Genomic DNA, 72,089 nt, shown 5'->3' on the forward strand with positions numbered 1-72,089 from the left:
GTCTCCCAAAAAAATGCAATAACCTGTGACAGAACGTCTAGTATCGGGACAAGCACCCCAGTCAGCATCAGAAAAAACTTTAAGTTGTACCTCATTAACAGACAAGTTACTCTCGGTATAAGCCTTGAGTTGTGTAGAAGGAGTAGAGTGGAAAAACAATCCTTGGCCTGGAGAACCCTTCAAATATTGGAGGATGCGTTGAGCGGCATGGAGATGAGGTTGCCGTGGAGCAGAAAGAAATTGACTTAACCTGTTAACAGCAAAAGAAATATCAGGTCTAGTTATTGTTAAGTAAATGAGTTTTCCAATCAAACTTCTATAGGTGGTAGGTTCAGAAAGTAACTCCCCTTGCTGAGCTGTGTGTTTGGTTCCATCGGGGTGGAGACGGGTTTGGCACCAATGTAACCTGTATCATTTAAAAGTTGTAAAATGAATGGTCTTTGAGAGACCGAAATACCATTGGTGGATCGCCCAACCTCCAATCCAAGAAAGAACCGCAAAGGACCAAGATCTTTGAGTTTAAATTTGGAGTCAAGCTGTCTTTTAAATAATTCAGCATCACTAGAATTATTGCTAGCAATTAAAATGTCATCAACATAAACTAAGACAGCAAGAAAAATGTTGTTAGAAGATCTAATAAAAAGGGAGTGATCAGAAGAAGATTGTTTGAATCCTTCACTTACCAAAGTAGAACTAAGTTTGGCATACCATTGTCGAGAGGCTTGTTTGAGGCCATAGATGCTTTTATGTAATTTGCATACGGCATTGGGAGGAAGGTCTCCTTGGTGTTTGTAACCGGCAGGAAGTGCCATATAAACTTCCTCATTGAGATCACCATGGAGGAAAGCATTGTTAATGTCCATTTGATATAGTTGCCAATTATTAATGGCAGCAAGAGCAAGGAGGACTTTGAGGGTATTAAACTTTGCTACGGGAGCAAAAGTTTCAAGGTAATCTATCCCAAATTGTTGGGAGTACCCTTTAGGTACTAAGCGAGCTTTAAATCTTTCAATTTCACCTTGGGCATTATATTTTATTTTATATACCCATTTGCAGCCAATGAAATGATGGCCAGCAGGAAGAGAGACAACAGTCCAAGTTTTGTTTGCTATAAGTGCAACAGTTTCTGTATCCATAGCTTTTACCCATACGGGAATTTTAGAAGCTTGAGATTAAGAAGTGGGTTCAGAAAACAAATAAGCAGTTAAAATGGCAGCACGAAACTTAGGAGAAAATTTGTCATAAGAGATAAAATTTGAAATGGGATGTGAGGTAGAATACTCACAAATGTAGTCTTGAAGATGGGGTGGACGAATGACCGTTCGACCAGATGTTGTGGTGATGTTGGAGTCACTTGTAGGGGTTGGAATAGCCGCTGGTGGTTGCGGTAATTCAACAGGAATAGTGGCAGGAGTGGCCACATGTTCGGGCAGTGGTGGAGGGTTTATAGGCCCAGGTACCACAGCCTTTAAAGGAACCTGTGAAAGACCACTAGGTGAACCATTAGTGTTAGAAAAAAACTCATCAATATTATCATTAGAACATGTATTTTTAAGAGGAAAAATATGTTCATAAAAAATGACATCTCTAGAGTGAAATATTTGATGTGTTTCAAGATCAAGTAGAGTATAAGCTTTCATACCAACCGGGTATCCAATGAATGCACAATCCCGAGATCTTGGGAAAAATTTATGCATTGAGCTGTGCAAAGTGGAAGCATATGCAAGGCAACCAAAAGTGCGGAGATGATCATAAGAGGGCAACCTGTTATACAACAACTCAAAAGAAGACTTAAGGTTAAGTAAAACAGAGGGTGTGCGATTTAGTAAGTAAACAGCGGTATTAATAAAGTAACTCCAATACCCAAGGGATAAACGAGATTGAAAAGCAAGAGAGCGAGCAACATTCAGTATATGTTGATGCTTGCGTTCAACAACAGAATTTTTTTGAGGTCTTTCTACACAAGAATGATAAGGAACAATGCCTTTAGTTGTAAAAAAAGATGACAAGTTTAGTTCTTTTGCATTATCACATCGTATGCCTTTAATAGAAATAGAAAATTGATTGAGTATATGAGCATAAAATTGAGGTATAATAATGTTGACATCAGATTTATTTTTAAGCATATAAACCCAAGTAAATCTAGTGTGATCATCAACAATAGTAAGAAAATATCGATAACCTTCTATGCTGGTTTTGTGAAAAGGACCCCAAATATCCAAATGAATTAGGTCAAAAGCAATAGGAGCCATGTTATTAGCTGAATTAAAAGGTAGTCTTTTTTGCTTAGCTAAATGACATACATGACAAGGAGATAAAGATGAGTCAGAATCATCAAAATGAAGAATTTTATTCAAGGATTTAGTAATCCGTAAAGAGGGATGTCCTAGGCGTAAATGCCATTTGTGTACATCATTACAAGAAACAGAATTACAAATAGCGTTATTTTCTTGTTGAAGAAAGAAAAGTTGTCCAACGCGATTAGCAATCCCAATCTGTAGATTCCGACTCGTGTCCTGAATAGAACAACTAGAATGCGTGAATAAAACAGAATATTTTGGATCTTGAACAATAGAGGTGACCGATAAAAGATTAAACTGAAAATCAGGTACAAAAAGCACATTATTTAAACAAAAATTAGCATTAATGTGAACAATACCAGATTTAGTAACAGGGATTTTTATGCCATTAGGTGAAGTAATATGCGAGGCACTAGGAATAGTATCAAAAGAACTAAAACAAGATTTATCAAAGCAAACATGGTGGGTAGCCCCACAATCAACAATCCAAATATTATTTGAGAAAGATACAGATTTACCAGTTAGGTTAGATGCCAATGGAGTGTTGACATCCACGGTGGATTGAGACTGTTGAGCATGGTTAATTTGTTGAGTGAGTTGTGAAATCATTTCTTGCAGCGAGGCAAGCTTGTCCGAAACGGAGTGAGAAGCGGAAGCTTGGTTGGCAGCCGACCCTTTGACTTGGGAACCCCGATCTGAAGAGGAGTGCTGTGAAGATTCAAACTTGCGCTTGTCAAAATAACCAGGAGGAAAACCATGGATAACATAGCATTTCTCCTTTAAGTGGCCCGGTTTTTGGCAGTGAGTACAAAAAGGTCGCATTTTCTTATTGCGAGGTGGATTTGATGAATGAGATGAAGTGGCAGCAACAAGGTTCGGAAGGAGACGAAGTTTCCTTTGTCGCTCATGCTGAATGATGGTGGAGAACACCTTTGAAAGAGAAGGGAAGGGCTTGGTGATGAGTATTTGGTCACGAACCGCCTGGTATGACTCATTTAGACCAGTAAGAAACCGAAGGACCTTCTCTTAATTCTGAAATTTTGTGTTATCGGCAGACGCTTGACAAGTGCATGGAAGACAAGGTCGGAGCTCATTTATCTCATCCCATATAGCCCAAAGCTTGGTGAAATATGCAGTGACGGATTCATCACCTTAGCGTAAACCTGTAAGAGATTCTTGAAGCTCAAAAAGACCAGGTCCATTTCCTTGACTAAAACGGTTAGTAAGCTCATTCCACATCTCATGAGCAGTATCAAGAAACATTATACTGCTCTTAATATCCAAAGAAACACAATGAATAATCCAAGACATTACCATTTGGTTACAGCGAGTCCAAGAATGAAATAGATGACTAGTAGGATCGGGTTGAGAGAGTGTAACATCAATGAAACCGGTTTTGCTAAGTGAAAGTCCCGATGCCATTGCTGAAAGTTATGGTCGGACAGAGGAGGTGTCACAAGAATCAACCCGGGATGGTCACCGGAGCCAACGAAGTACGGATTGTCTTCGTTGGCTGGACGATCGTGAGGAGGCTGCAAAGAACCAGAGTTAGTGTTTTGAATGACAGAGTGAGTGGAAGGAGCGTTACCATTAGTCATCGGAGAAACGAATCTTGAAGATATGACCGGAGGTGGAATGACAGAGGCGGCTCGGACATGCTGAGATGGAGACGAAATCGGAGCAGTGGGTGCACGTACCATTGGAGCATCGTGAGGAGAAGAAGCCAGTTCTTGAACGTGGGAAGACACCACGGGAACGGTGGTGGAATCGTCGACGATGGAACTGCGAGTTCAAGAACCGGTTCTTGCGTGCTCCATCGGAGCTGCGTGAGAAGGCACCACGGGAATAGTGGTGGAGTCGACGACGACATGGTCGACGACGGAGACGGGAGCTGCGGGAAGGTTTGACGGAGGAGGCACCACGGGAACAGTGGTGGAGTCGTCGTCGACATGCTCAGAGGATGCAGCCAAGGTAAGTCGTCGTGTTCGGGCCATTTGAATATGGTTGATGAACGAGAGAGAGAGGTTGCAGATGCTGGAAACGTGGAAGGGGACACAGATCCGTGAAAAGTGGATCTTGATCCGAAAAAAGTGGATCTGGTCAAAGTAGAGAGAGAGAGAGAGAGAGAGAGAGAGAGAGAGAGAGAGAGAGAGAGAGAGAGAGAGAGAGAGAGAGAGAGAGAGAGAGAGAGAGAGAGAATATCTGATACCATATTAGTAAAAGTGATTTTATTGTATTAAAATGAAATAATGTGTACAGAATGAGTTTATATAGGGGGAGGATATCCAACCCTAGAATACACCAAACCTAATTAGGAATACCCTTATCACTATACCCAAACACCAAAAGTAAATATACAATATTTAATATTTAATATTATCTGAGAAAAATACAAGTAAAAGACCTATAAAATTAAAAGAAATCCATAAAAATGTAAAAGAAAAGAGAGAATATTTCACAAATACATCAAATAACAAAAAATTTACAAAAATATAGTTGTACCGAATTTTAAATATTTAAAATATTTTTACAATTTTTATGATTTTATTTACAGAAAATATAATCTTTTTATATTGTTCTCTTGTTAGTTTGTTGTTGATTTTTTGTTATCTGTATGTTATTTAATGTTATTTTTCTTTAAATGTAATTTTTTTTTAAAAAAAAAATAATGATTTATGTAATTTTCCAAAAGAAAAAACAAAGGGCTATTTTAAAAAATATGGGAAAAATTATTAAGGTTATGATAAATATGGCATAAAAAGTAAATGTCACTAAATATGGCATTATCTAACCAATCAAACTAAAAATATGGTTTTTTTCCTAAAAAAAACCATATAAAACATTAAAAAAAAATCTGAATTTAAAATTCATAAAAAATAAAAACTTAATTAAATTACCATAAAAAATATTAAAATTCCCTTCATATTTATTTTTTTTAAAAAAATAAAACAAATAAAACTATAGTGATTGTCGAAGTTGTCACTCGTCTTAGGAAAATTCATAGGAGTTCTTGTCAACAAGACTTGGAAAAGTCGTCGGAGTAGCCGCCGGTGTCGGAAAAGTTGCCGGAGTTACTGCCGGCGCTGAAAAAGTCGTCAGAATTAGCATTGTCGCTGGAAAAATCATCAAGAAACTGGTTTCTTGATGAAGAAACCGGTTTTTTTGTGATTTTTCCGGTAATTTTATCGGTAACAATGCCAAGTCCGACGACTATTCTAGAGTTTGATGTCGGTGCCGAAAAAGTTGCCTGAGTAGTTCCTGGTGTTGGAAAAATTGTCGGAGTTATTGCCGGCGTAAAAAAAGTCGTCAGAATTGGCATTGTCACCAGCAAACTCATTAGAAAAATCACCAAGAAAGTGGTTTCTTCATCAATGAACTAATTTTGTTACACAACAATAATAAAGATTATGAAAACAAAACAAAAATGATATACACTGAAAATAATTGAAACCAGTTTCATCAATCAACCAAATAGAGAAAAAAATACAAAAAAAATTACCAAGAAACTGGTTTCTTCATCAAGAAATTGGTTTCTTGATGAAGAAAAAAAACCAGTTTCTTGGTAATTTTGCCGATAATTTTTCCGGCGACAATGCCAATTCTGACGAATTTCCCAGAGTTTACCGTCGGTACCGAAAAAGTCACCGGAGTAGCTGCCGGTGTATTAGTCGTCAGAGTTGCTACCAACGCCAGAAAATTCGTCAGAATTGCCATTGTTGTCAGAAAAATTACCAAAAATTTGGTTTCTTCATCAAGAAACCAGAAACCAGATTCTTAGTATTTTTTCCGGCGACTATGCCAATTCTGATGACTTTTCTGAAGTTTACTGTCGGTGCCAGAAAAGTCGTCGGAGTAGCTGCTAGCATCAGAAAAGTTGTCAGAATTGGCGTTGTCAACGGAAAAATCACCAAGAAACCAGTTTCTTAGACTTCAAGAAACCGGTTTCTTAGTGATTTTTCAGTGATTTTTCCAGCGACAATGCAAATTTCGACGAATTTTCCGACAACTGCAGCAACTCCGACGACTTTTTCAACACCGACCGCTACTCCGGCGACTTTTCCGGCACCGGCAGCAAACTCCGGTGACTTTTCCGGCATCAATGACAAATAAAACTTCCTAAACAAATAAAAACATTAAGTATGGGATTTAGAAACCTAATTACATATATATCGCATATCAAATACCATAAAAAAATCTAAAAACAAAAAAATACCATATAAATTGGTCAAACTTAAATATAATATATTTATCATAAGAACTTTTAAAATTTCATACTAAGTATAATTTTAGGTATTTTTCCGTAAAAATTCATTATTCTGTAATTTGTCAATAATTCTGACCACTTTTCCTTTTTATTGGTACAAATCCTTATCTTTCCTCTTACCATTTATATAAGGAAAATTTCATTAATTGACCTAATAATACAACTTATATCAAAAATTGGACCCTTTTATTTTTTGTACAAATTGATACCACTAATTCAAAAAGATTCCTAAAATACCCCTAAAATAAAATTTCACTCATTCTCTCTGACTTTCCCTCTCTCTCTCACTTTCCCTCTCTCGCTCTCTCTCTCTGACTTTCCCTCTTCACGAACCAGAAACCACCGTCGACCTCGACCCATCTCCACCACGAACCAGGAACCCGTAAACCCCAAACCCCCAAACCAGCAAACCCATCTCCGTCGACCATCTCCACCACGAACCCAACAAACGAGGCGAACCCAACCCACGAACGAGGCGAACCCAAACCCAAACCAAGGTGTGTCTCTCTCAAATTTTACCCAAACCCACGACGAAACGTCGACCCAAACCGAAGGAAGAACCGCCGTCGCCACCACGAGCAGGACCCGTCGCCACCACCACCAAATTCATTAAAAGGTAATGTTTTTTTTTGAGAAAAAAATATAATTTTCATAGATTTGGATGCTAATTATTGCATGTTGTTGAGATTAGTGGATTTTTTGTAGCTTTTGTGATCTTTAGGTTGTAGATGTTAGTGTTTCAATGAAATCTGTGTTGATTACAGGGTTGTCGATGACATATCGATAGGATATCGATAGGATGTCGATAGATTGGGTGTCTGTTTGGATTTTGCTGTAATTTGTATGTCGATAGGATATCGTTTGTATGTCGATAGGATGTCGACAGTATGTCGATGGTTTGTCGATTAAATTAACTTGTTGATTGTTAGGTTGTATTGTCGACTGAATGTCGACAGTATGTCGATATGTTGTCGACATGTTGTGTAATTGTTATCTAATTGAATTTGTCGACAGCATATCGACAGGTTGTCGATATGTTATCGATTATATTAACATGTTGAATTTAGGTTGGTATTGTCGACTGAATATCGGCTGTATGTCGATATTTTGTCGACTAGTTGTGAAATTGTTGTCTGATTGAAATTGTCGACAGCATATTGACATGTTGTCGATATGTTGTCGATTATATTAACATGTTGAATATAAGTTTGTATTGTCGACTGAATGTCGGCAGGATGTCGATATTTTGTCGACATAAGTGAATTGTGTTTGCTTTTGATAATGTCGACATAATGTCGACGGCATGTCGATATAATGTCGACATGTTTTTTAAATTTTTTTGGCAGCTTTATTTATTTGTTTTTTGTTTTTTCAGATGGCTCCCAAACTCATAATTCTAGCACTCGAGCATTTTACTGGCCGCGTGACATATAGAGGCACCGAAATTTTTGCAAAAATCAAAGCTCGGTTTGAGGAGTTCAATCTGAATAACACGGCGAAGGAAAGCCGTTTCGGCAGCTTTTGGAATGTCGTACCCTTGACATTCTCCTCGGTGTTATTTCACCAGCTGATGCTCCACAAAACGAAAGTTGATGCTCAGGAGGAGTTGATGATGCGGTTTTACGTCGGTCGGAAGGATGTCAAATTCGGAGTGCTTGAGTTTGCACTCATTACAGGACTGGACTTCTCCGCGGGGCCAACAGAAGAGGAGAAGGCTGCGCAGGTTGCTCGCTTAGGCTCAGACCGATTGATCAACAAATATTTCAACCGGTCTGGTAGTGTGAAGACAGAAGCACTCCAAGATAGGTTAACAAACTGTCAGAACCCGGAAGACTTGTACAAGCTCGGCTTGTGCTTGTTTATGGAGTCAGTGCTTTTGGGGCGCGAGGCTAACGCGCTGATTACTCCTGACATACTTTGACATTGTTGCCCTCATCTCTAAGAACGTTCTCAGTTGGCGTTCTCTCTTAATAACCTCTGGCGCAACCATTTGTCCCTTCATGTACAAGGAACAAATCTCCAACTTTAAATCATACGCTACATGATCAACTTCCAACTCTTCATATAAAATTTGTCGCAGTTCTTGTAGGGTTGTCTCAGTTGTAACTGTCAACGTCAAGCTGCTATCTGCTTTGTAAATCCAATTATAATTCTCACATAACCAAACACCATCGTACGATACAACAAGGAACACTTTCTCTCCTGCAATTGCAAACCAAACAAACAAGGTGAGTAAAGGAAAAAACACCAAAACAAAAAATGACATCCCATCGATATCAATCGACATAATGTCGATAACAACAACAGCAGAAAATATGACACTAATTGTCGACATTTTGTCGACATAATATCGACATAACGTCGACAACCACACCAAGCATGCTCGTCATCGATATAACATCGACACACCATCGACATTATATCGACATATTCTCCCAAAGGAATTTGCATGACAGACGCGTGTACAATGGTAATAAATCCATTCCTATGTCGACAAACAATCGACATAGTATCGACATTCAATCGACAAACACACAGTGCATGCATTTCATGTTTTACGGTTACACATTTAATGTTAATAAATTTTACCTACGTTCCCAACAACCCTTCCCAACCATGTCAGACACGTGTCCTATCGATATGCTATCGACATGACGTCGACATTGTATCGACAAATAAGTTTGCCATGTCACTAAATTGGCATGTTGTCGACATCATATCGACATAGTATCGATATTTGGTCGACAAATACACCTTTTCATGCGTTTCACCTGTTCAGTTACACATTTAATGGCCATTAAATTTTCCTACATTCCCAACATGTATAATCTATAAAAGCAAATCCCTTTCTTATTCATAAGTGCTCTTGTCTTCTACTTCTCTCTTACTCTTAAAAATTTCTCTTATTCTTAAGTTCTAAATATGGCGCCAAGAAAGAACAAAGGCAAATTCCCCATCTTAACTCCTGAAGAGCTGAAGCAGGAGGATGATGGCATCATTACTCCTGAAATGCAGAAAGTTTTTGACGCCCAAAGAGCTTTCAAAAGAGAACGATGTGGGAACGAGTTCAGGTTCATGAAACTTGAAAGAGAATTTTGCAAAACTGGTGTATGGCCGGCTCCACCACCAGGGTTCCCCGAAGGATGCCGTCGTTGCAAACTAGGCATCTTTAACGGTAAACCGGTGAAGCCTGGAACATTATGCAAGTATTGCAAGGCTCACCCACAAGCCAAAGAATTTAAAAAATAATTTGTTATGTTATGGCTTGTGGTGAGTTTTATTTAATGTTTGTTTTTTTTTTATGAACTTCATTTTCTGTTTTTTTTAATGTTATTTTATGTTATGTTTAATGTTATTTAATGTTAATGTTATTTTATGTTTTATTTATGGCTTGTTTACTTTTTTAATGTGCATCGACATAGTGTCGACAAAATGTCGACATGTTCTAAACACAAGGTTGATTGCTTTTTGTCGACATGCTATCGACAAAATGTCGACAACTTGTGAATAATATAGTGATTGCTTTTTCGTCGACATGCTATCGACAAACTGTCGACAAAAAATCGAAAACTTATAAATAATATGCTGATGGCTTTGGTCGACATGCTATCGACATACTGTCGAGAACACGTCGACAATGGTCATCACTGATCTTCCCTCTTACAATTATCGACAAACCATCGATAAGTTATCGATATATTATCGATAACAATTGGAAAACCCAGATTTCGACTGAAAACCAGATCTGCCAGATCTCAACAATTTCAGACCAAAAAACAGCAGTTCCAACAAATACGACACATATAACAATTTTAAACTACATAAAGTCTAACAAAATGCTTAAAACACAACTTATCCATTGTAATGGTGTTGAGTGATATTGGGTTGTGCTTCGGTTTTCCACCAACACCTACCGAGAAACAACCATTCAAGAGGGAAGAGAGAGAGGGACGAGAGAGTGGGACGGACGAGAAAGAGGGAAATTTTTGAGAAGTTTTTTCAGTTTTTTCTAGAGAGAGAGAGTGCTGCACGAGAGAGAGGGAAGAGAGAGAGAAAGACCAATTTTAGTTTTTACCAATTTTATTTTTTTTTTAAAAAAAGGGTAAAATGGGAAGTTCATGTAATCAATGACTAAATTTGTACAAATTAAAAAAGGATATAAATTTTATATGGCTTGTATTATTAAGGCCAAAAAGTAAAAATATATTTATGAACTATGATACTGACACACAAACTTGACATAAATTATATTATAAGTCCCTTTTAAGATTGATTTTTATTAATAACTGATTAAATTTTTTTGTTACATATAAAATGAAAATCATCTTTAATTGGGTATAATTGTTTTTTTTTTTTTTGTTACTTTGGAAATCGCTAATGTGATATATTAACCACCAAAGTCATTGCAATAAGAAACAACAATTACATTTAATAAGGTTAGAAGAAATATTAAAAGATATTATTAGTACTTAATACTGTTTTCAATATTATATTCTAGTAATTAAATATGAGTTCTATCCTGGTCAATAGCAATGGTACAAGATTAAAGAGAAGAAAATGTAATGAAATTGAATAATGAATAAGCAAGGAGAATCACCTAACCACGTCAGTGCTTCCTGTGAATCACAAATTATAAAAGACAAAATAATTATGGTTTGATTTCAACTCCCATCAAACTCAACAACATCCTTATCATCAATTATAAGCCCTCTCCAACTTGAATACTCCCACTTGCTGGAAAACCCTATCTTCCAAAATGACATAGAAACAAGAAAAAATAAAATAAATCATAAAGAAACTATCTTTCTCCTCTCCCATGGATACTTTGTCGAGCTCAGTTTCCACCATTAAAGTTCCTACCTTTCATTCCAATTCTTCTTCTCGTGAACTCACTCATTTCAAGTCTACTTCTACTCTATACACCCCAAACTCCCTCCTCTTCTCAACCCACAAGCCCATCAACAACACCAACTCAATCTCCACCAAGCCCAACTCTTTCAACAACCCCATTTTCCAATCCTCATCTCGGCCCTCATCCCCATCTTTTGCGGCGATTCACAGGAAAGCCTCCGCCGGTTACGCCGCGGCTCTGCTCGACGTAGCTCAACTCAACAACTCGGTTGACTCGGTTGGGAAAGATGTGGAGAGATTGTCCAAGCTTCTAAAGAACAACCGGGTTCGGGCTGTTTTGTCCGACCCGTTTCTGGAAGAGGAAGAAAAGGGTCGTGTGGTTAAGGGGTTAGTGGAGAAAGGAAGGTTTAATAGGCATTTGGTGCGTTTAGTAAAAATGTTGGTTGGAAAAAACAAGGTGGGTCTTTTAGGTGAAGTTTTGGACGAATTCGAGTGGGTATATGATGAGATTTTGGGGACTCAAATGGTTCTGGTTTCGTCCAAAAATAGAATGGCAGAAGAACATTTAACCGGGATTGCTCGAAGGGTTCAGAAGCTTACTGGAGCTGTTAAGGTTAAGGTGAGGAATTTGGTTGGTGTCATTGATCATCACAGTTCGGTTTCGTTTGCTGTTTAAAGAATCTCTTGTTCTAATGAAACAGAGGTTTTTACTGTAAAACACATGTAAGATTGATATTTGATTAATTAATTAGGTTACTTTTATTTCAAATGGCCCATGTTTGAATTTGTAATTTTGAACCTTTTCTTTTTTCAGAACTGGATGTGTTTGAATATTTGGTTTTTGGAATATCCGTCTTCAACTAAGAGTTTGGGTTTAGTTAGTTGGTTTAGTGAGGGAGAGTTTGATTGGGATTAATGGCAGTTATTAAGGTAGGGTGGTAGTAGTAGAACTATAAACTGAATGATATATGATCTAATACATGGATTTTAATTGAAATTTGTATGATTATTTTTTTAATTTTTTTTTTTTTTAATAATAATGAAAACTTCGTTAACTTAAATCATCCAAAACCAGAGAAGAAATTACAAAAGGTAAAGAAGAAAAATTAAAAGTACGATCAGCCTCATGAAGAGAGGATCGCGCCAAACAATGCGCCACCCTATTAGCAGATCGCTTCACTCAACTCAAAGAGAGATTACTAACTTCGGCACATAAAGCCTTACATTCGAAAATAATATGGCCATAAGGAGAGACCATATTTTTATTACTTTTGATATCAGAAATTACTCTTAAACAATCCGACTCAAGAACCACTCCATCCCATCCATTAGATTTAATCCAACTCAATGCTTCCTTGATTCCAATTGCCTCCACCTCATGTGGCTGTAACATGCCCGATTTGAGTACTGTCCGGGCCTGCAACATCACACCAGCAGCACATCTCGCCACCATTCCCACCCCGTATCGCCCATTTGAGTTGAATAAAGCACCATCCACGTTTACTTTAACACTTGGGAAGGTCGGGGGACACCATTTCTCAGATAAAACCATGTTAGAACCAGGAAGAGTATCATTTTCTAGCTGCTGTGCATTGCACCAGTCCAGAAAATTCACTTGTGCAGTGTGAATTACCTCTTCACTCGAAGGAGAAATAGAGTTCCAAACAACATCATTCCGCATCTTCCACACGGCCCAAAGAGTCATAGCCGCTTCAATGCTTTCAACCTCACTCCACTTAGCCAAACCTTCCTCAAACCAGTGCTGAAAAGTCATTGCACCAGGTGCCACAACCGGCACTTTGTTCTGTCGCCAGCAGGATCGAGCAAAGCTGCATCGAACCAGCAAATGCAGTGCTCTTTCAGGGGCTGCAGCACACAATGGACACCCAGCTTCGACTTGCACATGCTTAGTAGTCAATAAGAACCTTGTAGGAAGACAATTAGCACACACTCTCCAAAGAAAATTGAGTACCTTCGGAGGCACTTTAATAGACCATAACTTGCTCCACACATCAGTAGGGACAGCATGATTGACATTGTTATTAGCCTCATGTTGTAGTCTATAAGCACTCCGCACCGAGAAAATACCTGAGCTATCTTGCAACCAAAACCAGTTATCATTTCTCCTTGCAGACGAGAGAGGAATGCGCCAAACCAATTCTCTATCTCTGTCATTCAGCACATCAGAGATAACCTCATTGTATCACTCAAGTTTGTCAACTTGCATCAAAGCTTGAACCATTTTCCCATGAAGACTTCGACTTGAAGTCTCAATGTATGGATTAACCACATCTAGCAGCCACGGTTCATGCAGAATAGAAATTCTGGAACCATCTCCCACCAGGCGCCTCGCACCAGCCCGAACCAAGTCCTGAGCTTCCAAGATACACCGCCAAACGTAACTCGGATTACTTCCGAGAGTGGCATTGAGAAAATTTCCCGATGCAAAATATCTAGCTTTAAAAACTTTAGTAGCTAGCGTATCCTCACAAGACAACAACCTCCAACCTTGTTTAGCTAGTAAAGAAAGATTGAAATCTCGAAAGTCTCTAAAGCCCATACCTCCGTGCACCTTATGATCTGTGAGCTTCACCCAACTCAACCAATGGATTCCTTTGGAATTGCTTGACTTCCACCAAAATCTACTAACTGCACTTTCTAATTGGCGACAAAAGCCCATAAGAAGAAGGAACAAATTCATAGTATAAGCAGGTAACACCTGAACCACAGCTTTAATTAGAACTTCCTTACCTGCTCGAGAAAGAAATTTGTTATCCCAAGTCTGAATCCTCTTCTGCACCTTGTCTACCACATAGCTAAAAGCCGCCATCTTATTCCTGCCTATGGAACTTGGGAGCCCAAAGTATTTGCTTTTCTCTTCTGCCTCTCGAATGCTCAGTCTATTGCAAATAGTCTGTCTCATTTGGATGGTTGTATTGGTACTGAAAAACACAAAGGACTTTTCAAAGTTTACTCTTTGCCCCGATGCATTAGCAAAGACTTCAAGCATCCTTTGAACATTAGAAACTTCTCTATCTGTAGCCTTGCAATACAAGAAACTATCATCCGCAAAAAGCAAGTGTGATACAATAGGAGCGCCATTAGCCACTCTGCACCCATGTAAAAACTTTCTTTCCTCATAGTGTTGAATTAGAGTCGACAACCCCTCCGCACAAATAAGGAAAAGATATGGTGAAATTGGGTCACCTTGACGAAGTCCTCGACTTGGAAGAATTGGACCCATAGTATAACCACTACTAACGATATGATATTGGACCGAACAAAGGCTTCCATATATTAGCCGAACCCATTTGTCACAAAAACCCAATCTAGATAACATTGCTGTCAAGAAATGTCAATCCACTCTATCATATGCCTTGCTAAGATCCAGCTTTAGCGCCATACAACCTTCTTTCCCAATCTGCTTCCGTTTGAGGTAATGAAGCACCTCAAATGACACCATAATATTATCCGTAATCAACCTTCCAGGAATAAACGCACTCTGATTTAAAGAGATAATACGAGAGAGTAAACCTTTTAGCCTATTAGCCAAAACTTTAGTGATGACTTTTTCAACAACATTGCATAGGGAAATAGGTCTTAACTCACTCATTTGATCTGGTTTTTTATTTTTTGGAATTAGCACAATATTAGTATCATTCAATCCTTCTGGCATCCCCTCATTCGTGAAAAAATCTTTAACACAAGCAATGACATCCGGACCAACGATGTGCCAATATTTTTGAAAAAACTTCGGGTTCATTCCATCTGGTCCCGGTGATTTATCCGGGTGCATCTGAAACAAAGCATCTTTAACCTCTTGGTCTTCAATTGGGCGGATTAAGATTGCATTTTCATCATTAGTAACTCTGGGGCTGACACAACTTAGAACTTCACTACAATTTCCAGGTTCAGCAGTAAAGATTTTTGAAAAATAGTCAAGCATAAGCTCCCCCAAATCGGTGTCCCAGTACTTAGGAGTCCCCATTTCATCTTTAAGACAAACAATATTATTATTACGTCTAAGAGATGAAGCCTTTGAATGAAAGAACTTACTATTTTGATCGCCATTTTTTAGCCACAACTGCTTCGAACGTTGTCGCCAAAATATTTCCCGCTGGTTTAGAGTTTCAAACAGCATCTGTTTAGAATCCGAATATAGCTTTTTCCCTTCACTGTCACGCCTTCCTTTAAACACTTTCAGTTCTTTGTTGCAATGTTTGATTCTTGCAGAGAAATTATCAACAATACTAGTTCCCCACGTCTGCAAATTCTGGCCACAGAACTGAATTTTGTGCTGCAAAAAAGTCATGCCCGAGTTGCACCAGCTCTGCCGAATAACTTCCTCACACTCTTGGAATCGAGTCCAGTGATTTTCAAAACGAAATTGCTTCTTCCCAGCAACTTGAATATGAGGCATTATATCCAAAAATAAAGGAGTATGGTCTGAAGGAGACACTTCCAAATTAAATAACTTCGCATCAGAAAAAATGGTAAGCCATGTGAAATTGACCATAGCCCGATCAAGTCTTGCTTCCATCCAAGCCGAGGTATCTCTCCCCTTCTCCCAAGTGAAACTATGACCATGCATGTCTAAATCACACAAACCACAATGTCGAACAACCTCTTGAAACCCGTCCAAAAGCTAACTTGGATAAGGCTTACCCCTTCTTTTTTCCTTATTATGCAAGATATTGTTAAAATCACCCATAATGCACCAAGCTTCTTGATACCTTGCATGAAGAGTACGTAACAATTCCCATGTGTTTTCCCTTAGCCTTCGGTTGGGCTCACCATAGAAGCCTGTAAACTGAAACTTCCTATACCCCTCAAAATGGACAAAACAGTCAATATGATTCATGGAGAAAGAGTCAATAACCACTTCTTCCTCACTTTTCCACATTAAAGCCAAACCTCCACTTCTGCCTTGAGCCTCCACAACAAAACACCCTTCAAAGCCCATCTTCAAACTTAGAGCACCCACTTTTTCCTTGTTACTCAAAGTTTCACATAAAAATAACACTCTAGGCCTTTTTTGATCAACCAATTGTTTTAGGAACTGAATGCTACGTGGTGGCCCAATTCCACGAAAGTTCCAACTTAAAAGTTTCATAATGTCTGGCGAGCCCCAACACCAAGGCCCGCCAATGAAGAGTTTTTTGAAAGCCCACTTGTCTGTTGGGCCTGCCCCACGTGTCCCATAATCCCATCCTCCCCAACCTTCCTCTTTTTATTGTCAAAAATAACCACACCAGAATTTCCTTCAATAAGTTTCCCCTTTGCTTTATTCTTGCCATAAATATCTCCACTAACCTCTCCCTCCATTATACCAGTGTCTTCCTCACATTGATCCCCTTCCATCATCAAATTATCCATGCCATTATTTCCTTCTTTATTAGTCATATTTTGATTAGCATGATTATCGGCTAAGTCAACCGAAGGATTTCTTTCCATATTTGGTTGATGTGTAGAACTCTGTCCAGGTACATTGTCCCCAGAAACTCCTTCCGGCTGCCACCCTCTATTGCGCAGCCACCTTGCTCCGATGTTCTTGTAAGATTTTTGCGGCACCGCCCTCATAAACTCTCCATATGGTTTCACTATCTGCTCTATAGGCTGCTGGAACAAACGCCTACAGAACCTCTCGGAATGGCCAATCAATCCACAGATGAAGCAAAAAGTTGGCACCCTTTCATATTTGAAATGTGCCCAAAACCAGCTTCCATTATCACGGGTTAGTTTCATACGCCTCCTCAACGGTTTTCTAATATCAAGAGTAACTCGCACCCTAAGATACTCTCGCCAAACACCAATGAAGTTGTTTGGATCTGACTCAATGAATTTCCCTAGAGTATTACCTACCCCACGAACCGTACTCGTCGTCATACATCCTAGTTTAACATCGTGGATCTGAACCCACATGTCAAGATCATTTAACTGCAACAGATTAGGATCCCCTCCCACTGGTAGGCTTTGAATAATCAGCTGCATTCGATCATAAGTCCACGGGCTGCCATTTATAATCAGCTGAAATAAGAACCGGTTATCTTCTAGTTTTTTGACAAACATTTCCATTCCCGGTTGCCATAATGAAGCTAAAATATTCTGTATTTTATCAAAGTCTATCAACCGATTAGTCAAAAACCTTCCGACAAGACACCATCTATCATCAATCCCCTTTTCCTCTCCTTCATTCCCCACTGTTAATTCTTCCAAGTCCTCTTCTTCAATCTGAAAGCTGTAGACATCCTCACTGCCTCTATTCTTAACACCACTTGAGCTAGCCATCCTTGAGAAGCCAACCGTAACCAAACAAACAAAACAGCAAAAGACAAACAAAGTGACAAACTGAAACTAGAAACAACCCAATTTTGGGGACAAGTCTTAAAGACAATTTTAGGGAGTTTTCCAGTGAAGCTGGTACTTGGTTTTAGAGTGTTATTATAAACTTATGTAACACTTTTTAATGTTAGTTGTTACTAACTAAATTTAACTTTAATTTTTAAAAAATTTAATTAAAAATTTTAAATTTTTATATTTAATTTAGTTATTTAATTAAAAAAATATTTTTTTTACATTATATTAAAATATTTAAATTAAATTTAACTTTTATTTTATTGTTAATTTTTTTTAAGTCGATGGAACAACCCAATTTAAAGAATTTTAGATAGAAAAATTAAAAACACAAAATTTTCTAATATTGCTAATTCATAAGTAACTCTCATTAAAAGTAAACACATACAAACTTGACACACATTTATGTGGTAAGTAATTTTAACTAATTATTTTTTTTTAAAGATAGTTTCATTTATCAAAAATAACTTGTCGATATGTGTTATGTATGTAGATTATGTGTGTACATAGTATTAATATAAAACTATAAATGTAATTAGTTTGATTAACATGCTTTTCAGTTTACAATAAATTTAAGTGTAATTGCTATCTTTCTTGGTGAAATATATGATAGTACGTGTAAATAGACAGTTGAGTCCATATCAAATTTAAAAACTTGTGTTCCTTTTTTTCTTGTGTGCTTTAGTTTTAACTTGTAATTTAGACATATATATGTTATTGGAATTGGAACTTTCTATAATGGTAACTACATACGATTAAAAATAGTTTGGGAATGGTTGCAACTCATAATGAAGTTCATTTTGGTATAAACTATAAAGTCGAATAAAGCAATATTAGATGATTTACAATGTTCTTTTCTTTAATTAAAGTAGAGAACATAAAAGTAAAAAATGATCAAAAGTTAATTTCATTAGTGATTTTAGTTTAAATTTTAAAAAATGTCATTAATTAAGAATGTAAAATTTTAGTAATATATTTTGGAAAATAAAATAAAGAAGTTGATGAAATGCTCTTAATAACTATACTATCAGAAAAGTTTAAAGATTTATGTTTTTATGGCAATCTTGTCACAACAATCGGCGAGTGCATCAACCTCAACCTCGACGCAATCCAAGGTTTCTTGAGCAGCGACGAAGGCTTGAAGATACTCGTGGTTGATGGAGGGAGAAAGATCGATTGTAGATCTGAATCTGAGGTTGCAGCAAAAATGAAGTGTAATATCAACGTAGAAGGATGAGAGAGTGTTGAGAGAAACCAACAAATCTGGTGACTAGTTCTCGTGGTTTCCAATACTTTCTTGAATAGTTCGTTTGGTACGACGTATTACACCGTATTGTATTGAATCATATTATATTGAATTATATTTTATGCAATATTTTTATGTAAAATTATATGTGATATTAACTTTTATGTACACTTAAATATATAATATTTTAGTATAAATTAAAGTTTAACATAGTATTATATAAAAATATGATATATAATTCAATTCAATATAATACAATACAATACGATCTGATACGATATTCCAAAAAAGCCCCAAAAGAACTGTGAGTGAAAAACCAAGAGTGTTTGTAAATTTTTTTTTCGGGTCCGACGAACTGAAACCCAATGATTCTCCACAATCGCAACTTCATTTTTCTCTATATGTTCTCCAAATCACTGTACTTTTTTTTTATTAAAATAAATAATAATAATAATGATAAGAGTGACATATATATTTAATTTTATTTTGAAAAATTTACATAATTTAATAAATTAAAAAAAATTACAAAAGTATATCAACACAGAAATTTTTTTATTTTTACGCTTTGAATTTTTTTATTTACAAAAATACATATTCAGTAAAAACAATAAATTATTTTTTTAGTTGTTTTATAGTTGTTATGAGATTGGTTTTATGTTTTATAGTTTATATCTTTTGTTAATTATTATAGTTGTGGTGAGTTGATTTCTCCTTGTTTTCTCAATTTTTGCTAAACAAAGTGGATTTTTATAATTTTAAAACTTTGCAATTATATTATTTTTTTGAAAAAAACAAAACTTTAGACCATGATTATAAGGATAGTGTGGACAGTTTTTGAGGATGCAAATGGTGGAAAGGAAAATGTTGGTTCTTGATTTAACGCCCAAATTGTGACTTCCACTAGTGGTGGTTGTAGTATAGATCGGGCGGTCGATTCCACATGGAGGTAATTATAGACAAAAACGTTAGTAGAAAAATAAGAACAAAATGTTAATAAAAGGTGATAATAGGAACAAATGATTTTGTGATTTTTGCTTTGATAATAAATATTAAAAAAAAGTAAATAAAGGTGTAATCAATAGTAAAAGGAAGAAAGACTTCAAGAATCATCCATATGCTTGTTTAGCTATTTTGTACCCTTGATTCACAAAGTTGATTAATGATTTAACATTAAAGTTCATTATATTTTTGAATATACAAGTTCTTGCAAATAAAAGAAATGAGTTAATCTTATGTAGAACCTAGAAATGACATTATACATCAAGCAATAATACAATAAAAGATTAAACATAAAACTAAAACATCAATGTTATTTTTACTAAATAGAAACACATAGAAAGAGCATGACTAATCCTATATATTTTTAGTAAAAATAATGACAAAGAAAATAGAAATAGAGATGGTGGTGATAGTGAAGGAAATGAACATTAATATTACTTTTCTTAATCTTTAAGCACATAGGAAGAGCATGACTAAACCTATATGATTGATAACAAAAGTAAATAAGAATGAACATAAAAGATAGAACAAGATAAATACTATTATTACTAGAATCACTAAATAAAAATATATAGAAAGAGCATGACTAAGTCTATATATATTTAGTAAATAATAGCATATATAATAGTATAGATGGATGAAGAACAAGAAAATAAAAGTGAAATAAGAACTTGCATTGCTCAAATAAATATTACAAGTGAATCAAAGATACAAAATAACCCTACTTTGCATATGAAATCATCCCTAACCTTCCAAGGAAGATTAGGCCATTATGTTAATCATTCTCATAAAGAAATATGAGAAGAAAAGTGAAAAGAAATTTTGCTATAGTTTCTCTACTATAAAAATTACACTAAAGAGAGAATGAAAGGGGCTGCCCCCAAGGGGTGAGAGGTTGTGTCTCAAAAGGTCTCATCTCTTCCCTATTTATAGCTAAAATAGGTGAATTAAAATAATTAATAATTATTTTAATATTTTTTTCTAGAGATTTCTTGGCATAAATGAAGTAGGTGAGGGTAAAATGGTAAAATATACAAGGTGCAATTTATTAGTTGGAAGAAATAGTAAAGAGAGCCAAGAAATATAAAATTATAAATTATTTTGAAATTGCATTTTAAAATAATTTGAAAAATGGGAGATTGAAGGAGGAGACGACACTTGGCGCACATGCATTTGCTGCTGAAATTCGGATTAAAGGAGGAGCGCACAAGTGTTGAGCTTGCATTGGCTGGTCGAGAGAAAGGACTGGCAGGAGGCGGACACATGGCAGCGTGTGAGGAGCTGGCGCTAGGGGACAGGCGGGTCCAGGTGGGACCCGTTCGCTGGTGCTGGCAGGTGGAAGGCATGCGCCTCACGCGCCCTTGTCTGGGGTGGAAAACACGCGCGCACCAGGGCCTTGATCAGCCGCATGGACGGCTGTGATTGGGAGAGGCTGATGACACGCGAGTGGGCTTCCATCAGCTCAAAAAATCTGATTTCTTTTTTAAATATATATATTTTCGTTTCTCCAATTCTTCATTTCTTTTCAAAACACCAACTAATTTTAATTCCTACAAGAAAAATATAATAAATTAAATTTAAATTAAATATTTTCAACATAAAAAATATATCTAATTAATCTCATAAAAATATCAATTTATTTTTAATTTATATTAAACTTTAAGCTCATTAAATATATATTTTTCACTATTAATTAGTGCTACTAGAGGTAAGGTGCACTGGAACCAGCCCAACAGAAAGTTGTCTCAAAATCAATGTAGATGCTGGTTTGAACAGCAAAGAAAGATGTATTGCCACGAGTTATGTGGGAGGAGGGGAGCATGGAGAAATCGTGTTTGCAGCAACCAAAAACAGATGCTGGAAGCTAAATGAATGAGCATTCGAGAAGGACTTCTGGCTGGGATTAACGAGGTGCTGGGAAATTCAGTGTAAAAATTGATAGTTTAAGGGCGCAGTTTAGCTGATTAAAGAAAAAGAAGCTAGTTGTCGGGATATTGACGGATTACTCCATCAAATTCTTTTACTGTTACAATATTCTATTGTGTTAGGTTTGTTTTTTATTTTTAGAGAAGCTTATAATATTGTGGCTTATATTTTAACCAATCAAATTTTGTTAACTAAAGCTAATGCTACGAAATTGGAATTACACTTCATTGTATTTATCAAGCAGCTCTTTGAGTTGATGAATGAATTCCATTTAAAAAAAAAACTATAAAATAAATAAATAAATAAATAAACATTACCACACATTTATTTAATTTTTAAACTGAGTGCACGATGCCTAATTGTGTTGTCTACTAACATACTAATTCATTAAGGACCTTGTGGTCCAAAAGAGACCCAACTTTGTTTTTCTGTGTGAGACTTTATCAAGAAAGGATGTAGTGGAGAAGCTTCGTTTGTCTCTCGGGTTTGATGGGGCGTTTTCTGCTGATGTTCAAGGAAGAAGTGGAGGAGTGGCTATGTTATGGAGATATGATGAAGAATTTCAGTTGCTTGGATATGGTACGAATTACATTGATGTCTCTATTGTTAGTAGAGAGATTGGAAAATGGAGACTAACTGGTTTATATGGGGAGCCAAATAGAGCTTTTCGAAAGAGAACATGGGACTTAATCAGAGGATTAAAACATACGTATGATTTGCGTTGGTGTATAGTTGGTGACCTCAATAATGTTACGTCTCAACAAGATAAGTGTGGTGGTAATCTATATCCAAATTGGCTTATAGATGGGTTTTGTGGGGTGTTGGATGAGTGTGGACTCCATGATTTGGATTTGAGTGGCTACCCGTATACATGGGAACGTGGGCGTAGTACCGATGCTTGGATAGAAGTAAGAATTGACAGAGCTCTTCTTAGTCAAAGATGGTTGGAGATGTTCCCTTCGGTTAAATTGATTAACTTTCTCAATTTCTGATCATTGTCCTTTACATTTGATGCCTGTTAATTTGAGTACAACGGCTGTTACTAGGAAAGTGTTCAGGTTTGAGAATTGTTGGTTGAAAGAGCCTCTTTGTTAGAAGATGGTTGAGGATACTTGGACTCAATCTGTGGGCAGCCCGATTATGGAGAAGATCAAATACTGTGGGGAGGTTTTACTTGAATGGGGCAAAGATTATTCAGGTAAGTTTAAAGAAAAAATTAAGGAGTGCAAAGCTGAAATCCGAAACTGGAAAAAGGGGAGAGATACCGTGGCTGTTAGTAATTACAAAGCAGCCCAGGTAAAGCTCAACAATGTTTTGCTACAGCGTGAAATTTTCTGGAAACAAAGGAGTAAGAAATTGTGGCTTAGGGAGGGTGATCAAAACTCAAAATTTTTCCATGCCAAAGCTACTTCAAGAAGGCGCAACAATGCAATTCAGAAGCTGAAAAATGATGTGGGGAATTGGATTGGTTGGGAGGATGAGCTTCAAAATGTGTTTACTGAATATTTCAATCACCTTTTTACTACTGAAGTCGTGGACCGTAGAGTTGTAATTGATTGTATACAACCAAAAATAACTGAGGAACAAAATGCTCAATGCTTGGTGATGTTACAGCTGAGGAGATAAAGAAAAGCATTATTCCAAATGCATCCTGAAAAATCTCCTAGACCTGATGGAATGACCCCGGGGTTTTATCAAAAATTCTGGCACATTGTTAGTGATGATATTATTACCATGGTACAGACTTTTTTCTCTACTGGATTTTTTCCTAGTGATTTAAATGATAAAAATATTGTTTTAATCCTTAAGAAAAAACTACCCGAACATATGAGTGATCTTAGACCGATTTCATTGTGTGATGTCCTATATAAGATTATCTCTAAAGTTCGTGCCAATAGATTGAAAGAGGCTTTACCAGATGTTATTTCTAATACTCAAAGTGCTTTTTTGCTCGGTCGGTTGATATCGGATAATATTATGGTTTCCTTTGAGATCATGCATTATTTGAAGAGGAAGAGGATGGGAAGAGAAGGTTTTATGGCTCTAAACTCGACATGAGTAAGGCCTATGATCGAGTTGGGTGGGATTTTTTAGAAGCAATGTTGCTCCGTATGGGATTCGGTTACCATTTTGTCTCTCTTATCATGTCTTATGTGACAACAGTGAATTATAATGTTACATATGGGGGGAGGGTTATGGGTCCTATTCATCCAGGCAGAGGTATACGGCAGGGGGATCCACTTTCACCGTATCTATTCTTGGTTTGTGCTGAGGGATTGTCTTCACTTTTGAAACATTATGAGCATAATCGATGGTTGACTGGATGTCAAGTTGCAAGGAGTGCACCTCGTGTTTCTCACATGTTATTTGCTGATGATAGCTATGTGTATTGCAAGGCCAATGATAATGAGGCTGAAAGAGTGTTGCAGCTCCTCCAAGTGTACCAAAGAGCCTCGGGTCAACAAGTTAATCAGGCCAAGTCCTCAATATTTTTCAGTAAAAATACCAATGAGGGAACTCGGGTGAGATTGTGTAATGTTCTGGAAAAAATGAAGCCATGGAAAACAACATGTACCTGGGTTTGCCATGTACTATGGGTAGAAACAAGAATGTAATACTTGGTTTTCTCAAGGAAAAAATGCAAAAGAAAATATTTTCTTGGGATAGTCGATTTTTGTCTAAAGCGGGAAAAGAAGTCTTATTGAAATCAGTTGCCCAGGCTTTGCCATGCTATGCTATGAGCGTCTTCTTACTCACTCAAGAGATTTTCTCTAATCTTGAAGGAATGATGTCTAAATTCTGGTGGAAATCTCAAACCAATTCTACTAGGAAGGGAGTGAGCTGGATGAGTTGGAAGAAGATTTGTCGTCGTAAGAATGAGGGTGGTATTGGCTTTCGAGATCTTCGTAATTATAATCTTTATTTTCTTGGTAAACAAGGATGGAGATTATTGGTTAGTATGATTTATAAAGCAAGATATTACCCTACTGGTAGCTACCTCACGGCTGAAATTGGTCAGAATCCCAGCTTCATATGGAGAAGCATTTTTGAAGCCAAGGGTTTGGTGTGTGCTGGTGCAAGAAGATCAATTGGGGGTGGGAACTCTGTTAGCATTTTGAGAGATCCGTGGCTTCCTCATCACCAAAATCCTTACATTATTTCCAATCATCCTGCATTGGAAGGGAAGAGGGTATCTAATCTACTCTCGGTTGAGCAGAAGAGTTGGGATATGGAGGTGTTGAATGACATATTTGAGGAGAGGGATAAAGAGCTAATTCTGTCAATTCAACTCAGTGATTCGGTGGAAGATGATCTTTGTTTTGGAACAAGACTTCTTCGAGCTTCTACACAATTAAGAGTGCATACTCTTACCTACATCAGAATACTGCAACCGTGCATAATGTTCAGAACAAAGATGGGTATAAAAAGCTATGACAGCTTGATATTCCTCAAAAGGTTCAACATTTTTTATGGCGTGCAATATCCGGGATGCCTACTAACTAATGTACAACTGAATACTAAGCATGTGAATATTGAAATGATGTGTCCTTTCTACAATTTTCTGCTGAAACAATATTCCACATCCTTCTCGGTTGTAGCTTTAGTAGATCATGCTGGAATTTATCAGTGGTGAACATTGCTGGTGCGAATTACAGTGATTTCAACACCTAGTTTTTTTTGATTTAACGGCCTCTTAACCTGCTGATGTTGTTCGAGAAGCAGCTATGGTACGCTGGAAAATATGGGCAGTTCGTAATGATCTTGTGTGGAATGACAAAACTTGTTCGGCGTATGATGTGGTGCGGTCGGCTAGAATAGTCCTTGACCAATGGTTAAGTGGTCAATCACAAAAAATGGGGGCATTATTAATAGATGATATTAATAATGTTAATGAGCACTGGAAGAAACCAATGTTGAATACGGTTAAGGTTAATGTTGATGGCGCCATTTTTCAAGCGGAGAATAAGTTTGGGTTTGGCTGTGTGGCAAGGGATCATAATGGACAGCTTATTAAAGCTATTTCTGGGAGCCGTATTGGTTTGGTTCAACCAGAAGTAGCAGAGATAATTGGGGTCAAAGAGGCTTTAAGTTGGATAAAAAGAAAGAAATGGGCAAATGTGGTGATCGAGACCGACGCTTTGATGGTTGTTCAGGCAATCAAAAGTTCGATAAATATGCCATCACAATTTGGTATGATTGCTCGTGACTGTCGAGAACTTCTTTCTATCTTAAATAATATTTCTTTAATGTTTGTAAAACGATATGCAAACAAGGCCGCTCATTGTGTAGCAAGAGGGTCTTGCTTAAAGTCAGATTGTATTTTCAATGAGACTGATGTTCCTTTTGATTTAAGGACTATTGTAGCTACTGAAAATTATTGAATAAACACCATCTTTTATTCAAAAAAAAAAAATTACTAAAGAGCTAGGTCAATATTTTGTTTTTTATTTATTTTTGTTGGGAAGGAGATCAATATTTTGTTAGTATAAACAAATCGATCAGAAGATTTGTTGAGAAAAGTTTTAATGAACGAAATATTTATGAAACACGATCTAATAATAATAATAATAGCTCGAGACCAAAATCTTAAATAACCTTTAATTATAAATAATTAAATTAAATATATAGGGGGCAATAAATTAGTCCCAATTTGAGACAAGAGGCTTCCCTTTATTATATTGTGGTCTTCTTTTTGCCTAACCTTTTATCAATATCCTGAGCTGGCACACACCACAGCTGGAACAACATGGAAAAATCAAAGTCGTTGATTTCTTTGCACCTAAAAACAAGTCAAATTTCTCTCTGCATTTATCTTTCTTTCTTTTTCTTTTTGTATAAAAATCATTTACTTTTGGAATTTTATGAAAGAACATATATTTTGCTGAATAGTTAAGTATTTGATTAGAGTCTCTTAAATAGGTTCTGATAATGTTTTGATTTTGGCTGACTGTCAAATGTTGACTAACTGTTACTTAATTAATCCTTTAGGAAAATTTGATTTTTTATGCTTATATTTGGTTAAAAAAAATTTTCTAAACAAATAATAACTAATATTTGTAAGATATGATAACTTTTATGGTATCCCTAAAATACTCCCATTTACATCACCCTATTTACACCATCGAACCACCCATCGGACCACCCATCGGACTACCATCGGACCAAATCTGCTACCAATTTTTTTTTATGTTTTTGTACATACAAAAGTAGCATCAGGTGACCATCGGACCACCATCGGACCCCATCGGACTACCAATTTTTTTTTTTTTTTATGTTTTTGCACTAAAAAAAAGTATAGAAAATTTGAGAGGGGTATTTTTGGGTTTTAGATAAAGTGGTCATATATTTTCAAGGGGAATTTTATTTACACCCCAAAATTTTCTAAAGACACCCCATTTTAATAATTTTAATTTAATATAAAATTTATATCTTTAGTTATACTAAATTTTTTTTCTTCCAATTCATAAACTTAAAAAATATACCTATCAAATAAAATTAAATTATATTTTAAATATTATGACAAAAAAATTTAAATAAAAATTTTTATGAAATTTTCTTAGTAAAAAATAAAAAAAAATATATACATGAGTTAGAAAAAATTATGAAAATAAAATCAAAATAAGTATTAAAATTAACATAAAATAATGTGAGAAAAAAATAAAAAAAAATATTGAGAGTAATTTTTATAAATTATTTAAGTTTATATTTTTTTAATAATGGAGTGTATTTATAATTTGGTGGGGTGCAAATAAAAGTCCACTATTTTTAATGATGATATGTATTAGTTTATATATAAAATATTAGGTATATGTAAGTATAGAAAATCAAATTTCCCATCCTTTGAATGGTGCATTATTTTATTAAATTATATATCCTTTTACTAGTAGTCGTGATATGATTATATCATAAATTAATTATTTTAAATTATTAATAAAAATAATACTAAATATTTTAAATAGAATATACTTATTTAATTTGATATATACTTATAAATTTTTGTGTAAAATATATTTATTTAGTTGGATATATATACTTACAAATTCTTGTGTAAAATATATTTAAGTAAAATTCTGTTAAAAAGAAAAAAAAAATCCTAGCCTACATTTTATCAAAAAAAAAAGGTTATGTAAATATATATACCTAAAAATTTGTGCTTAAAATAACGAATCTCTAGTAATTTAATTGCAATTCTTCCTATATGTTAAAAGAAATACAAAAAAAAAAAAAAAAAAAACTTGATTCGTGATATTCTCTTATTCGAGTAGTCAAACATAGTAAATTGACAAAGTCAGATATTTACAAGACTTATAAACCAAAAATGACAATTTATATAATATTAATTAATTGCAGAAATCTACCGTAGAATTCTTCCCAAAAATAAACACGACAGAATAGAACAGTCTACGTAATATAATAATGGAAAATTTACATGGTATACTAATTTTTGTCATTTTTTTACAAAAATACTGCCAGGCGATATTTTTTACTTTTTTACTGTATTTTTTTATAAGTTTCATACTGCAATATACTATGTTAAGTTTCACTGGTGTTCTACTGGTGTTTTACTAGTGTTCTAGTGTTGTTTTGAGTTATATTGCTTTGTGTTTTACTGGTGTTTTATAAAAACACAGTATTTTTGAAAAAATTTCCGTGTGACAGTATTTTTGTAAAAATTAATCCAAATTTCAGTATTTTTGTAAGTTTCCCTATAATAATATTGATGTGGAATGGTCATTATGTGCTCTTTAAGTTTTTCTTTTTGGTTTGCCTATGATTCTTAGTGTTAATGAGGTCAAATTTTTTTTTTTGAATGGAAAATCATCATTTTATTAACCATTGAATTCAGTTACCAAATCAGGTAACAAATCAATTGGGACAGACCCCAAATTGAAGGTGCAATCTGGATAGAATAAAGAAGCTCTAGCAAAGTTATGAGCCACTCTATTAGCTGATCGCCTAATAAAAAAGATAGAAACAGTTTGAAGTTCTTTAAGTAATGCCTTACAATCGTTAACCACTTGACCAAACATGGAAATCATATCAATTGAACTACGCAAGGCTTGAACAAACACTAAGCAGTCGGTTTCAAGGATAACTTGAGTTGGTTGATTACGCTTGATCCAACTTAAGGCTTCCTTGACTCCCAAAGCTTCCACAAATTCAGGTGTAGCCGAACCATTGAAACGTTTGGTAACCCCTTCGATCAATAATCCTTGTGAATTACGAACAACAAAACCAAAACCAAATTGAGTTGTGTTTGCAAATATAGCAGCGTCAACATTAACCTTAAAACTATCTCCATGTGGTGGCTGCCATTGCTCAGCACCGTCACCTGGAATTAGACCAGGATTCGGGTATGTAACATTAGAATTATGAGCAGTTTGCCATTGATTAAGGTATGTTCTTGCTAACAACACTATACTTTCAACACTCACCAATTTGTTATTCCAAACTCTGTCGTTCCTTGCATTCCACAGAGACCAACAAAGAGCAATCATAAGTCTCCTCTGATCTGCATCTAACACCAGAAAAGTCGAGGAGCACCAGTTAAAAAAATTCTCCTGCTGCTGGTTCACCACCGTGCCAATGCCGACTCTATTCCAGCAAAGAGCAGCTGCTGGGCAAGACACCAGGGCATGGAAAGTTGTCTCCTCGTGGTTGTTACAAACTGGGCAGACGAGAGACACGGCCACATGTCTTGTTCGCAACTGTGTCATGGTTGGAAGACATCCTTGACAGGCCCTCCACACCATATTTTTCATCTTCGGAGGTGATTTCACTGCCCAGAATTTTTTCCAAAAGGTTGCAGCGACATCGCCATCTTGACCATCTTCCCCATTAATCTCTTGGGCTAAACGATATGCACTTTTAACAGTAAACCACCCAGAGATCTCCCCCTTCCATGTGAGATGATCTCGGTCCTGACTAAATTGGAGAGGAATGGACAAAATCAGATTTTGGTCTCGCTCAAGGAACAAATCTGCTATTAAATCTTCGTCCCAACCCGAGCCATCCATTGCCATTAAATTACAAACTTTGGCATTTTGAAGAGCAGGATGTGAAGTTGACACAAATGAATTCTGAGGATCTGGAAGCCACGGTTCACCAAGAACTGAAATAGAAGAGCCATTACCAATTGACCAACAAACACCATGAGTCAAGATTTGACGAGCTTCAAGAACACTACGCCAAACATAACTTGGGTTATTTCCAATTTCAGCAGTGAAAAAAGTACCTCGAGGGTAGTATCTTGCTTTGAAAATCCTAGCCACAAGAGTTTCTGGATTAGTAAGCAAACGCCACCCTTGCTTTCCCAAAAGAGCCAAGTTAAAACTTCTCAAATTTCGAAACCCCATGCCTCCTTTAGTTTTGTGTTTGCAAAGCTTTTTCCATGACATCCAATGAATACCTGATGAAGAATTATTTGATGATTGCCACCAGAATTTGGACATCAAGCTTTCCATATCTCGCGTGACCTCTTGCGGGATCAAAAACACACTCATAGCATAGCTTGGAAGAGCTTGTGCGACTGTTTTAATCAAAATTTCTTTCCCTGCCCTTGAGAGAAACTTCGTACCATAACTTAGAAGTCTACTCTTCACTTTGTTTTTCAAAAATCCCAAGGCTGCTGATTTGTTTCTTCCCATAGAGCTAGGAAGACCCAAGTACAAACTTCCTTCAGTAGCCGTGACCATGCCCAAAATGGAGTTGATTCGATCTTTTATAGAGTTCAAAGTATTAGTGCTATAAAAGATTGAAGACTTAGCTAGATTCACCTTCTGACCAGAAGCCAATTCAAACTTGGATAGTACTTCAATAATCCGCCGAGCCTCAGATTCAGTAGCCTTGCAGTATAGGTAGCTATCGTCTGCAAAAAGCATATGGGATACTCTAGGAGCACCATTTGCCACTTTACACCCATGAAGCCAACCATTTTGTTCATATTTCTTCAGTAAAGCTGTGAAACCTTCAGCGCAAAGAATAAAAAGATATGGGGATAAGGGGTCACCCTGCCTTATACCTCTTGTAGGAATGATTGGGCCAACTTCGTTATTACCATGAGTCACACAATAGTTAGCCGATTTCACACACTTCATGATAAGCCGAACCCAATTCTCAATAAAACCAAGCTTTCGAAGCATTGCTTCAAGAAAATTCCATTCGATTCGATCATACGCCTTACTCATGTCAAGTTTTAGAGCCATGAAACCTTCCTTACCTTTTCGTTTCTTCTTTAGGTAGTGTAAAATCTCAAAAGAAACAATAATGTTATCTGAGATTAGTCTACCTGGGATGAAGGCACTTTGATTTTCAGAAATGATGGAGTCCATGAATGGTTTCATTCTGTTAACCATGACTTTTGTGATGATTTTGAACAAGACATTACATAAAGCAATAGGCCGAAGATCAGACATACGTTCTGGGTTTCTCGTCTTTGGAATGAGAACAACGTTAGCATCTCCACAATGATCAGCAAGAGTTCCATGTTCAAAGAAACAACGCACATTTTCCACAACTTTACTTCCCACAATCGGCCAGCATTTTTGAAAGAAAGCAGGTGTCATCCCGTCAGGTCCCGGGCTCTTGTCAGGGTGCATTTGGAAAACTGCTTTTCGAACCTCCTCTTCAGAAACTGCTTGACAAAGTTCCAAGTTAACCCCATCCGACACTGTAGTTGATACACAATCGACCACTTCAGTACAAACACTACCCGAAGATGTGAATAAATTGTTGAAATAATCGGCTACAACAGAAGGCAAACCCGAGTCCCATGAAACCCAATTGCCATTAGCATCACGAAGCTCATTCAGCTGATTATTCTTCTTTCTATTACTAGCAGCCTTATGAAAATAACTGCTATTTTGATCCCCTTCCCGTAACCAAAACTGTTTCGCCCTTTGCTTCCAATAGCTTTCTCTTTGGTCAAGAGCTTCATAAAGCTTCTTCTTTATCTCGGCATACCTCTGAACTGAAATGGAGTCTCGCAAACCTTGGAGTTTTTTCAAATCAGCCTTATGACGCCTAATTCGTTGATTAATAGAACCCGTCAATTCCTTACCCCAGATAGAAAGTCTCTCGGCACAAAGCTTGAGTTTATGGGAGATACTTTCATTTTGTTCTTGGGACCAGACATCACGCACGATTTCCAAGCACAAAGGCTCCTTTAACCATGAATTTTCAAACCGAAAACGATGGTTAGGAGTAAAATTATTAACCGCAATGGGTTCAAGAAACAAAGGAGAATGATCCGAAGTAGCAAATCCCAAATTAGAGAGCACAGCCGAATGAAAAATCTGATTCCAAGAATTAGAAATTAGTGCTCTATCAAGACGTACCTCAATCCATGCACTTGTGGCTCTACCTTTTTCCCAAGTGAACTGATGACCTTGTAGATCAAGATCTTCCAATCCACAATTCAACAGAGTTTGTTGGAACCCCGTTAACAGCCATTGGGGATAAGGACGTCCACCTCTCTTGTCTTCTTGACGAACAATATTATTGATATCTCCAATAACACACCAAGGGAGCGAAGACCGGTCTTTGAGGCTTTCAAGCAAAGCCCAAGATTCACTTCTTCTATTACGATTTGGTTCTCCATAAAAACCAGTAAGACGCCAATCCGGGGTTGTAGAAGATATTGATATTTGAATATCAATGTGATTATTAGAGTAACCCAACAAAGTGCCATCCTCCTTATTTTTCCAAAGTAGAGCCATCCCACCCGAAGCCCCAATAGCTTCAACCACAAAGACTCCTTCAAAATGTAAAGATTGGGCCAAGCCCACCACTTTTGACTTATGACACTTAGTTTCACACAAAAAGATAAAATCGGGTCTCTTTTGAAACACAAGTTCCTTAAGGAATTGAATAGTCCGTTGGTTCCCAAGCCCCCGGCAATTCCAGCTCAACACATTCATAATTCTTGGCGGGCCTGGATACCAGCACCCGCCTCGAGCATGTTTTTTGAAATCATATCATGAGTTGTAGTATCATTGTCAACCAAATTAGAAATATCCATATTTTTTACTCCTTGACTATGACTAAAACCCACACGGCCCAATTCATTTTCATTAGTCTCATCAAGCCCAATCTCCTTTTCCAAGCCCATTCTCCTTCTTTTATTATCAATAAAAGTCAATCCTGGATTCAAATCTATCCCAGTTGGCGCCACACCCTCATTCTCATCATTCTTCCTTAAATCATGGGATTTTTCCAAAACAACATTAACATTGACAGAACGTGAATCATGGGACATTAATGGGGATACCTGATTCATGGCTCTCCCTTGATTCTCTCGGCGTGATGGGATTTGATTGCTCCGGTCACCACCTCGCGAACTGCTTGCTCCGGGGGAGTTCTTGACTGCCAGACCCGACTTCAACCACCGTGAACCATCAGCATAGTTTCTTCTTCTCGGTGCCGCTTTTAACTCAAGGCTATATTCTTGAACAAGTTGATCTTTCGGAGTGTCGAATAGCTTTTCGCAGAACTTCTCGGAGTGTCCAAGAACACCACAAAGAAAATAAAAGGTTGGCAAGTCTTCATATTTGAACAAAACTTCACATTTCGGGCCTCCCACTATTTCAAGTTTCTTCTTTTTTTTCAGTGGTTTGTCCACTCTAATCTTCACTCGTATACGCAAATAATCCCGCCAAACACCAGAAAAATTATTTGGGTCAGATTTGATAAAGGTGCCAATGTAATTACCCACTCCCTGTAGAATTCTGTCAGACATAAAGCCAACAGTCATATTATGCAATTGAACCCATAGATCCAGCTTCACCAATGGTATGTTCCTAGGATTCTCTCCCTGCTTCACTCTTTCGAAGATAAGAGGTGCACGATCGAACGTCCACGGACTCCCCTCAATTACTCGTTCTATATCAACTTCATGATAAAATTGAAAAAGAAAAAGGTTTGGGTCTAGTTCCTTCACATACAAACCTCTACCCGGCTGCCAAAGAGTGGCAATTTTGTTTTGCATCGCCTGAAAGTCGATAGCCCGATTAGTGAGAAATCGACCTACTAAGAGCCACCGATCATCAATCTCAGCTAAGCCATCCGCCCCTGCTTCGAAGATAAGCCCCTCCTCATCATCATCATGTATTGTAAATGCCTCATATTGCTCTTCCATGCTGATCAAATAATGCCAAAATCACCAGACTGTGAAGACAATGAACCACCAAACACCAAACTTAAAAAATATAATCTCAGACAAAACAAACCAGCACGAACGGATCAATCAAAACAGGCCAACCATGTCATTTGACTAGACTCTATAGGATACTAAAATTCTATGTGAATAAAATTTAAAAAAAACCGTAACATTAATGAGGTCAAATTTAGTTAGGGAAATTTTTTAGAAAAAAAGTTTAAAATATATATATAAAAATAGCATAAAGTACTTGATTATTCTTTATGGTAAGTAGTAGGGATGCACATTTTCCTTATGGGGATGGCCCTCGGGGATCCGTCCCTAATGGGCGGGGATTCCCCGTCTAAATGGGGAACAGGACAGGGACAAGATTACTTTTTGTCCTTAAATATAAAATGGGGCGGGGATGGGGATCACACTCCCCACTCCGACGGGGACCCATTTAGTATTTTATCTTATATTTTTAGTAATATTTTATATTTTATAATTTATGTTTGTATTTTTTTAGTATATTAGTATCTTTTTTATGAATTTTAAATTGTGTTTTAGATAATAATTAGTTTATTGAATAATAATTAATGTATAATATCTTAATTTTTATGTATTTTAATATTTTTGTATATTAAAAATTTTATTATAAACTTTATTTTTCTATTAGGGGATTCCCCTCCATGTCCCTACCCCTATTAGGGGATTTTCAGCCCCATCCCTAATGGAGAATAAGCGGGGATGGGGATTAAAATTCTTAACGGGGATGAGAATTGGGGAGCACTCCCTGCCAATTCCCCGCCCCGTGTGCATCCCTAGTAAGTAGCTACCATTTGAAGGTATATGGTTACTCTTACTTAATTTTTCGTATTTTTAAACTTCTTATTTCATTTTCCCATAAATAATATTTTTTTGAAAAAAATTATATTTTTGCACCAAAATATGAAAACCCATAAAATTTATAATTTACTCATTTAATTAAGGGTAAATAGTGGCATAAGTACCCAAAATTTTAAGTTGGTAAGTGGCATAAATTCAATGTTTATTTTTAGCGGCATAAGTACCAAATATTTGTAAAACTATAAATTTTCTCTAATTTCATCAATACAGACTCTGTTATTATCTTAAAGATTGCACGTATTAGACTCAGTTTTTATATCATTAGGTATAGACAGAAATATATATAGTACTAATTACTTCTAAATATTCTTTCAATAAATTCAAACGGAGTCTGTACTAATGAAATTTGAAAAAAATTCTAATTTTACAAACATTAAGTACTTATGCCGCTAAAAATAAATATTATATTTATGCCTCTTACAAATTTAAAATTTTAGGTGCTTTACACATATTTCTTTCTAATTGTACTAAAACAAATACAATAAGACTTTTTTTTGTTTTTTTTTGAAATCACAATAAGACTTTCTAATTACATACAACAATTAACTTATTACATCTACAAAATGAATTTACACATATCAAACCAAAAATGACTCCCTTGTTTTTCCTTCTGTGTTTTTTTTTTCTTTTTTGGGTGGGGACATGGTATATCATTCTCTTATAAGCAAGGTTGTGTAGTCAAAGCCAATGAGTTTCACATGTTTGATGTTATTAGTATAGTATTACTTTTTTTTTTCTTTCTCTCGTTATATTAAACATGTTACTTAAATACTTGATAAGGATGGGATAATACCACATTCTTTTATAATTTTTTTTTCTTTTGTAAAAGAAGAAATAACCTTCAAAATCCAAATAGAGGACATAAATGTAAAACACAAAGATGATCTCAGCAATGGCACAACCAAATGGAGAAATTATATCGAAAAAACAAAATTACTCCCCAAAAAAGATAAACTTAAATATAAATGACCAAATAAATTCTCTAACCAATATAGTGTAGGAAAAATCTACAATACTTCAAATTGAATTGTTTAAGCCACAAAAGGTCAGGTAAAAATATCATAGTGATTTTAAGTGTTGTCTTTACTAAAAATTGTGGCAGTTTTACAATATTCACTATTACATAATTTTCATGTTGTATATAGTGGATTGCTTCACTTTTAAACTAGGATTAATTCTAGAGAAATCTTGAACTTAACTATGTAAACATGATTGTGTCATTTTTTATAGTTAAAATTTGAATAGTTAATCTAATCAAGTGGGTAAAGAACCCGAAACCACAAAATTGAACAACAAAACTGTAAAAATTAAATTCTTTTATATCACTTGCTACTTACAACAACCAAATAGAAAAGCAAATACAATAAAAAGGCTCATGATTCTCACTCACCAGAAATAACAAACTCCAACTACTTCCTAACATAATTTTTGTTGTACAAACCAAAATTCCTCTGCTCTAATTACAATTGTAATAACAGCTATAAAAGGAGGAGTCCTCACCAATCGTAAAGCAGAGTAGAAATACCAAAAATGTGAGACCCAGATTTAGAGAGAGGAGCTCATGTGTTGAGCTTGGTGAATTCATGCAAAGAAAAATAAAAGAGAATTAGTGAGAAAGATTATAAAACAAGAAGAAGAAAGAAAATTGAAATACCAGTCAAGTTTGTGGCTTGGATTTCATACCTTATGTAATATTCTTCAAAGTATAGTGTAGATTTGAGATCGTTCTTCAAGGCGAGCTCAAAGAGGAAGTATCCCTGGATTTAGGGCGAACCTCTATAATCGCTGTGTTTGTTTTCTCTATTTTTTTTTTCTTTTGATGCATGTACTTGTGTTTGTATAATTGTGATCTATTTTTTGGGGATAGGTTCTAGTGATATCGGTCTGGTTTGATCGAGTTGGCTATCTGGATTCCTAGGTTTCGTTTGAAGAGGAAGAAAGAGAGAAAGAGATTTGGTTTAAATCTCGAAGGTTATTTGATTGAATCTGAGCTAGGGTTAGCTCATTTAGAATCATTTGTTTGCTCTGGTCAACGACAAATCGTTTTGATTCAAACGATTTATCATAGCGAGTTAAACCACTCACAGTTTGATTATTTTTAATCAAATTTGTTTTAATTATTTTTGGTCAATTTTCACTTTATCCTTTTAAAATATTGAGTTGGTGTAGGGCATTCTTGAAATTAAAGAATTCCTACAAGAACAAACCACCACTATATTGTAGCCACACACATAGAGAACACCACCACTTGTCATTGTCTCAATAAATGGAGAGCCTCACCAAACTCAGCCTCCCCAGCAACAATGGTGTCAACCTTACATTCTTTTATGATTATTATTTTTATAAAGTAAAATGAATTACACTAAAAGTTCACGATGAAGATATTAGTTATCAGTGTATGGACCTCTTCAAACTAAGATAACTAATTGTCTAGTCTAGATACATACTTAGCCAAATCAAGGGTTACTGTACGCAGGGGCAGAGGCTGGATTGGGCCAACCTTTTTAATTTTAAAATAAAATGAGATTATCATTAAAAGCCATCTACCAAAAAAGAGTACCAAAGATTCACACAAATTCTTGTAATCCCAACCACTACACTATAACGATATCGATATAAAGAGATAACTTAAGAGGGGTCAACTATTAAAATTGGTAAATATTAGATAAATATTTTTCAAAAACATTATTACTTTCAAAATTCGTAATAAAATATGAACTATTTCTATACTAAATTATTCATTAGTTTATTTTTCACAATAAACTACCAAAATATTTTTAAGAAAATTATATTCTCTATTATAATTATTACTATAATTCCTTATAAAATAAATTCTATTGATTGTAGTTTTTTTTTTTTTTTGAAATTTTAAATAGTATTCAACACTATCACAAAGCGTTATACCACTTTAGTACAATTAAATAAAGAATCTTATATATATTTTTATTTAATAACTATTATAGAATATCGTAAATTATTCGCAACACACTATGTGTAGTGATGGTGTTGGGCGAAAGCTTGAAGGGAGATCAAGTTGAGTTTCAAGGGGAGCTTGAGCAGAGCTAGAGGGAGTCTAGCAGTTGGAGGGATTCCAGCAAACTAGAACCACTGGGAGGCTAGTAACTTGAAGCCGAAATCTACTATTTTTTGTTCTTGGAAACAAATTAAAAGGGAGTTTTTATTTGGTTTTTTGTATGTATAAGAATAGTTTGTAACAACTTTATTTATATGGTGGATTGCTTAACCTTTATAGTAGGTCCCGTGGATTGATCTAAGAGAAATCTTAGGCCAAACTACTTAAAATGATTGTGTCATTTTTTATGTTATTTTGTTCTTAGGTTTTATTTGATTAATATCTGAATATTGTTAATCTAATTAAGTGGACAAATAGTTTAAGTAGTTAATTAGTCTTTTAAATGGTATCAGAGCTAATATGTTGGTCCTTGCTGCTTTCTTGATTGATTTATTTGATTCTTTACTCGTGTTGTTTGCCCTGTATTGGTTCCATTTTGTATTGTTTAGTTGTTGATTTTTTTTACTCACTACTGTCGTCTAAGTGTTCTATAGATTGTTTCAAAAAAGGTGGGTCTACTTCTAAAATCCCCATGCAATTTTACTTATAAAACCCCATGCTTGATGGAACCAAATATGCTTGTTGGAAAGCTCATATGAGAGCCTTTCTTAAAGCTATATAGTATATAGATGAGTGTGTGTGGAACTCTAATATTATTGGTTGGTCTCCACCCATTGTGCACATTGGTGAGAAGACTAATGTCAAGCTTGTGGTTGAATGGACCAATGAAGAGATTGAAAGTGAAAATTGGAATTCTAAAAGAATTCATGCTATTTTAATGTTGTTTATGTTAGTGTCATAGTTAATTGTAAATTTTTTTTAAATATTATCCGTATTTTTGGATGGGACACGTGTAATTCTAAAAAAAATAGTATAACTAAGTTACTTTAAGTCCAATAGCAGGCCTAACTAAGATAATGGACCAAATTTATTGTGAAGTCATGTCTTTTGGATATTGGACAAATGACTCGTTCATGCAGGATAACCCTCCAGCACAGCGTGTATTTGGAAGACCTCAGTCAGAGCGTCTAGAGAAGTAACTAGTGAGCATCTGGATATCCAGTTCATTATCATACTCATTAATTACCAGATCTTGCGATATCAGGACTTAATTCTAAAGATTTCATTCAAGGATCATATCTTCCCAAAATGAAAAGATAGTAATTAACAATCAAACATTGATGTGTTTTTATTATCAACAAAAATAGGACAGGATTTGACAAATATAAACGATATGTGGTCTCCACATCAACATACAATCAGCGTCTCAGGGTCGGGCTCCACCAAATGGGCTCAAAGTCAATATATTATTTGTATTTACCCCATCAGTGGACAGAGTCAAGAAAACAAGAACCCTAACACTATAAATTAAGAAAACTCATTCTTGCAAAGGGTTAGAATCTCAATCCTTGAGTGCTGAGGCAAATTCTAAAGTTCAGACACTTGTGTAAATCATAAGGTTTTTCGAGTCTTATAACAATAATATTGATTGGTAGACTAAAACTCATCAATGCCTCAACTACATAAAAGCTCTGATTTCATGCTTTATTGATTATTTTTCTTTAGTTTTATTATATTTTATTAGTTTCTAAAAATCTTAGCAAATATATTGGTGTTTTAATTGAGAACTAAAGAAAGCAGTGATATCATAAAATGTTGTATACTGTAACCATAGTACTCACTTGAAACAAAACTGGCAGTCGCAATAGAGACATATCTATGGACGATGTAGATCCTATCGTTCAGGTGAAAACAGCAATCGAAAATTCAAAATAATCGACCAGTCGTCCTATCAAAAAAACTCAGTATAATAGTTGAGTGTTCAAATTACGAAGTGTTTTAAAAATTAATTTTGATGCTGCATTAGTCTTTTTAATGTGATTTTTTTTTTTTTTTGCAAAGTCACTTACCTATATTAATAATAATAACATGATTGGTCGTTGGTCGCTAGCAAGTGAGTTTATACGACTATTCTACAAGGTCAATGAGTAAAGACTCGAATTGAAGTGAGAAAACAAAGCTTCTTTTTTTTTTTTGACATTAAACAATTAAATTAATTGCATACAAAAGAATAATCTTCAAAGAACACAGAACAAGTCAAGGGGGCAGGCTAGGCAATGGCTGTGGGAAGAGACTGGCAGAAAGGTGATTTCCCAATTCAGTGTCTACAACGACAGAGAGATAAATAACGTAATATGATCTACCAACAAAAAATTTTACGAGAAAAAGGAAAATAATAATAATAATAATAATAATCTTTATCTATATTACAAAAAAAATATTTATATATATATTTTTTATGAAAACTAAAGAGAAATACTCTTCCAAAGTTATCTTTTTGTGTTTGTGACATAAGTTATATTGTTTCTCAGTTCAAAGTGCTGGTTTTTATTCCAGATACGAGATCGATATTTGACCAGAAAGCTTTAATGCATTTTCGTGGCGAGCTGAATTTTGATGGGCATTAGCTCTTTTTCAGGTTAGTGTAATTTATTTCTCTTCTGGGATTTCTGAAGACTTTTTTGTTGACTATTTGGTTTTTCATCGCTTCATCTTTCTCCGGTGTTTTTATTGCGTTTAAATGTCGGGTGGGAAACCATTTTTTTCCTTTTTGTTTGTTGCAATTTGAGCTTCAAGTTGAAGTTGAAATTTTGATTTTGTTTATTCATGGGTATATACCTATAAACACCCATGTGAATTTGTTGAATTTGAGTTTGAGGAATGGGCATGTAAAGCTCTCCAATTGCTAAAGGATTATGATTCAAGTGCACACTCCTCAAAACTCAAATGATTTTTCTTTTTTAACAGCAAAGAAACAGTGGAACTGCTAATCTAGGGTTTGCAGCTTAGGAATAAGTAGTGAAACTTGGCAGAAAAATCCTGACTGACAAGCTTAAAGAAGACATTTTTCATTTGAACCTGATATGGATACAAAAACTGTTGTGGGTCAGAAAGTTGAAGCTGTTTTGCTGCTACCAAGTTGTGCAATTGTTGGTCAGTCAAACAGTCTAAGGGGAAAACACCATCTCTTTTCATAGCTTTGTTGGGTTTAAGGAAGATGGCACTGGATGTGGTCTCTAGCGCTTCGGCTATTCCGGCTTCAGAAGTCCTTTCTCAAACAATAGAAATCATTCTTGAGATTTTTGTTACTGCTAATGATGTCCTCGTTAATAAGGAAAGTTTTAAGGAACTGACAGGTTACTTGGAAAGAGTAGTGCCTGTTTTAAAAGAGTTGGGCAAGAAAAATATTGATCATTCTGAGAGCTTGAAGAATGCTGTTGAGATTCTCAACCGAGAAACAAAGGCGGCTAAGCAATTAATGCTGGATTGCACCAATAAAAGCAAAGTGTATCTCTTCATGAATTGCAGAGGGATTACAAAGCGTCTCGAGTCTATGTCGAAAGAGATTAGCCGGGCTTTAAGTCTTCTTCCTTTGACCACACTTGATATTTCATCAGCAATTGTTGCAGATATTGAAAAGCTTAGTGAAAGTATGCTGAAGTCTGAGTTTCGAGTGGCGATTACAGAAGAAGAGATCATGGAGAAAATTGAGTCCGGCATACAGGAAAGGAATGTTGATCGTTTGTATGCAAATAATTTGCTGGCTCTCATTGCAGAGGCTGTTGGAATCTCAACCAGCAGATCAGAGTTAAAGAAGGAGTTTGAAGAATTTAAAAATGAGATAGAGAATGCTCGGTTGAGGAAAGATCAGGCTGAAGCTATACAGATGGACCAGATAATTGCTTTGTTAGAAAGGGCTGATGCAACTTCATCATCAAAGGAGAAAGAAATGAGGTACTTTAGTAAGAGAAAGTCCTTAGGTAACCAACCATTGGAACCACTTCAATCATTTTACTGCCCCATCACAAGGGATGTTATGATGGATCCAGTTGAAACTTCTTCAGGACAAACATTTGAGAGAAGTGCTATAGAAAAATGGTTAGCAGATGGTCATAAATGCTGTCCCCTAACCATGACTTTATTAGACACATCAATATTACGGCCAAATAAAACTCTGAGGCAATCAATCGAAGAATGGAAGGGCAGAAATACCATGATTATGATTGCTTCCATGAAACAAAAACTTGAGTCTGGACAGGAAGAAGAAGAAGAAATTCTTAATATCCTGGGAGAGCTACATGCTCTCTGTGAAGAAACAGACCAGCACCGCGAATGGGTAATCCTAGAGAATTACATTCCAATTCTCATCCAACTTCTTGGTGCGAAAAATCGCGAGATAAGAAAACGAGTTCTTATCATCCTTTGTATTCTGGCAAAGGATAGTGATGATGCTAAGGTACTCTTTCTCTCTCTCTCTCTAGATTAGCAGTATGCCAATTTTGCTATGCTTATATGCCTACTGAAAAACTGTACTTTAATATGTTATAATATACTGTGGCCATAGATGATTGTAATAAGTTTGTGGAGAGCTTTCAATGGATTCATATGCATAAGGAATGTAGATAGTTACATGAAGTGCTAAAACTAATCCTGAACTCTAGGAAAGCAAACTCTGATTATGAATACAAATTACTGAATTTAAGTTTCATAGTTGGATAATAAATTTCTTGGAAAGAGAGTTGTTGGTCTTTAATTTTGTAAAATGCAAATTTTCCATAATTCAGTATTGTTAGACTCTCTGCAATTGAAAAGTAACAGCTTCCATCATCACTTGGTACTCATTCCTATGGTAAAACTCTTGAGGATCTAGTTGATTATTAAGCTTAAGAACTGAGATACTTCTGTATAATTTGTTATTAAGATTGCATTCTTGTGATCTATCACATTGGCAATTCTGGCATAGGCCCTTGTTGTCTTCTTCCGAATTTCGATAGGGCTCGTTTGAAACGTCGTATTAGGTCGTATTGTATTATATTGAATTGGATTATATATCATATTTTTAGGGCTTTTTCATAAATGTACAACAAAAATAAAATAATTACAAAAAATGTGAAAAAAAAATTATTTGAAAAACTTGTACATTTTGAAAATTTATTATATAAAAACCATACATATAAATCATTAATGATTAAATTAATTACCATAAATAGATTAATGTAATTAATGTTTGTAATATTATTTTGTAATATCTTATCCTTATGTTTATTATATTAATGTTTTAAAAATTATTAATAATAAAATATATTTATTAAAATTCAAAATAAATAATTTCTTAAAATTAATTAAATAAATAATAAACAGTTTTATAAAAATAAATAAATTAAATATTTTTTTTATTCAAAAACAAATGTTTATTATATATTTTAGTATGAATTATTATAATTTAATAAGTTTTTTTTCAATAAAATACAATATCAAAATTATAAACATTAATGTATATAAATATAAATCAATGTTTAAAATTACTAAAAATAAACATGACACACAGAATGATATAATAAACATATGTGAATATTATTATTTTATTTATTAAATTAGTATGTTTAATAAATAGAAAACAAAATAAACATATATATATATATACAAAGTATTTTATATTATTAGTATGTTTATTATAATTGTAAATATAAAAATAGACACAGTCAATTTATGCTATACTAAAATAAATATATTTTCTAATGAGTTAGTGAACGAATTTTCTATTGAAATACAATTCTTACATCAAAAAAATAAATAAAGAAACATAACTTTATAAACTATAAATTATTTAATTAGAAAAAATAAACAGGACACAATAAACAAAAAAAAAAGACAAACAATTTTTTTATAAATATTATTTATATATATATTAAAAAATAAACATGACACACATAGAGTGATATAATAAACCTATGTGAATATTATTATTTTGTTTATTAAATTAGTATGTTTAATTAATAGAAAATAAAATAAACACATATATACATATAAAATATTTTATATTATTGGTATGTTTATTATAATTGTAAACATAAAAATAGACATAGCTAATATTTATACTATACTAAAATAAATATATTTTTTTTTTCTATTGTTTCTATATGTTGATTATTTTCTAATGATTTAGTGAACAAATTTATCTATTGAAAAACAATTCTTACATCAAAAAATAAATAAAAAAACATAATTTTATAAACTTCAAACATTATTTAATTAGAAAAAATAAAATATAAATTGTAGATAAGTATGTAGGCATATAATTTACCTAATGATTACAAAATTATTTATAACTTTGTTCAAAAAAATAAAAAATCATATTGAGAATCATATATTTTACAATAAATAAAAGGGCTTTTTTCATAAAGGTACAACAAAAACAATATAATTACAAAAACTGTGCAAAAAAAAATTATTTTAAAAACTTATATATTTTGAAAACTTATTACATCAAACCAGACATTTTAATCATTAAATATTAAACTATGTTTATTAAAACTCAAAATAAACAATTTCGTAAAATTAATTAAACAGTTTTATAAAAATAAATAAGTTAATTTTTTTTATTAAAAGATAAATGTTTATTATCTATTTTAGTATGAATTATTATAATTTAATAAGATTTTTTTTAATAAAAATACAATATCAAAATTATAAACATTAATGTATATAAATATAAATCAATACTTAAAATTACTAAAAATAAACATGACACATAGAGTGATATAATAAACATATCTGAATATTATTATTTTTTTTATTAAAATAGTATGTTTAATAAATAGAAAATAAAATAAACATATATATACAAAGTATTTTATATTATTAGTATGTTTATTATAATTGTAAACATAAAAACAGACATAGACAATTTATACTATACTAAAATAAGTATATTTTTTTTTTCTATTGTTTCTATATATTGATTATTTTCTAATGAATTAGTGAACGAATTTTCTATTGAAGTATAATTCTTACGTCAAAAAATAAATAAACAAACATAATTTTATAAACTCCAAAAATTATTTAATTAGAAAAAATAAACATGACACAATAAACAAAGAAAAAGATAAAGATAAACAATTTTTTTATATATTATTTATTTTCTAAAAAATTATTAAAAAATAAACATAACACACATAAAGTGATATAATAAACTTATGTGAATATTATTATTTTGTTTATTAAATTAGTATGTTTAATTAATAGAAAATAAAATAAACACATATATAAAATGTTTTATATTATTGGTAAGTTTTTTATTATAATTGTAAACATAAAAATAAACATAGTCAATATTACCATATATATAATAATCAATAATTATTACCATATATATATATTATAAAAGAAATTGAAAAAAGTTTTTAATTATATATAAAAATGTATGAGAAAATGATAATAAGTTTTTTTGCACATATTTTGTAATTAATTAAAATAATGTATACAAAATTGTAAAATGCCCTAAATAAAAATGTGATAATATATCAACAAAATATAAACAAAAAAATTTGGATACATTTATAACACAAATAATAATAAAAAATACAAATCAAGAGAAAACACATGTAAATAAATAAAAAAAAATACAAATCTTCTTATTATAATTTTTATAAACATAAATGTGTAAAATTTGAGTATATTGTATTTGGATATAGTATGTATTTGAATAATAGTTTTATAGGGAAAAATTAAATAGTGATTTAATCTAAATACAAACTTTCAATATTTGTAATAATGGTTGATTTTTAAAATTATTTCAAATTATATAAAAATATAAAGTAATTATTAATATAACATCATTAATAACTATAATAATGAGTGAGAATAAATCAAACAATCAAATACTTACCATTTATATATTGTATAATAAATTGAAAATAATTTTTTTCATAACAGATAAAATGTATGATTATATGAAAATAAGTTATTATGCACATATATTGTAATAAAGTTATATAATGTATATATTACTGTAAATTGTCCATATTTTTATATAATACTATGTAAAACTTTAATTCCACATATAGTTTTACATAAAAATATTGCATAAAATACAATTCATTATAATAGAATACAATACGACCTAATATTCCAAACGAGCCCATAGTGTTTATCATTATACACTTGATAGAAGGTTAAATTTTTTAATTATCAATCAACTAGAATGGTTAATATTCACAGAATTTCCCATTGAAAAATGGAAATGTTGCAGGAAAGAACCATAATAGTTGAGAGTGCCATTGAAAATATTGTTCGATCACTTGGACGTCGTCCTGAGGAACGGAAATTAGCAGTAGCATTGCTATTGGAATTATCTAAATGCAATTCAGCAAGAGAATGCATTGGAAAGGTTCAAGGTTGCATACTCCTACTAGTGACCATGTCAAATGGCGATGATAATCAATCTGCTAGAGACGCAGAGGAGCTACTGGCAATTCTATCATTCTGTGATCAGAATGTCATTCAAATGGCAAAGGCTAATTATTTCAAACACTTTCTTGATCGTCTTTCTACAGGTTCATATATGTTTTCATGTTATCTTGGCAGGCTACCCAGTGCTTATTGATGAAGCAATTTTTTTTTTTAAAATGACCTATAAATATTTGTATCGCAGGACCTGAAGATGTGAAAAAGAAAATGGCAATGAATTTGGCAGAGATGGAATTGACTGAGCACAATAAAGAGTCTCTGTTTGAAGGAGGAGTGCTACATCCTCTTCTTGGCTTGGTCTTGCATGATGACATTGATATGAAAAGGGTGGCTATTAGGGCTCTTCGAAACCTCTCAAGCTTACCAAAAAATGGTTTACAGATGATCAGAGAACATGCAGAGCGACCTTTACTTGGCCTTCTTTTTAGTCGCAACATGTCACACTCAAGTTTACAAGAACTTATAGCAGCCACCATTATGAATCTAGCTACCTCAACTGTCTCTCAAGACTCTAATCAGCCACCTGTTTCATTCTTGGAATCTGATGAAGATATTTCCACACTCTTCTCTTTAGTTAGCTTCACAGGACCTAATGTCCAGATAGACATTATCAGGACCTTCCACATTCTGTGTCAATCCCGCTCATCCACAAATATTAAAGCCAAATTAATAGAGGTATCTATTCTCTAGAAACTATGATCCGATTGCTGTGTTTTTAGAAATTCCACCATACTTTGAGTGCTTATAAGATGGTTTGGATTGATTTTATTTAAGTTTAATTTTTCTGTGCATCACTGAATTATTTTCATAATTAAAAGGTGCATAAAAGGCATGAGTCATTATTAGTTTGTATTATTATTGATCAATTTTTCCGAAGAGTTAGTTCCTGAAAATCTTGAACTACATGATTCTTAATGCGTTCTAACTTTTTTCTAAAAAAAAAAAAAAACCTTTAATATATAAATGATACAAAGAGAGAAGAGAGAAGATTTGTGTGACTACTTTTTCTGTTGTTAACTATTTGTGTCAACTTCCTGTATAGCTTGTTTTCAAATATTAACTGGTTTATCAACATTTGCAGTTCTCAGCTTTGCCAGTGTTGGTCCAACTGTGTGAGAATAATAACCTAAAGTTACGAGCAAACTCCATCAACCTGTTCTGTTGCTTGGCAGACGGCGTAGATGAAGCTATTATCTTGGAGCATGTAAATCAGAAATTCATAGAGACTGTAATACAGATCATCAAATCTTCGGATGACAATGATGAGATTGCATCAGCAATAGGCATTATCTCTACCCTTCCGGAAATCCCTGGGATCAATCAATGGATTTTTGATGCAGGAGCACTTCCACTCATCATCCGCAAACTCAAAAATGGCCAGCAGAATGGTCCATTCAAGAACCAGTTGATAGAGAATGCTGTTGGAGCCATTTGCCGTTTCACTGTTTCAACAAGGTTGGAATGGCAACAGCGAACAGCTGAAGCTGGCATTATTACTGAATTGGTGCACTTGCTTGAGTCTGGAACTGGATTGACCAAACAGCGTGCAGCTATAGCTCTTTCTCGTTTTTCAGAGAGTTCGTCAAGGCTAAGCAGGCCATTACCAAAGAGTAAAGGGATCTGGTGCTTTGCACCTCCTCCTGAAACTGGATGTCCCGTTCATAGAGGGATCTGTGGTGTTGTGTCAACATTCTGCCTTGTGGAGGCTGATGCAGTTATTCCACTTGTGAGGATACTTTCGGAACCTGATCCTGGAGCTTGTGAGGCTTCTTTAGATGCACTTTTAACTTTAATTGAAGGTGAAAAACTCCAAAATGGTAGTAAGGTGCTTGACAATTTAAATGCCATACAACCCATTATAAAACTTCTTAGCTCCCCTTCTCCTAGATTGCAGGAGAAGACTCTAAGCGCTCTGGAAAGGATATTCCGGCAAATAGAGTTCAAACAAAAGTATGGTGGCTTTGCTCAGATGCCTTTAGTTGACTTAACTCAGCGCGGAAATGGTAGTGTCAAATCACTAGCAGCAAGAATACTTGCTCATCTGAATGTGCTTCATGATCAATCTTCATATTTCTGAAGGAAACTTGTTGCTTCTGGTCAATTACAAAGCTCATTTTGATGCTTTGGCTCCATAAGATTCTTCGGGAAAAAGACCAAAAAAAAAAAGAAACAGATGCTGAAGGAAGCACATTTCAAGGGGGAAGAAGCCCTTGCATTTCCCAAAGAAGGCAGATCATATCTCTCTTATTCATTTGTAAAAAAGAAAGAAAATCTAGATTACTTTCCTTCTTCCTGAGTTTACCAACCTGTCTGATTTGAGAGCATGTAGTTTGGTTACTCTCCTAGGAATCAAAAGTGATCTAATTCAATTTGTTAAAGCTGGCTGTATAGATAATTATGATGAGACCGTTATTGGACAGGAAGGAAACATATAATGTAGCTCATATTAAATGCTACAGATGTGTTCTAAAGCTTCATTGATTTGATGATGTTAATGCTAAAGAAAGTAGAAGCAACACTGGTGGACTGGTTGCCAAGCTTAGCTTCTTCACTTTCTTTGACAGAATACAATTCTTTGACAAGGTAGATCCTGTTCTTCTGGATTTGAGAAGAGGGAGTTCAAGCTTTGACTACAGGGTCTTTTGTGTTGAATTTATTAAGCATTTTATTCCAAGTTTATGTTGTTTTTCTGTAGTTAATTAGTTAGTTATTGTTTTTTTTTTGTGTAGTAATGTGAATGTATATTTGATTATAATAATTTCTCTTGTAAAATTTCTATCTTCTTCCACTAAGCTTGTAATGCCCTTCTTTCAATAACAAAAATACTTTTGCATCTCTGTGGAAATTTTTTAAAACTCTTATGCAGGCAGATGTCATGTTTCATGGAAGTTCGTATTTGTCTGGTGTTTACTAAGTAATTTCCATTTACTTATTTACACAGTAATACATTTGTGATAACGGAGTCACGGACCTTGTTCTTTTTCAAAAATCGAAAAAAAAAAAAATGGTGTAATAACATTAAGGGAAAAAAACAAAAAAATACAAAAAAGGAAAAAAAATTACAAAAATACTTTGGTACAAATTCATTAAACATTTATACAGTCCACATACAAATATTTACAAAAATACCACATGCACTAAGCCTTCAGCTGTACAGAGCGAACCATGAAGATAAAAAAACGCGCTCGTTTCAAAACCGCAAAACAACCAAAATGAAACCAAAACGAGAAAAATACAACTATTAATTCTGGCAAAATCAACTGGAAAAGAATACCTGCAATGTTCTAAACTGAAAATGACGAAAAAAAAATCAGAAAAACTGTGAAGAAACTGAAATTACACATTTGTTTTCTATTTTATTCGATCAAAATAACTCCCCCTAATATCGAAATCTATATTCATGAAATGTAGATACGTAATGAAATGCAGATCTGGAGCTCCCACTAAATCCAAAACAATGTATGATGTGAAAAATTTAAAAAAAAAAACCTCATGAATAATACATCTACGTTATATACAGTTGCATTTTGATTTATTTTTTGTTTTGGTTGCCTTATAGTTGCATTATCGTTTTATGATAGTTTATATATTATGCAAGAATTTAATTTGATGGGGACTAAGAAATAGTAGTTATACATAGTAAGTTTTGTGCAAATAGTTGCATATTAATTTTATAGTGAAATAACATATGCAAGAAGTAAAACTATAACAAAACTACAAAACAATTTGTATGCAAGTGCAAATAGTTGCCTTATAGTTGCATTATCGTTTTATGATAGTTTATATATTATGCAAGAATTTAATTTGATGGGGACTAAGAAATAGTAGTTATACATAATAAGTTTTGTGCAAATAGTTGCATATTAATTTTATAGTGAAATAACATATGCAAGTAGCAAAACTATAATAAAACTACAAAACAAGTTTGTATGCAAGTGCAAATAGTTGCCTTATAGTTGCATTATCGTTTTATGATAGTTTATATATTATGCAAGAATTTAATTTGATGGGGACTAAGAAATAGTAGTTATACATAGTAAGTTTTGTAAAGAATAGTTGCATATTAATTTTATAGTGAAATAACATATGCAAGTAGCAAAACTATAATAAAACTACAAACAACCGTATACAAACTAAAATACGGAAAAACTCTTTGAACATCAACATCCATGATAAATCTCATTGTTACCCATTGATGATATAAAAATGGGATCGACTGAGTTAATCTAATCTATTAGCTTTGCCACCTTTACTCATAAATCTTAATCATGTTTGTCCTAATACTTTTCTAATATTAATTTTATAACTCTACTCACGTCAATACTACTATAAGCATGAATTAGATCGTTTTCTTTTCAAGTATAGAATATCATCGGTAATTGTTTTTTATTATTTTATTTTGTTATCTAATTATTTCGACGTGGCTTTGAGCTAGTCCAGCGAGAATGAAAATGACATTAAAATTGTACGAATTTATTTGTACATGCTTATATCAGTTGAATGGCCTAGTCAAAGTCTTCTCTTTTGTCATGAAAGTATTTCAGAAGTTGTAAAGTTAAACTAATAAGTTAAAAAGATTTAATTAAAAACTGAAATAAAATTAAAAATAAAAAGAAAAGAAGAAAAAGAGAGTGAAATGATGGATTGATTGATAGAAGTCAATCCTGTGACACTCCAAGAACAATATATGTTAAAAACTAGCTTTACAATTAAAAAATTAAAAATAAAAAGAAAAGAAGAATTGTTATGGAAAAAAAATAAAAAATTAAAAACTGAAAATAAAAATAAAAATAAAAATTAAAAATTAAAAACTGAAATAAAATTAAAAATTAAAAATTAAAAACTGAAATAAAATTAAAAAGAAAAAGAAAAGAAGAAAAAAAGAGAGTGAAATGATGGATTGATTGATAGAAAATGAAAAAAGAGAGGGAAGAGAGTAGGATTTGATAGATGATGGATGGAATGATGACTAAGTGGTATTTGTGTAATAAAACCAACTTTGTAAGTAAAAATGTAGACGTGTAGAGGTATTTAGGTAATAAATTGTGCAAAATGGATTTTTCATGTAAAAATTTCTAACATTAAGGTGTGTTCGAAAAAGATATACAACCTTTGTTCAAAAAAAATATATATACAAATTTGATGGGTTTTTATACTTTTTAAGTAAAAATATATATTTATTTTCAAAAAAAAAAAGAAAAAGTAAAAATATATATTTTATAAGAAAATTTGACAAAAAAATTAAAAAAAAAAATATGTAAAAAATCAAGTAAAAGTAACCGAATACTAATCACTAATCAATTACTATAAGGAGATAACAGTGCCTTGTGTTATTCTTTTTTAATATTTTTTACTTTTCTTTAATAAAATTCAATAAAATATTTTTTTTGAAAGAAATATATATTTTTACAAATTTATTCTTTAAAAATCATAAAAAGGAATTTTTTTTTTTTTTTAAAAAAAAAGCTAATATTTGCAGAAATAATAGTAGTGTCTAAAAAAGGAAAAGAACCCGTTTTATCTTTATCAGCTACACTATTTACAAGTAAAGCTGGTTAAGAAAAAAAAAATCCATAAAGTTGTTCACTATTTCACCTATTATGTAAAGAAAAATGAGGTGAGAAAGGTTGGCACGTAATTATATGATATTTTGACTTTGACTATTAAAGTAAAGGTTGTGTTGTGTGGGATTTGCATGTAAATAGTATAGTAGTACTAGATTACGACTCACTCACTCACCGCTCACGACCACCAACTGACCAAGAGACAAGAGTAGTCCGCAACTCCCAACAGCGACTGCACAGTAATGGTTCATCAATGGAACGAGTTCTTGAAACGATGGTTCATGTCGTTTTCGTATTCGAGAAATTTTGGACTCTCTCTTCTTTTCTAAACTTATGATTACAATATACGACTTGTGTTGTTGTTGTTGTTGTTGTTGTTATGAACCACCTTAAGCAGATTCATGCTTACACCCTTAGAAATGGCATAGACTACACCAACAATCTCATACTGAAGCTGCTTGAAATCCCAGATATTCCATATGCCCATAAACTGTTCGACCTTATTCCTAAGCCAACAGTCTTTCTCTACAACAAGCTCATGAAGGCCTACTCTTCTCATGGTCAACACAGCCAGTGCTTGTCTCTCTACAGCCGCATGTGCTTCCTTCCAAATGAACATTCTTTCACCTTGTTGTTCTCGGCCTGCGCTTCCCTTTCGTCCCATCACTTAGGGGAGATGATTCATTCCCGTTTCGTCAAATCGGTGTTTTCCTTAGACGTGTTTGCTGAAACGGCTTTGCTTGACATGTATGCCAAAATGGGAATGATGGCTTCTGCTCGCCAACAATTTGATGAAATGAGAGTTAGAGAAATAGTTACATGGAATGTTATGATAGCAGGCTATGCTAGGTCCGGAGACATGGAAAGAGCAGTGGACTTGTTTGGCTTGATGCCTGAAAGGAATGTGGTTTCTTGGACGACGATGATATCTGGGTACTCGCAAAATGGTCAGTATGCCAAGGCCTTGGAGATGTTTATGCATATGGAAAAAGAGAGGGATGCAAAGCCGAATGAAGTCACTATAGCTAGTGTTCTTCCAGCTTGTGCTAATCTTGGTGCACTTAATATTGGAGAGAAGATTGAAGAGTATGCAAGAAGAAGAGGCTTCTTCAAGGATTTGCATGTAACTAATGGTATACTGGAAATGTATGCAAGGTGTGGTAAAATTGATATAGCTAAGCAAGTGTTCGATGAGATTGGGAGCAGGAGAAACTTGTGCTCTTGGAACTCAATGATCATGGCTTTGGCAGTCCATGGAAAATGCAAAGAAGCTTTGGTTCTTTTCGAAAAAATGCTGGTAAGAAGTCAAGTATTTTCCTTCATGAATTTTAACTCATTGCAATTGATTTCTAATTGGTTAGTATCTTGTTTATCTGGCTGGAAACAGGCTGTAGAAATTAGACCTGATGATGTTACATTTGTGGGACTTTTATTGTCATGTACTCATGGCGGAATGGTTACCAAAGGCCGCCATATCTTCCAATCAATGGAGCCAAACTTTGGTATTGCTCCTAAATTGGAACACTATGGATGCATGGTTGATCTTCTAGGCAGAGCTGGTGAATTGGAAGAAGCTTATGAACTGATACAAGAAATGCCAATGAAACCTGACAATGTCATATGGGGTGCTCTTTTGGGAGCTTGCAGTTTTCATGGTAATGTCAAATTTGCCGAAAAAGCAGCAGAGTCCCTCTTCCGGCTTGAGCCATGGAATCCAGCAAACTATGTCATTCTTTCCAACATATATGCATCTGCAGGCGAATGGGGCGGTGTTGCTAGGCTGAGGAAGGTGATGAAGGGAGGCAAAATTAGCAAGGCAGCAGGGTATAGTTTCATTGAAGAGAGAGGTCAACTTCAAAAATTCATTGTGGCCGATAAGTCACATCCTAGAAATGATGAAATATATGCTTTGTTGGATGATTTCTATGATGAAGTGAAGCTTTATAGAGACGTAAATTATTTCTTAACTAAACTTGAAGAAATACAATTTTGAATAAACCAAAATGTGTCTTTCTTTCCCCCTTTTTTTCAAAAAGAAAAAAAAACAACAATTATAATAATATAGCAAGAATCCCATTACACAATTAATTGGTCCCCTGTTTCATGGACCAATTTTTAAACTAAAGTGAAAAAGTTCTCAGCTGTAATATCAAATATGGACATACAAGACTTTTTGAAAAGAAAATGTAAAGGGAGACATACAACGGTAAAGTGAATATTCAAACTTTGAAAATAAATCATAATTGTTGATATACAATATGGCAATATGCAAGCCATTGAGGGATGTATATTCTACCATCATTGAAAATAGTGAAAAAACAAATTTACGAGCTTGAAAAGCTCAATGTTATCAATCTTCAATTCTTCACCATCAAAATCAAATACAGTGAAAAAGAAAAATGAACGTTGGAAGTGAAACGACAACAATAGGACAAAAAGAGTATGACAAAATCATAATATACAGAAATAATTCTCTCGTAATTATAGCTTCATTAGGAGTAGCCTCTTTCTTACAAAAAAAAAAATGAAACTTATAGTTAGGAAAAGATCAGTAAACAGGTGATTCCTAATATTTCATTTGTATTTCTTAAAGGAACATATAGATCTTGTGCATTTCCTTTCAATATAGGACAAATGTAGTTCGTGAAGAACAATAAAACTATCAAAGAATATTAAGTAGGAACTAACAACCTGATTTTTAATAATGCATCACCAAAAATTGTTTTTATAAAAGTCCATTTTATGTCAAAGGCCTGATTTTTTTCTTTCCTCATGCTATCTTCTCCTTCTTTTGCTTCCTTCGACTCCTTCCAACAAATTTGAGTACTTCATCGATTAGTATCACCGGTGCAGACATCAAAATGACCAGAAGCCACTCATTTGAGTTGAGTGGAACAATTCCAAAGACATTTGCTAGAAAAGGAACATAGAGTATGAGGCAATGGAGTCCAAATGACACTGTCATGGCCACCAAAAGCCAAGGGTTCCTCCAAGGAGGCATTCTGATTAAGCTGATATCTTCCGAAAGGGCGTTCAGAGAGTTGAACATCTCAATTGCCACCAGGACAGACAACGACAATGTCATCGCCTTTACTTTCCCAACAGAAAAATAATCACAAGGATCTGAAAATGTGATCATTTGACCCCCAGCCACACTATATGGAGCAGCTGTGAAGTTTGACCATGAAGCACACTCACCCCAATTGCGAAGCTGAGATAACTCAACCAGTGTATGTCCATCACTAGCAAGATTGATACCCAAAAAGGATGCCTGAGTGTACCACAAGATAAAGACACCAACTGTGGCAATGCCTACATATGAGCCAATAACCTGCCATGGTGGAAGGTAAGAGAGCCATTTAAGAGAATGAAGCATAAAAACATGTCTGCTTAGCATTATTGAATTGAAAAGTTTTAAGTGTTTTTATCCAACTAACCAAGTAACGGAAAAGAACCCAAGTATTTATGAGAGCATCATTGCTTTTCCTGGGTGGTTTTCGCATAATGTCAGCATCAGCAGGGTTAAAGCCCAGAGCTGTTGCAGGGGGACCATCAGTAACCAGATTCACCCAAAGAAGCTGCACTGGTATCATACATTCAGGTATTCCCAATGCTGCAGTCAAGAATATGGATATAACCTCTCCAACATTTGACGATATCATGTACCTGAAAATTGACAATATGAACAGAACTATATAAGTTGCTCACCAATGAGATATTTCATATAAGAAAGGGTATATATGCAGAGCTAAGAGTGTTTTACCTAATAAAAGCTTTCATGTTACTATAAATGGAACGACCCTCAGCAATAGCTGAGACAATGGTACTGAAGTTATCATCTGCTAAAACCATATCTGAAGCTTCTTTTGCAACCTGAGAATATGCAATGTATAAGACATTTTATCAAATAACAGTCTTTATCTTATTATGAAGGAGTGATTGGCTAGATTACCTCAGTTCCAGTAATTCCCATGGCTATTCCAATATCAGCTAGCTTAAGTGCCGGGGCATCATTGACACCATCTCCTGTCATTGCAACAATCTCACCCATCTCCTTCAAAATCCTAACGATTTCTTGCTTATGCCTTGGCTCAGCACGAGAGAAGACTTTTCCTCCTGGTTTCGATAATATCTCAACTTGTTCTGAAGGTGAAAGAGCCATGAACTCTTTACCAACAAAACTTCTCCCCCTTAGATCCTCACCTTTCGAAAACAATGAGATTTCCTTACAAATGGCCTCAGCTGTGGACTTATTATCTCCAGTTATGACCATAACCATAATCCCAGCTTCTTTACAATCCTCAATTGCTTTGTGAACTTCCTCACGAGTAGGGTCCTGTCCAAAGTAGTCGTTAAAAAACATTTTCAAATAGGAGCCTAACTCAAAACACAATAGCATAATAAGATTATGTATACTCACTCTCAGACCAACAATCCCTACAAAAACTAAGTCACTTTCAATGCTGGAATAGTTAGCTGGATCAAGCAACAGTTTGTGAGCAGGATGACTGTCAGAGTAATAATCTGAAAGCTCTCCAAGTCCGTCCTTATACGCCAGGCCCAAGCAACGTAATCCCTTGGAGCTCATCTCTGAAAGTTTCATAAGCAAAGATTGCCTGCATGGCTCATCTATTGGTATAAGGGATCCATCAGCAAGTTGAACATGTGAGGTTCGCTCCAGTAAACTCTCAACAGCACCCTGCAGATAAAAGAACCAAACAGAAAATAAGTAAATAAACTATGCTAATTTGACAAACCAGAAGCCTAATCTAAGTTGAATACATATAGTTGTAAATGATCAATCTGTTTGTTTTTAAGGCGGTTCATTGGTCTTTCAAGTAAAAAATCTTGTTTTTTGAAGTGACTTTGATAGGCTTAAGCTCTCAATTCTTCAAATTGTGTTACCTCTCAGTTGTAAGGCTTTCTTTTGTCCAATTTAACAAACTGTTGCTTTTCTTTTTAAGTACCTAAAACATTAGTTTGTACTTCTCAATCTATAGTGATTAAATTAGCTTTTAACCAAAAAAGAAGAAGAGGCCTAATCCAAGTTAAACAGCACTTGTAACATCAGTCACCTTGACAAGAAGTCGGTTATGTCCAGTAGGCTCCCGGGCAATAACACTCATTGACTTCCTAACACGATCAAACTCCAAAGTAGCAACCTTTTTTGATCTCTTTGTCCACCACTCACAACAACCTGAGCTCAGTATAACAATAATGACCAATGAATTAAAACTCTAGACTACTACAAACACATAATAAATATAGAAACTAAGCTCTATACTCACCCAGTTTGACTGTGCTATTATCAATCAAATAGCTTGCAGCAAGCTGAGTTTCACGAATCTTGTTCCTAGCTTTGCTATCTGGAACTCCCATCTTCTCAACCAAAACCTTAAGAGCTGCTTCAGTGGGCAACCCAGTAGCCCTGTAAAGGTTCCCATCAAAGTAAATCCCAGCATCATTACAAACAGCACATATTTCAGCAATGGATTGCAAATTAGGATCCATATTGTAGCATGTCCAATCAACTATCCCACCATCTTTGGGATCATAAGTAGTCCCTTCAACATGAATTATTCTAGAGGCAGTTGTCTTCCCTCCCAAAGTGAAGAATTCTGTCACAGCCATCTGGTTTGTTGTCAAAGTCCCAGTTTTGTCAGAACAAATCACAGTTGTGCATCCTAGTGTTTCCACACTCGGGAGTTTTCGTACAATGGCATTCTTCTTTGCCATTTTCCTTGTTCCAAGAGCCAAGCATGTTGTAATAACAGCAGGAAGGCCTTCAGGGATTGCAGCCACAGCAAGAGCGACAGCTATCTTGAAATAGTAAGTACATCTCTCGAATGAAAACCGAATATTTGTTGGCTTTCCATCAACAAGATCCCAAGACAGAAAGTTTTTGTAGTTTATAATCCAAACTACAAGACAAACAACCCCAATTGCAGTAGTGAGCCTGCTCCCAAATTCATCAAGCTTTTTCTTCAAAGGGGTGTCACTCTCTTCCAAAGAAGCCTCATGTATTTGCTTCTGTATTTTACCAATCTCGGTGTTCATCCCAGTGCTAACCACAATACACATACAGCTCCCATTGACAACAGTTGTCCCTGCAAAAACCATGTCTTCTTTAGCCTGCAATTCACAATCATCCATGAAAACAGGTTCAGTTCCTTTCAAAACAGGATTGGCTTCTCCAGTCAATGAGCTCTGCTCAACTCTTAAAGTAGAAGTTTTCAAAGCTGCAACTCTCATGTCAGCAGGGACTTTGTCACCAACTCGAAGCTCCACTATATCACCAGGAACAAGCTCCCTAGCAGGCAAATCGGGCACGAAATATCCGTCCCTTAAAACTTTCCCAGATTCACATTGCATCTCTTTAAGAGCTTCAAGTGCTTTTTCAGCATTACTCTCTTGCCAAACTCCAACAATAGCATTGATGACTAAGATCAAGACAATCACAACTGGTTCCACATAGGCCTCAAATCCAGATTCTTTTGATTCAGTTCCATGCATATAAGCCAAAATAAATGATATGAAGGCTGCAACTAAAAGTATCTTGACAAGCATATCATCAAACTGTTCTAAAACCAAACGCCACAACGGCTTTCCTTTCTCTTTAGCAAGTTCATTCCAGCCATACCTATCACGACGCTTCTCAACCTCATAACCACTCAGACCCTTATCAAGTTTCACATTGTATTCTTTTAAACACTGCTCAACAGACCAGGACCAAGCTGGGAATGGCTTTTCCTCCATTGATGATGCTTCTTTCTTCTCTCCTTGAAGTTCAAATTTCACTCCAGAACAAAAAAGACTTAAACTTTAAAATTGTCTCATCGTGACCATATCAAATTCCTACAGAAAAAGCCAAAAACATGTTACGGGAATCAACAGCTCGTAAAACAATCCAAACTCAGTAGAATATGAATTGGTTTAATTAGGAGGGAAGAAAAAATAAAGTAAACAATTTTCAAAAATGCAAATGAATGAAGAACAGTAATTAACTTTTGGCATCGTCATAAATCAAATTCAAAAACGACATAATTGTTTACAGTTTTTCTAGTCTACCTTGATTATATTTAGTTATAGAAAAAAAACTGCTCCCGCTCCATTCCCAAAAGGAACGTTTTTTTTTTTTTTGACAAAACATAATTCTTAGATATATAGTATGTATAATTAAGATAATATATATATAGTATAGGCACAGTTATCAACCACAGCAATATAACTCATGTCAGAACTGAGAAAGACTACATATGAAAAAGAAAGAGTTTTACAAAGGCTAGCAAATGCTAAGAACCTTCCTTCCATATCACCCCCAGACAAAAATTAAATATTGAGATAAAACTTAAAACTAAACTAGAGTCAAAATTATACATTAAAAGAGATGTGAAAGAAAGTACATCTAACCTTTAATTATTTGCAGCAACCATAAATAAAAACTACACAAAATCAAAACAAGCAGAGAAGATGAAGAATGAAGAGAGGTGGTTGTGGTTGGATGGGTGGGTGGTTTGGGTTGTTGGCTTGTGAACAAAGCAAAGTTTTAAAAAAGAACTGGCTTAGTCCTGTGCTGTGCCCAAAGGCCAAACCATATAGTTGTCAAAGAAAGAGAAAGGACTATATATATTTGTTAGAAGGAAGAGTGGACTGTACTCACTGGTCCTATTCTCTTTGCTTTTTTCTTTTCTTTTTTTCTTTCAAAAGAATCTCTTCTCTTGTAGCTTTTCTTTCGCTTTATAATAATAAATATTCAATACAATCCTTCCATCAAAATAAAATGTATTATTAATACAATCCATTCAAACTCCTCATAATTTTTATTTGTTTTTTCAAGAGAGAAAAGAAAAAAAAGAAAAGAAAGAAAGATGGTGTTTAGTGGGGTTAAAGTGATAACTGTGATTTTTACGTGGTTTGACTTGCTGACGCTTTTTATTCGAAAACCGTACGCGTAGGCCGTTATTGAAAATCGAAATATATATATATATATGCATTTTTCTTTTTTCATACAAAATTTAATAAAACAAATATACAACAATTTTTTTTGTTAAGATTTGTGATTTATTGTTAAAATATAACTCATATGGATTGTGTGCTAATTTAAATTTATCACATAATAAAAATTTATCTAAATTTGAATTAGAATGTAGCATTACAATAAATACAAAAATTAATACAAAATTTGTATTATAATAAATGTATGGAAAATTTGATTTTTCATCCATATATTAAGTTAAAATTTTAAATTTAAACCCACTAATTTTTAGTTTTAGTTCAAAAATACTCCGATCTCAAAACTCTATCTCCCTCTTTCCCTCCTTCTCATCTCCGCCCAACTCATGAAAGATGTTAGACACAACTGATATCTTTTATCATGAACATCTCTAAAAGCAGCACTCTTTAAAAGTGTTGAAAATGTCCACATCACAAAAAAAAAATATTTTATTGGTGATGTGGAGATTTTCAACACTTTTAAAGAATGCTGCATTTAGAGATGCTCATGATAAAGGGTATCACTTGTGTCTAGCATCCTTCACGGTGTCATATTATTATTGGTGTAATTAAGAATCGTATTTTAAATATTTTAATGTAATAATTTTTATAGAATATCACTAACCAATCGTAAGGCTTTACTTTTAGGTGGTACTAGGTGTGTGTCTTATAACAATACTCTTAGGACTCGTTTGGTATGCATGACAAGACTACATTAGACAAACTAATTTGTCAAATCCAGTGTTGGGCATGCTAGTTGTCTGGATAACTAATCTAGCTAATCTCATCTATATAGGGTTGTGTATCTAATCCAACAGGGTGGGATAAATAATCTCATACAAGAGATTTTTTTTTATTGTTTTTATTTTTTAATTTTGATTTTGTTAATATATTTTAAATTTAATAAGAATTTTAATGAAAGAATTATTATAAATTTATTTATAATTTTTTATCAAAAACTTATTCAGTAAAATTAGTGAAAATGTATAATTTTGAATTATTATACATAAGTCTTTAAAATTTAAAAATATTAATTAAATAATAATTACTTAAATTGATTCCTAAGAAAAATAATTTGATAATAAAATTATATATTCTTTTTAAATTATTAAAAAATTTATATCAATATTTTATAAATTTAATATTTTTATTAAATTAGTAATTAAATTATTATTTAGCATAAATAATTTTATATTATTTCAGTATTTTTATTTTACTATTTCTATTATTTATTAAATAAAAATATGATAAATTATTTTTATTATTCATTTTTTTATGGGAATCATTTATTTTTTATTTATTATTATATATTTTTATTTTAATTTAAGTTTTTTAAAAAGGAAATAGATAAAATAATTTATTTTCAATTTATTTTTAAACTAAATGCATGATTACTTTCAGCATAATTCAATTTTATTCAGTCCAATTTAATCAAATCAAATCCAATCATTTTCAGTTCAATTTTAAGCTCCAAATGGGCAGTAATAAAAATACTCTTAAGAACTGTTTGGAATGAGTTAATACTAGCAAGAGAATAGTAATATGAAACATTGCCTTATTTGTTTTGAGGGTTTAATCTCATAATGTTAATCCTTTAGTAATATAACTACTCTTGAAGAGAATAATATTGATGCCTTAAAAAATGGTGAAATTGAATTATTCTCTTCTATTATATTAATTTAAATAGTATTTTTAAAATAATAAATAAACTTAAATATCATTAATATTATGTTTTATTATAAATAAAATATTACTATATATTTAGTCTGTGAGATTATTTTTTTTAACTGGATTAGTTTTATGTTATTAGCAATAATATATATTATACATAAATGATGTACATAAATAACATAGCGAACAAAAATAAATAATATAGTGATAAAATATATAGAATTGTTCATTTTATTTAATAAAAAATACAATAAAATTTAATAACTATTTTTTTTTTTTTGACAATGAAAAAATTTAATAACTAATTAATAAATATATTTTTTTAATAAAAAATTATATTATTTTTATGTATAATTAGCATTAAATAAATATAATAAAAAATTATTTGAATTTTTTAAAATAATATACAAGATTCAAGTACTCAATCAAATAATGTAATTCAATTAACGTAAATATATAATTAAATATTATCCTACACAGTTAAACACGATTTACACATTTTTTGACAATCATAATTTCTTTTATAATATTCTTTATAATCAAATTATTTTAAAAATCTCCTACCAAACATCTCCTTATATTATTATATTATAACACTCTGTAATGTTCTAAAAAAAAATTATGTTAACCACATTTTTTTCGGGTAAATACTATTTTGGACCATGTGTTTTGCAAAAGTTACAGATTGGACCCTGTGTTTTGTTAAATGACAAAATGGACACTGTATTTTCTAAAATAGTAAAAATAGGACCTTAAGCTTAATTTTTGACAACTTTTTTTTTAATACAACCAACTTGAAGACAATGCTTAATACGAACAGATACAATAAATATAAACAGTTTTGTCATAGCACTTTTAGATCAGATTATAATTAAACTTTATTTTGATAAAAAATCAATTCAGGGTCCTATATGTACTATTTTAGAAAATACAGGGTTCATTTTGTCATTTAACAAAACACAAAATCTAATTGGTAATTTTTATAAAACAGAGGATCCAAAATCGTATTTACATGATGAAATTTGAGACAGCTTGAGATGGATTTCAGATTGGACAACCAACTTCCGCCAAAGATATAATTAAGGGCATTTTACAATTTTGTATACATTATTTTAATTAATTACAAAATATGTGCAAAAAAACTTATTATCATTTTCTCATACACTTTTATATATAATTAAAAACTTTTTTTCAATTTTTATTATAATATATATATGGTAATAATTATTGATTAGTATATATATGGTAATATTGGTTATGTTTATTTTTATGTTTACAATTATAATAAACATACTAATAATATAAAACATTTTATATATGTGTTTATTGGCTATGTTTATTTTTATATTTACAATTATAATAAACATAGTAATAATATAAAATATTTTATATATGTATTTATTTTATATTTTCTATTAATTAAACATACTAATTTAATAAACAAAATAATAATATTCACATAAGTTTATTATATCACTCTACGTGTGTTATGTTTATTTTTTTAGTAATTTTTTAGAAAATAAATAATATATATATATAAAAAATTGTTTATCTTTATCTTTTTCTTTGTTTATTAATTGTGTCGTGTTTATTTTTTTTAATTAAATAATTTTTGGAATTTATAAAGTTATGTTTGTTTATTTATTTTTTGATGTAAGAATTATACTTCAATAAAAAACTTGTTCACTAACTCATTAGAAAATAATCAATATATAGAAACAATAGAAAGAAAATATACTTATTTTAGTATAGTATAAATTGACTATGTCTATTTTTATGTTTACAATTATAATAAACATACTAATAATATAAAATATTTTGTATATATATGTTTATTTTGTTTTCTATTTATTAAACATACTACTTTAATAAACAAAATAATAATATTCACATATGTTTATTATATCACTCTACGTGTCATGTTTATTTTTAGTAATTTTAAGTATTGATTTATATTTATATACATTAATGTTTATAATTTTGATATTGTATTTTATTAAAAAAAAATCTTATTAAATTATAATAATTCATACTAAAATAGATAATAAACATTTATCTTTTAATAAAAAAATATTTAACTTGTTTATTTTTATAAAACCGTTTAATTAATTTTACGAAATTTTTTATTTTGAGGTTTAATAAACATATTAAAAATGTATGGTTTCATGTAATAAGTTTTCAAAATGTATAAATTTTTAAAATAATTTTTTTTTGTACATTTTTTGTAATTATTTTATTTTTGTTGTACATTTATGAAAATGGCCCTATAATTAACAACTGATATTGCCTTCTATTTTGTTTTAACAAACATTTATTTATTTTATTGATATGAAAATGTCTTGGGACTCCCAAATTTACATACTTCTTTTTTACATCAAAAGAAAAAGTGTTACAATGTCTGGGTATATAAGTAGTATATAAAAAGGGAAATTTGATTTTTTATGCTTACATTTGGTTAAAATTTTTTTTCTAAACAAATAATAACTAATATTTGTAAAATATGACAATTTTTATGATATCCCTAAAATACCCCTATTTACATCACCCCATTTACACCATCGGACTACCCATCGGGCTACCCATCGGACCATCCATCGGGCCACCCCATCGGGCCACCCCATCGGGCCACCATCGGACCACCCATCGGGCCACCTATCGGACCCATCGGACTACCATCGGACCAAATCTGCTACCAATTTTTTTTTTATGTTTTTGTGCATACAAAAGTAGCATCAGGTGACCATCGGACCACCATCGGACTACCATCGGACCCCATCGGACTACCAATTTTTTTTTTTTTTTTATGTTTTTGCACTAAAAAAAAGTATGGAAAATTTGAGAGGGGTATTTTTGGATTTTAGATAAAGTGGTCATATATTTTCAATGATGATATGTATTAGTTTAGAAATAAAATATTAAGTATATGTAAGTATAGAAAATCAAATTTCCCTATAAAAATATATTGAGCATGCTTAGACACTATAATTAAATGTTAGAAACCCAAGAAAATCAACGTTCCTTGAAAATAAAAGGAGAACAAAATAAGTGAATGCAAAGCTGTCAATGTTGTCCAATTAATTACTTTCTTTTTTTTAAAAAAACAAAATAATACTTGTAATAAATTATCTACTTTTGATGTGGTGCGGTGAAAGACAAATCATATAAACCAACCCAATTTCCTGGAAAGTTCTTCCCCTCCCTCGTACCATTTAACACATTGACCTTCTTTTTCTATTTTATTTTTTAAAAGGACTTTTATATTTATTTTAATTATTATAATAATAAAATATTTATTATTTTAAAATTATGAAATACTCTCATCTCATGTCTAACTTATGTCATTAATTTTTTCAGATGTCTTGCTCATGTTTCAAGAAAAAAACAAAAGAAAGTTAGAATAGAACGCAAAGTGAGATTTGTATGTTTGTTTGGCTATTTCAAAAAGTTTTAAGGATGGATTATTTTATAATTGTTGTGAATTAACATGTTTTAAGAACGAATTAGTTTCAATAATAAAGCAAAATAATACAAAAATAATAATTAAGTAAAATTATAAAAATAATTAAATACAAAAATATGATGTGACAAAAAGATATAGCATCGATAACAACAGACAATTAATTTAACGAAATTCCATTTCAAATAACTTTTCGCTTAGATCTAATTCCCAGGAGGAAACACATTGTCACCAATCTTTATTCAAAAGAATATTGCTTGATGTTCAAAGATCAGATCAATAATAAAAATGGTGTTTTGCCCTTAAAATTCACTCACATAGGGAACACACTCACAATAGTGTGGGGGCTATAGCCCCAGTAAAAAAAATGCATTAAAAAAATTAAATATTTTTCTTTTTTCATTTGATAATTATAGCACAAAAAATTGAAAGAAAAAAAATTCCGCAAAAATAAAAAATTAATTAAAGTAGACCTAAAAATTTGTTTAATAACAATTAAGTCTCACATAATAAAAATGATGAGTTCATCACTGTACATAGAGGTGTTGTGATCAAACACACACAATCCTTGTGTATCCCTCATCTCTCAATCTTTTTTTCACAATTTATCTCTCTAGCTCATACTAAGAATTGATAACTAATGCTCCTTATATAAACCAGTAAAAGAGCTCCAAGAAATTGGGAAACCGAGATAACAATTATACTATAACTAATTGTAAAACCAATTAAGTTAGTTGCTAATTACTAACAAGTGGCTAAAATTTTAAAAATGGTCAAAGAGAAGAAAGTATTTGTTTCTACAAATGCTACTTTTTTAGAAAATAATCATATCAAAAATCTCAAAGCATGTAGCAAAATAGTGTTAAAAGAAATGCTTTCAGATTTATATCTACAAGAGATGTTCTTTCATCTTCTACTCCTGTAGAGAATAATCTCACTCTTTCTGTTGAACCAATGTAAATTGAGACAACTGAATAGGACATTACCACTGAAGTTCTTTTCTAAAAGTCACATTACCTCGCCGTAGTAGAAGAGTTTCAATCAAACTACTTCGTTATGACTTGGATGGTGAAATCAACTTGGTTGTTGGTGACACTCATGATGATGATCTGTTTACATTTAAACAAGCAATGACTAGTCTTGATATGAAGTTATGATTCGTAGTCATGAACCGAGAAATAGGGGTGAGCAACAGTCGGTTTTTTACACAAAAAAATCTAAAATTCGATTTTCGATTTTCATGGTTATAATTCGAAAAATGACTGATCATTATATAACTGTAAAAAAAATCGGCTGTTTTAATCCACGGTTTGGTCGGTTTAAACCGAGCTTCATTTTTTTTTTTTAAAAAAAAAAAGTCTTTAAATTTTCTATAATTATTTGAAAACTAAAAAAATTAGAATATTGTATCAAATGTCATATAATTTAAGAACAAAATTTTCTTTATAAAATAAATAATGTAAAATTAACTTTTTTAAATTTGCTCAAATTATATGTTCTACTAATATGGTAAATGACTTATAGTAAAAAACTCGTATTATTTTATAAATGTGTGTAATACGTAAATACATCAAGTTATAATAAAATAATGTAATGAATAATTGAGACTTTAAATAAAAAAGATAAAAAGTAAAACTAGTTTAATAAAATTGTATATAAAATATGTACAATAATAATTATATAGGTAAATAGTGGCATAAGTACTCAAAGTTTTAGGTTTGTAAGCGGCATAAACCCAATGATTTTTTTTAGTGACATACGTACCCAATGTTTATAAAACTGTAATTTTCTTCAAGTTTCATCAGTACAAACTCTGTTATTGTCTTAAACATGACACATATAAGACTCAAATTTTAGATTATTTGGTCTGGACAAAAAATATGTAGTATCAGTTACTTCTAAATATTTTTTTAATAAATTTAAAACGGAGCCTGTACTGACGAAAATAGAGAAAAATTACAGTTTTACAAACATTGGGTACTTATGCCACTAAAAAAATCATTGGGTTTATGTCGCTTACAAACTCAAAACTTTGGGTACTTATGCCGCTATTTACCCTAATTATATGATAAATATGTATAGTGTATAATATATATATTCGGTTAGTTATCGGTTTAATATGTCGGTTTGCCATTGACACTAGAACCGATTGTGTTAAGACAATTTTAATCGAAGGTAGATTTTTTAGTTTTCAGTTTTTTCGGTATTCAGGCAGTCTCATTTTGTGTAATTTTACGCTTTTGTTTGTTAATATTTTTAGGTTTAGTATAGAGAGGAAGTGAATGAGTTGGAAAGAAATGATTACAAAAAAGATGAATTAAGTGAAGCTTTGTAGCTAGTGCACCAAAAGATCATGGAAAAATCCAAAAGATTAGGTGTGGTCGGAGCTCTTAAAGTTGAAGAACTGAAGAAAGTGGAGTAGCGCCATGGCATAAAAATTTAATGTCAGGGTGCTAAAATGCCAAAAATAGGCAGTAAGGTCGAGATTCAAAGGTGTCAAGGTGGGTGTCAACGTTAGAATCTTATGTTGAGGCATTAGAACGATTAAAGCTCACTGTCTAAAAATAACCTACACGGGTCGCGACATTGGATAGGCATGCCGCGACCCGTTCTACCTTTTGTTGAAGGCTTCGTGTGGGGTTCAAGGACATGGGTCGTGGCATGCATATGACCATGTTGCGGCCCACTTATGGTTTTTGGCAAGGAATTTTGAGAGCAAAAACTTTGAGAGATGAGAATTAGAGGTAGGAAGTAACTTTGGAGACTATCATCATTAATTTTTTGATGAGTTCTTTATTCTTCTTGACTTTTCATGTTCTTACTTAGTTATTATTATCAATTGTTCATAATGAAAATGAGTAGTTAAACTTTTTGTTAAGGTGATAATGGATATTGTTGATTTTTCTTTATGGCTTAATGCAATTTAATTCTTTCTCAATTTCTTATGTGCGTCTATTTTATTTGTGCTTAATTCTTTTAATTGCATGATCACTAATTAATTGTTTATGTTTTTAATTCAAAATATAAAAAAGTGAATGTTGATTACTCTATAGTAAAATAAACATAGATTTTAATATTGGACGAGAGTACCTGTATAGTCTATGTAACATTTAGAATTTTCATGTTTAATGCAAATTGTATGTTTAATTCACCACAGAATTATAAGACTTTACCATACACTTTAGATTCTATATATATCCTAATAATAATAATATAAATTGCAATAGTTAATCCGATATCACATAGAAGTTGGAATAGGAACTAAACTTGTATTAGACCATAAGAACTTGATGCAATTGAAACTAATTGTCCTAGTTTAGTCATTGTTTTTATTGCTTTCAATTTAGATTTTTTTTTTTTTAAAAAAAAAAAAAAAAGACTTTTTGGAAATTATTGTCACCAAAAAGAATTAGAAATTGAATTATTTGGTACTTATTTACAGTCCTGAATGATACTTTACTTCTATTATTATTTGTAGACGACACATGTACTTGCGTATTAAAATTTTCACAACAGTTGTCCAAACAAGTTGAAGATGTTGAAGTCATCTATAGACAAGTCACAACAAAATTATCATCCTTAAGACGAGCCAAATAGAGCTGCAAGGGAAGCTGAGTGAGGCAAATGGCAAAATAAAGAAGGCAGGGAAAAGGTGACAACTCTTAACAAAGACATTGAAACCAAGTAGGAGCGGATTTGGGTCCGCGATGCGGAGCTTCTCATGGTCACTAATGATTGAAACGACTTGTTGAAGATAAAAAAGGACCTGAAGCAGAAGCTGGAAGCTATCAATGTGGAGAGGATCACTCAATTATATGAGGCCAAGGATAAAAGGGTTGCCTAGTTGCAGGACGTCCTTATGATCACGATCTACACACTTGGCAAGCCGATAAAGATAGAACAACTTGGAATCGACTAAATGTACCCCAAAAAAAAATATATGAGGAACTACTTGTTGGAAATTATTTTACCAGGATCTTAGATCTACTCACAAGTATGTTTATTAACATCCTAAATAAGAACTTTCTAAAACGATAAATTAAACACATATAAAGTTTAAGAAACCTTACATTGGGTGCAGCGGAATATAATGACTCCTTCCGTTCAGATATCTAGCCCTTGATTCCTTTCTGTAGCAGAGCATTATCAATATTTGAACCTGGATCCCTTTCTGTGAATCTTTGATGCTGAAACTCCTTTGCTCATGATCTTTCTTCACGATCTTCCTCACTATGATTGAGGTATCACTTGATGTGTGTGGGCACTACTCTAATCACTAAGGATTTCGAAATATTGAAGAAGAAGAGAGGGAGTGGTCAGCCAGATAGGGAGAGAGAAGGCTCAGGTTTTTCTGATTCAGAAGTCTGAAGAAAAGTGTAATTTTCCTGAAGCCTTCACTATCTATTTATAGCATTCCACTAGGGTTAGATTTGAATTATATGGCATTAAAATAATGAAAAAATCAACTTAAAATACCTACATAGGTGGCCGGCCATACACTTAGTGGATTGGGCCTTGCTTTTTGCAATTTTACAATTTTAACACCTTTTGTATCTGATTTTCTCAAAAATGCCAATTTCCTAATTCAACCATTTAAATGCCAATTCTAACTATTTAATAACTATAAATAATTATTAAATAATATTGTCATTTATCATATTTATTAATTGAGCCATACAAAGTATCATAATTAACAAATATGCCCCTATTAACTCTTTCTTTACAATTTCGCCCTTATTTAGTGAAAATTTCACAAATAGACATAGTCTAATTTGTGAATTATAATTGATTAATCAAAATCAATTACATGAGTCTTACAAGCAATATTATCTCAACTAGTGGGGGGACCATGGGTCTATATAACCGAGCTTCCAATAAGTAGATCAAGAATTTAGCACTAAAATTCACTAACTTATTAATTCTTCGTTGAATCCACGCATAGAACTTAGAATTGCACTCTCAGTATATAGAATGCTCTATATGTTCCACCATATAGACACATCATTAGTTATCCATTGTTATAATCCTAATTTGATCAATTATCCTCTATATGAATGATCTACACAGTAAAGGGATTAAATTACCGTAACACCCTACTATGTATTTTATCCTTAAAACACTTGACCACGTATAAATGATATTTCAGCTTATGTGAAATGAGATCTCCACCATTTATTTTCGTTTGGTCAAGCTCGAAGGTGATCACTATTCGCCAAATAGAAGCTATAGATTCCATGTTTATGCTAGCGCTCCCACTCAATTGGACTACCGTGTTCCCAAAAAGTGCGTATCACCCTGACCTAAAAGTAGGCTTAACTAACAATTCAAGGAACACGAATAGCCTTTCAAGATTGAGCCTAATCATAACAGGATTAAGATCATTTGATCTAGGATCAACTAGGCGATATTGACTTGAATAGATTTTACGGTAAGTTTAATTAAATCTAAGTCAAAGTTCAATATCGGTCCCTTCCGATGCATACTCCATGCATCCAACCTGAGCTTTACTTTAACCAATGCTCTAGAAAGAACATAGCACTTCTCCAAATGCAAGTAAACTCTGTTGTAGATTATCATATCAGTAAAACCCTGTGTCTGATAAATCTAGGAAACTTTATTCACATAGTCATGTTTACTTTCCAATGTGTTGACGGCACAATAAACAGGATCAAGTATGTGAAAAGGGTTTCAGATGAATTTATACATTATGTACATATAATCATGAAATAAATCATGTGAACCATGCAACATTAAATGTTATTTCTGATCTATATTAATAAGTAAATCTGATTATATTGAAATGAGTTTTATTTAGGGCATAAAACCCAATAAACTCCCACTTGCACTAATATAAAACAAAAAGTTCGTTTCAAATAATCTCAACACCTTGATATACAAATCAAGTGTAGTAGTAGTAACCTCCTCGTAATAGGATCTGAAAGGTTGAATTAACCACAACCTTTTCTCCACTATTACTCTTCCTTTAATCACAAATCATTGATAATGTGAAATTCCTCTCTATATGTCTACTCTCTTGGGATACTGGATTCTATATCTTTGGCAACTACTTTTGGTTAATCAGGAAATTAACACTAGTAGTTTAAGGCAATTTGGAATGATGTAAAAAATGTATAGAACTTTCCTTAGACTGAATAAGTACCTTTCCTGCAACCTTAACATTCAGTCCCTCTCTGGTAGACCTAGAGACTTCAGATAAGTTTTTACACTTCTCCAAAATCACTATTCCACCCCCAGAGTAACCACCATCTTATCAAAAAGATTTACTAGCACAAAGGCAAATTTCGAAATCTGATATGGTGTAGTCTAAGAGTTTTAAACACACCCTTATAGACTAACATATAGTTCCTCTTCTTAATCTTAAGATTTACTTGATTGTCTTCCAATGTTCTTCTCCTGGATTAATCTGATACCTACTCATTACTCCCACTCAACAACGGTGTCCGGTCTAAGGCATACAAAAGCATATCTAAGACCTCTCACTGTTGATATAAGAAATTCTTTCATGGCTTTATCTTTTCTGGAATAGTTGAGACTTTTCCTTAGATAAATAAAATCTATGTCTAAGAAGTTGTGAAGCTTCTATAGATTGTCATTAGAAAGAAAATGCTTCAGCATCTTACTAAAGTAAGTTGCTTGCATTAGAGTAAGTAATTACCAGGTATACCACAAGCCATAGGTTTAGATAAACTCAAACCTATAATACTAGGAACAGGAAGTTTGTTAAGTCCATAGAATAGACTTATTAACTAAAATTTCCTTTTATGTCCTTGTAATAGAAAACTTTAGGTTATTCCATGTGAATGGAATAAACCATAGTTCTATTGGCTTTCTTCTTAGTTTCTTATCTTGACAATCCATTACTTGTTTAAACTCACAATGGATTTTAATCACTAGTGTCTCCCAAGTCATAAGAAGGTGAGTTCCTAGAAACTCTCCCACTACGACAAGGCACCGTGAATTATGTCTAAGAAAACTAAATGGTATTGATCTCTTCGGTTGTGACAAGACAACAGAGG

General features: G+C 33.2%; 7 protein-coding genes and 1 long non-coding RNA gene across 11 annotated transcripts; 4 read left to right on the top strand and 4 right to left on the bottom strand.

The window, feature by feature from the left end:
• Positions 1–10,930: 10,930 nt before the first annotated feature.
• Positions 10,931–12,412, top strand: LOC115707930 (ATP synthase delta chain, chloroplastic-like). Its single transcript, XM_061106389.1, has 2 exons — positions 10,931–12,138; positions 12,230–12,412. Exon 1 carries the CDS (start codon positions 11,381–11,383, stop codon positions 12,089–12,091), a length of 711 nt encoding a protein of 236 aa, XP_060962372.1. The 5' UTR covers positions 10,931–11,380; the 3' UTR covers positions 12,092–12,138; positions 12,230–12,412.
• A 13,253-nt stretch (positions 12,413–25,665) lies between these two features.
• Positions 25,666–26,322, top strand: LOC133033488 (uncharacterized). The gene has a single exon (XM_061108266.1). It carries the CDS (start codon positions 25,666–25,668, stop codon positions 26,320–26,322), a length of 657 nt encoding a protein of 218 aa, XP_060964249.1.
• Positions 26,323–28,770: 2,448 nt separating this feature from the next.
• On the bottom strand, positions 28,771–32,859 carry LOC115722620 (uncharacterized). Its single transcript, XM_030651869.2, has one exon. The coding sequence runs from the start codon at positions 32,857–32,859 to the stop codon at positions 28,771–28,773; it is 4,089 nt and encodes a 1,362-aa protein (XP_030507729.2).
• Positions 32,856–34,076, bottom strand: LOC115722621 (uncharacterized). Its single transcript, XM_061108277.1, has one exon. The coding sequence runs from the start codon at positions 34,074–34,076 to the stop codon at positions 32,856–32,858; it is 1,221 nt and encodes a 406-aa protein (XP_060964260.1).
• A 2,208-nt stretch (positions 34,077–36,284) lies between these two features.
• LOC115704924 (uncharacterized) lies at positions 36,285–37,222 on the bottom strand. The gene is made up of 2 exons (XR_004009343.2): positions 36,669–37,222; positions 36,285–36,556 (listed from the first exon to the last, which is right to left on the bottom strand). It is a non-coding gene; the product is annotated as an uncharacterized LOC115704924 (long non-coding RNA).
• A 2,846-nt stretch (positions 37,223–40,068) lies between these two features.
• Positions 40,069–49,201, top strand: LOC115705529 (U-box domain-containing protein 43). 4 transcript variants are annotated; one of them, XM_030632882.2, is made up of 6 exons: positions 40,069–40,203; positions 40,456–40,537; positions 40,867–42,355; positions 46,151–46,454; positions 46,553–47,043; positions 47,450–49,201. In XM_030632882.2, the coding sequence occupies exons 3-6, from the start codon at positions 41,117–41,119 to the stop codon at positions 48,443–48,445; spliced, it is 3,030 nt and encodes a 1,009-aa protein (XP_030488742.2). In that variant the 5' UTR covers positions 40,069–40,203; positions 40,456–40,537; positions 40,867–41,116; the 3' UTR covers positions 48,446–49,201. The 4 variants fall into 4 exon arrangements, with proteins under 4 accessions (XP_030488742.2, XP_030488741.2, XP_030488739.2 ...); XM_030632881.2 differs by having other exon boundaries at positions 40,111–40,248; XM_030632879.2 differs by having other exon boundaries at positions 40,136–40,248; positions 40,431–40,537.
• Positions 49,202–51,823: 2,622 nt separating this feature from the next.
• On the top strand, positions 51,824–54,016 carry LOC115705477 (pentatricopeptide repeat-containing protein At5g08510). Its single transcript, XM_030632814.2, has 2 exons — positions 51,824–53,229; positions 53,320–54,016. The coding sequence occupies exons 1-2, from the start codon at positions 52,312–52,314 to the stop codon at positions 53,923–53,925; spliced, it is 1,524 nt and encodes a 507-aa protein (XP_030488674.2). The 5' UTR covers positions 51,824–52,311; the 3' UTR covers positions 53,926–54,016.
• Positions 54,017–54,392: 376 nt separating this feature from the next.
• On the bottom strand, positions 54,393–59,695 carry LOC115705476 (calcium-transporting ATPase, endoplasmic reticulum-type). The gene is made up of 8 exons (XM_030632813.2): positions 59,343–59,695; positions 57,221–58,787; positions 57,008–57,129; positions 56,353–56,631; positions 55,885–56,268; positions 55,696–55,805; positions 55,370–55,598; positions 54,393–55,263 (listed from the first exon to the last, which is right to left on the bottom strand). Exons 2-8 carry the CDS (start codon positions 58,686–58,688, stop codon positions 54,703–54,705), a joined length of 3,153 nt encoding a protein of 1,050 aa, XP_030488673.2. The 5' UTR covers positions 58,689–58,787; positions 59,343–59,695; the 3' UTR covers positions 54,393–54,702.
• Between the last annotated feature and the right edge of the window lie 12,394 nt (positions 59,696–72,089).

Source organism: Cannabis sativa, chromosome 1 (assembly GCF_029168945.1).
Source record: "Cannabis sativa cultivar Pink pepper isolate KNU-18-1 chromosome 1, ASM2916894v1, whole genome shotgun sequence".
Classification (NCBI taxonomy): domain Eukaryota; kingdom Viridiplantae; phylum Streptophyta; class Magnoliopsida; order Rosales; family Cannabaceae; genus Cannabis; species Cannabis sativa.

Bases quoted from the DNA above. Each gene is read 5' to 3' on its own strand.
- LOC115707930 (XM_061106389.1), top strand. From the start codon at position 11,381: ATGGATACTTTGTCGAGCTCAGTTTCCACCATTAAAGTTCCTACCTTT.
- LOC133033488 (XM_061108266.1), top strand. From the start codon at position 25,666: ATGGTACGCTGGAAAATATGGGCAGTTCGTAATGATCTTGTGTGGAAT.
- LOC115722620 (XM_030651869.2), bottom strand. From the start codon at position 32,859: ATGAATGTGTTGAGCTGGAATTGCCGGGGGCTTGGGAACCAACGGACT.
- LOC115722621 (XM_061108277.1), bottom strand. From the start codon at position 34,076: ATGGAAGAGCAATATGAGGCATTTACAATACATGATGATGATGAGGAG.
- LOC115705529 (XM_030632882.2), top strand. From the start codon at position 41,117: ATGGCACTGGATGTGGTCTCTAGCGCTTCGGCTATTCCGGCTTCAGAA. The intron at 46,455-46,552 runs GTTCATATATGT...TTTGTATCGCAG, and splicing joins TCTTGATCGTCTTTCTACAG to GACCTGAAGATGTGAAAAAG. The intron at 47,044-47,449 runs GTATCTATTCTC...CAACATTTGCAG, and splicing joins TTAAAGCCAAATTAATAGAG to TTCTCAGCTTTGCCAGTGTT.
- LOC115705477 (XM_030632814.2), top strand. From the start codon at position 52,312: ATGAACCACCTTAAGCAGATTCATGCTTACACCCTTAGAAATGGCATA. The intron at 53,230-53,319 runs GTAAGAAGTCAA...GGCTGGAAACAG, and splicing joins TTCTTTTCGAAAAAATGCTG to GCTGTAGAAATTAGACCTGA.
- LOC115705476 (XM_030632813.2), bottom strand. From the start codon at position 58,688: ATGGAGGAAAAGCCATTCCCAGCTTGGTCCTGGTCTGTTGAGCAGTGT. The intron at 56,269-56,352 runs GTGAGTATACAT...TACTTTGGACAG, and splicing joins TAGGGATTGTTGGTCTGAGA to GACCCTACTCGTGAGGAAGT. The intron at 55,599-55,695 runs GTAAAACACTCT...GTCAATTTTCAG, and splicing joins AACATGAAAGCTTTTATTAG to GTACATGATATCGTCAAATG.